The following is a 60,948-nucleotide window of genomic DNA, read 5'->3' as shown; positions in this document are numbered from 1 at the left end:
TTCTGGAATATCTGACTTTGTGGCACTTCCTGACTGGTGGTCTAGCTACATTCTCCCCCTAACGTCATGGTTTGGGACTATCCAAACACAAGAAGCTAGAGTAATGTTCTAGAACATCCCAAACCCAATCTCAGATTAACTAGAAAACTAAATCAGGGGGTTTCGTCTCAAAACCCCTAAAACATCGACCAGCCACACTTTGGCTGCAAATAAACCCCAGCTCCCACACAGAGGCTCAGACACCAGAGTGGTAACTGGGTGGAAATAGAGGGGTAACCTTGGCTCCCACACAGACCCCATCAGGCTTTGGTTGGGCTTTTGATCTCTATCCAAATGTCAATTTTCTCTCAGCCTCGATGAATCAAAGGTTTCTTCTATGATTTGAAGCACAAGCACATTCGGGAAAGGGTTCTGCCTGAGCCATGAACCTCAGCTCAGGTGTGCACTGAGATTGTCCTCAAGCCAGAGTTCCAGAAGCCATGTCCCATTCCCTCCTTCCATCTTCTTCCTCGAGGCTCACTAGTTCTCCACACTCGCTGCCTCCAGGCCCAATGAACAGAAGGTGAACAAAACCAGAGTCACAGAATCATTAGTAACTGGGAAAACAAGAGGGTTGGGAAAGGTTCTTCCAGGATAGGAATCCCAGGGCGGTGTCCACTTGGGGGTGAAGAGGATGCCCTTGGCCCGGATGTTGACCCGTGGGTTCCTCCTCCTCGGGGCCAGGTTCAGATAGCCAGCCAGTGCCGCAACTGTGACGAAAAATAGAGTAATTGAAGACAGAGTCAGTGGGGATTTGGAGGACCAGGGGCCAGCTGGTTGGGGCAGCAAGAAGCAAAGATGAAGCAAAGCAAACAGCCTCCTTCCCAGCACAGAGCTCAGAGCACAATCCTTAAATGGTGCTGAGGCTGGATGCAAAAGAACCACCCAAAAGAGGGAGCTCAGCAGGCACCACCCTCACCCCTGGAGCCAGCAACTCATTACTAATGCCCTGCAGCTATCTATGTCTTCAAGATTCTAAAATGCTCAGCTTAGTTTGGTGACACAGATGTGACAGCTCAGGGGCAGAATAAAACTAGGAACATTCTAGCACTCAGCATCCCGGGACTAGGAAACAGCATCAGCATCAGGAGGCTGACTGGGCACCCATCACCTTAGCCCCTAAGCTGAAGCTGGTCACCACCCAGATTTTCCCAGCTGTGATCCTGCTAGGGCACCCCACAGAGAACAGCCAGAACCCACCCTGTCCTGCCCCACACCCCAAGGTCAGCTCTGCATCTACCTGGAACTGTCTCACGTCTCTCTGGGCCACCAGGTGGTGCTCATTCTCCGGCGTGATGCCGTAGGCTACTCTCTGTGAAGAAGGAAAGGAGAGCGTCTCACTGGCCCAGACCTCAGATGTGTCCAAGCAGTTCAGATGTGAGGTCTTTGCCTTACAAAGTAAGGACACTTGGAAAGACTACCACCACTGGTTTGTATGGCAAAATAAAAGTCATGATGTAACTTCAGGATAAAAGGCACCTCTGCTCTGTGTGTGTGTGTGTGTGTGTGTGTGTGTGTGTGTGTGTGTGTACGATGCATACATGTAAAGGGAAAGGAATCAATCATGTCAGAAACCTTCTGTGTGTGTGTGTGTGTGTGTGTGTGTGTGTGTGTACGATGCATACATGTAAAGGGAAAGGAATCAATCATGTCAGAAACCTTCTGTGTGTGTGTGTGTGTGTGTGTGTGTGTGTGTGTACGATGCATACATGTAAAGGGAAAGGAATCAATCATGTCAGAAACCTTCTCTGTGTGTGTGTGTGTGTGTGTGTGTGTGTGTGTGTGTGTGTGTGTATACGATGCATAGATGTAAAGGGAAAGGAATCATGTCAGAAACCTACAGGTTAGGCTGATCATATTATGATTAGAAAAATGGTAGTGGACTCAGACAAGGAGAGATGGGATATCTGGGGACATAACACATCTTAAAAGGGGACAGGCATGGCTGAGCTTTGCCTTCTCCTATGAGCAGTAGAAACAGCCATGGTACTGATGGGCAGCATGCAGGAAGCAACCTCCCATGGGCCAGGTTCTTTACTTAGCACCCAAGTGTTTTTCCCTTCCAAGGTACACAGTATTATTCTCAGGTTACAGGTGTGGAAACTGAGGCTCAGGATGGGTCATCACTTGGTAAATGAGGTGGGTATGCTGACCCTAAGTATTCTCTTATCTCTGTCTCACCCCAATAAGAATGCCACCTCCCCCCTTACCCCACAGTAGCCATCCCGGAGCTCACCTCCCAAAGGGAGCCCCGTATGCTGAAGAACTTGTAGATGACATATGCAGGTACCAGGGTCATGGATGAGAGGGCAATGCCCCACCCGACCCAGTTGGCCCAGGGAGGATAGACGTAGTCATCATAGGTGAGCGGCTTGAAGTTGATGATACTGACCACCACGACAAACTGGAGGAAAGGGTGGGGGCAGGGAGGAAAGATGGAGTCGGGGCGGAGAAACAGCGAAAAGAGAGAGGAGGGAAGCGGGAAGAGAATGGCCGAGATAGAAACGAAATGAGATGACCACAGGAGGGAGGGAGAAAGAAAAGAAAAGGTGTTCAAGAGGTAAGGGATGGCAAAGACGGTCGGGGGGAGGAAGGAACACACGTGACTTTGTAGCCAGCACAGCAGCACAGGGGCGGGGGTGGGGAGGAACCTGGCTGGACACTCACTAAGGTAGATTATCCCCCACCCCTGCTAAGGATCCCGCCTGCACAGATGACCAGGCTTCTAGATTCCAGCACCTCCTCCCCTAGGGAATAAATATGCCCACCCCACCCCCACCGTGGTACCCCAGCCACACCCTACCCACCAGGAGGAAGGCAGGGCTGACGAACTTCCAACACAGTCTCCAGTACAGGCCTGGCTTGAAGCCCATCATCTGCTGGATGTCATTGCTGAACCTGTCCACACCTGTGAGCACATAGGGCAAGGCTGTCACAGAGAGCCCACAGACGCAGGACCGGGGTCTCCCCTGATGCCGTTCCATGAGGTCCTGGCAGAGTGCAGGGTTGGTGGCAAGAGACTGACACCCCGGAATGCAGGAGGCCCGGCAGGCACCTGGCTAATGGCGAAGAAGGGAGAGGACAAACTCTGGAACCGTCACCTTTCATGTGCCACTCTGATTATCTTAAAAGGGGGAGTTCCCCCAGAGCTCAGAGAAGGGAGGACTTGACCCAGACTGAGGAGCCAGGTCTTGGCCCCAGCCTGGCTCTTTCCTCTTGCTTAGTCTTTCTGTGAAAACAGCTGTCTATCCATACGTGCACACACATGGGCACCCTCCCCCAACCATAATTTGAAAGAGACCATCAGACTGCAACCTTGTCCAGAAAGAGTAAGAACAAGACTAACCTTTACTCTCACATAAAGGGGAAATGAACAATGATAACACATCTGACAGTTTGCTTCTCAGCTCAGCTCCAGAATGATACAGGATATTTGTTTAAGTTTGAATTTCAGACCCATAATGAAAAAAATCGGCATCAGGAGAGTCTGTGCAGTATTTGGGTCATGCTGATCTAAAAATATGTGTTCATCGTTCATCTGAAGTTCGAGTTCAGCAGGCATCCTGTTTTGTTTGTTCAGTCTGACAATTGCACTGTCAGGTTTGGTGGCTGGGGGTCTGCAGCTTGCTAAGGGTTCTCTTTCAGCTGTTGGCACTGGGGGTCTTTTAGGTCTCTGCAGCCCCAGTGAGCTGAGGATTGGAGAGACTTAACACCTATTAAATGGGCTGCTCACTTCTGGAGATCCAGGTGGCTGTCCTGAATAAAAAGCTCTTTCCCCTCTCCAGGTAAAAGAGACTCCACGAGCGCTGGGGACCAAGGCTTATGACAGCCTCACTTACCGTAAAACCAGGAAACTCCGATCGCTTCCATAAGCACCGCAAACAGAATGGAGGTGCCTGCTGCAAAGGTGTCTAGCAGAGTCAGTACGTAAATTCCTCCCTGGGGCACAGAGAGAAAGGGCTTGAGCCAACCTTGGCTATAAACAGTCACCGACTATCCTACAAACCCTACCTATCCCCATTCGCACATGCTCAGAGCCCTGTTCACAAGCATGGGTGGCAGGGTTGTACAGCTAAATGTGTCTGCATTCTAACCAAGGGCTCTAGGAGCCACTGGCTGAAAGAGTTACACTTGATAAACATCACGATAAGTTTCCAAAGGACTTCTGCAGGTCCTAAGTCATTCGGCAGTAAATAACAGCGCTTGGAAATCATCAGCCCCAGAGGTAGCAGGAGGCAACAGTGATCTCCTCTGAGTGTGAGAACACAGGGTTCAGGATAGTAGAACCCCTGTGCTCAGCCTCATCCAACCCAGCCCAGTACCAAGGCTGAGAATGTCTAGATTTTGAAGCACAGTCCTAGAAAGCCCCAGATTGCCCCATGGCCAGCCTCACCTTGGTTATGCAGAACATGGCCAGAAGGAAGGTACTTATGGTGACACCAAAAGTGAAGAGTTTCCGATGCCGCTTCAGGACCTGGAAGTCGTCAGCCAGTCCAGTGATAACTGCTTCCATGCCTCCCATCTGTAGAGAACCAGGAGGGAGGGCAGGAATGAAGGGCTCCCTATAGTTTAGTATCAGCCTCAGTTACATCAGGGTCTTCAGAAATTGGCAGGCCCCGCCTTCCTCCCAAGTGTTTTCCCCCTTTTTCTGTCCCAATCTCAACCAAGCTCAAGTTATGTGGGATGGGGAAGAGTTAACTCTTGCCTGCCTCTGCAACAGGTCCCTGACCCCTGACTCACTCAGCCTGAGTGGGTACTGATGGGAAATAGAGAGTGAAGGGATATATTGCCCAGGTTATATATCTATATACAAATAGAACCTTCTGGAAACATCAGCTAATGGACTTCTCTAGAGTGGGAACTTCATACCATAGCATATGACAAGGGTTCCTTACTGCCTTTCTAATCACCAAAGTGGTCACTTTAAGTACAGACTCTGTGGTGGCAGACAATAGTCACACATGTCCCTTGCTCCTCTCCACTGCCCTTGGCAGACATTGTTAATCAACCTCAATACTCTACCCTAGGGTCTGGAATCAACCTCAGAACCCTTCGCAACAACTGCTCTGGCAGATCCACCAAGTAAAAAGTAAACAGTGAGATCTGCTGTCCAGCCCTTCCCTAAGGTATTTAGGGTGGAAACACACATTAAAAAGATGTCAGGAACTTAACTGTGCACATAACTGAATAATAATAAAAAACCAGGGATCTAGTAACCTAACAGGGTCCAAAATGTTTGGGTTGGTTATCAGTAATAAAACATAATGAAATGGGAAAGTGCTTGGTCACAGGACATTCTATTCATGTCCTGTGGGGAGAAGTCTGGCTCCCCATCTACAAAAGCAGAGTGTTGGGCTGGCTTGTCTGAGGTCCAGTACAATTTGGAGTTCCTGTAGGTTCCTGCCTTTGACCGAGGCTACCATTTTGAAGGACGACTCACTTCATTGTCTAGATTAAAATAAGGCCCTTGGAAACAGACCCCAGACAGCAGCAGCCCTGCAGGCTGAGTACTGGTATGGATTACAGTGGTGGAGAAGGGTGTTCTGGGAGCCATCACTCACTGAGCTGTCCAGACCCAGAGCCAGGAGCATCAAGAAGAACAGGACAGCCCAGAACGTGGATCCGGACAGAGTGGATATGGCTTCTGGATACAGGATAAACACAAGGCCAGCTCCTGTAAGAAACATTAGGGCCTGATCAATGGTGGGGATGTTCAATGGGGACTGCACAGGGCAGGGGAGCTCCAGCCCAGCCTCAGGACCCTTGATCAGTTATGTGTGGGCAGCACAGACTCAGGATCTAGGCATGAGAGATGGAGCCACAGTACAGCTGTGCTATTGTCCAGATCTGTAACGTCCCCCAAGCAGCCCTGTGTCAGAGTCCTGATCCCCAGCTGGTGCAGTTTCAAAGTGATGGGAACTTCAAGACATAAAGTCCAATGTAGCCTTCCATTTGTTGAGGATGCACCCTTGTAGGAGATATTGGGACCCAAGCTCCTCTTCCCTCCATCCCTTGGCCATTGGGTGAATAGGTTGTTCCACCATGTGGGCCCAACATAGGCCCCAAAGCAAGAGTGCCAAACAGTCATTGACTAAAACCTCCAAAACTGTGTCAAGTAACCCCGTTCTCTTCGTAAGCCAACTGTCTCAGGGACCTTGTTAACAGTGACACAAAGCAGAGGAACAACCAGGCAGAGAGAGCGGCACGTGGCCTGAACAGCTACAAGCCACATGTGGTAAACCCGCTCTCTACTCTATGGGAATCTACTCCGATTCTCAGAAACTCATGACCCTCCAAGGCCATTAAAGGCTGCCCTTTCCTGGGTCTCAACTTCCCTGCAGCCTTAAGAACACAGAAGGCCATAGAGAAGGACAGAGGTTCCAGAGTCAAGCTGACTGGGGCCAAATGCTAGCATCACTGATCACTAGCTCATGCATAGCTTAAATCCCAAATCACTCATCTTTAGAGAGAATCTACTGAGCCTTGCCTTGCAGATTTGGGAGAAGTGGAGGTATGCTGCTATGTTTGGAACATAGTTTGTCCCCACTGAAATTCATGCTCAGGCTTGCTCCCCAGTATAGCAATGTGAAGAGGTTGAGGAGCTTAAAGATGTAACTAGATGTTAGTGAGAGTAACCCCATTTTTAGGAGTTCTTACTCCCTAAGAGTTGTGGGCTCTCATGGAGAGGCTGTTCTACAAGCATGACTCTTTTGACACACAGGCATTTCTACTTCTCTATAATAAGATAAATAGCGTATGACCTACACCAGAAGCCTACTGGACAACCGATCTCCATGCTCTGGGCTTCCAGAGAGGTAAGCTAACTAAACAACTTTTGTGTATAAATCACCCAGTATGAGCACCTAATGCTACCTCCTGCAGACCCAGAGCTGTGAGGACTTCAGAACTAGAATAGATTTGGTACTAATTATTAGTTAGTTAGCACAAAGGCTGGTACAAAATGAGCAGCCCAAAATGTGTTCCTCTTAGGCCCATAGAGGAATGTTTTTGTTATCTAGTTAGGGCCCATGGTTGCCAGGAATATTCAATGACGGCCCTAGGAGAAAATCCAACAGTTGGAAGTCCAAAAACCTCCACAGCCAGCTGTCACAGTCCTCCAACCAGCTCAGTCTTTCTTCCTTCAGCTGGAGACCTACCTTCAGTAGCAACATCCTCAATCTTGACCTTATGCTCATGGGCCATGTAACCAAGGATGGAGAAGATGGCAAAGCCAGAAATAAAGCTGGTAACACAGTTGATGGTACTGGTCAGCAGGGCATCCCTGGGAGAGAGAGAGAGAGGCTTCTAGTGACAATTCAAATCCACCTTGCTCCACTCACACTCTGCTCACAAACCACTGGCCGTCTGTGGAATCTTCAGTCTCATCCAGTCTCAAAGGCCACCCCTCCTTTCCATTTTCCTGCTGTCACATGGACCCCAGGGCCTCACCACCACTGGGGCAGTGTGTCAGCAAAGAACTAACCAAAGGCTTGGGGATAAGAGTTCCTCTCTCCTTAAGTAAACTCAATGGCTTTCTACGTCTCCTAGCTCCCTGTGTTGTCATTTCAGAGCGTTGCTAAGATGATCCACCCTTCCTTCTTGGCTTATTCCTCATGACTTCTAGTGTACACTCTTGGAACAAACAAAGCAAAGCAACTCGCTGATCCACTGACACGCTGCCTCCCTGTCTTTGTCCACGCCATTCCTTAGCACACACGCCATCTGTTCCACACCTGCCTACCTCAGCTGTCCTCCCAGGCTTGCTCATCAAGTTCACTTCCAGGCTCTTAATGGAAGTACCCTACTAAGTGGATGACCATCCCATTTCCTGACTTCCCTAAAACCTCTCCTGGTGGCACATCCATCCTGTTCTTTCTTGAATCGAAGACAGTGATCCTGCCTTGATTGTTAAACGGAGTGAGAGAGGTAAGCCTAAATCTGCCCCAGCTCTGAAGTCCTCATAGTATAGGGTCTACAGGAAATAGCACTAGGTGCTCGCTGATCCAAACTGGAGATGATCTCCTCTGTGTCCCATCTGCCCAGAAGTCTTACTTTTGACCCAACCAGCCCGCACCAACTTGTCCATTCTGACCCTGCCTCACAGAGTATCTGATGGAGAGAATCAGGAGCTCCATCCTCTCTGGAAGCCATGCCACATTCCTCTGTCCCAGTAATCCTTCCCCATGGGCCCCTATGACTGGTGACCTCAACTTTCCCAAGAGATATCGTCTAGTGAAATATGCTCCTTGGGCCCCCTAGACCACATTGGGATTCCCAGAATGACCAGGATGATCCACAGAAGACTGGTGGCTTCTTGTCCAGATAAAGCCCTCTCTCCATCCCTATAAGGACCAACCCCAGGATTCAAAGCATTGGCAAGCTCTGCTAGGGTGCTTGCTTACCTGTAACAGTTGTTGTCAAATTTATTGTAACTGGCAAATGCAATCAAGACTCCAAATCCAGCCCCCAGGGAAAAAAATATCTGAGTTGCAGCATCAATCCATACCTGAAAACAGTGAACAAAAGTCATCACCATCTCTACTTCCTACAGAACTGCACTGCCTCCCTGAGAGTGCCATAGACCAGAAAACATGGTCTGAAGCAGACGTAGGCAGTATAATAACAGGCTTGAATTTCCCTAGCATCTCCTGGCCTTGGGTACCAGAGTAATCCCATCCCAGGGGAAGCCCAGTGGATCCATTTAACATCCAGATTTTCAAGAAAGTTAATAAACTAAAATTTCTAGGCTAGAATGTTATCAGGGCAAGACCAAAGGGTTCCATCCATCTCAGGAGTTATGAAGATGGCATCTTCAGAAGATAATGTGTCTTCCAGCTGCAGACACAGGTAACCAATGGGGGCCTTTGGAGACAATGGAGTTGGCTTTCCAATCCCCTCTCCCTGGTGACAAAAGCATATGCCTGGTGGACTAAAGATATGAGCCCTTCTCCAATCTCTGTGTCATGGTTTAGCCCTAGTTAGTCTCACTTCTCCAGCATCCATGCTTGCCCATATATATATATATATGTGTGTGTGTGTGTGTGTGTGTGTGTGTGTGTGTGTGTGTGTAAATATATATAATAAGTATATCCAGTACACCTAAACTAAGGCATTTGAATGTGATGATGCCTGCCACACCTCTACTTGTATTATTCTGGATTTCCCCAACCTTCCATTACAATGGGGAAAGGTGGATCCACTCACTGACACTACACTAAGGACTCAGTTTCTACATATCTGGGTGAATGAGGGTAGCTGAACAGGTGCAGACCATATGGAAGCCTGCTGTGCTTCATAAGTTTCAAGGTAACCCATGACCTATGGTCTATCATCTTTCTAAGCATTACACAAGGAAGAGGTTGCTTCTTGGTCCTTGCTCTATCGCATAGTGGTAGGCTGGACACTCAACCAAGAAAGAAGCACATTGAAATGTACCTTTCTTAATCCTGTTACCACACCCATCACCACCTGGCCCAATGCTCGGTGGCCACTGGGCACTCACCGTGGCCTCTTTGAGGCGGTAGAAGTCAATGTGCAGGTAGGCATTGATGCCATTGGAGGCACCAGGCAGCGTGACACCATGGACCAGGAGCACAAACAGCACAAAGTAAGGCAGGGTGGCTGTGATCCACACGACCTGAGCAATAGACAAACTGGAAATGAGAGTCTCGCTCTGCCTGTGACCCGGGGAGGTACTAGGTCAAGGATACCAGGTCTTTTCCCAGAAAGCTAAACATGCCCTCCCCCAGCTTCCTTCTCCTAGTGTTTGAGGTACCATCTTCATCTCGGGGCCAAGTCCTTGGCCAGACTCCAGGGACAGGACAAGGAACAGATGCAGGGCTCCCTAAAGAAGCTCAGAACTGATTAAGTCAGTCGCTTAGAGAACAGGGCTCAGACAGAAATGGCAGTCACCAGGGGCGAAACTGGCTTCTCCAAGCCCTGAGACCTCTTTGTCAACAAAGCTGCCTTTCCCAGCCCCTTTAGGCTACTTCCTATGGAACTGAGCACACCACCCAAACCCTGTCGGGCTTGCCTCCATCACACCATAGGCACTGGCTGTTGCCCTCAGCTTAGAGGCGGTCTATTAAAACGTCCGGTCTCTCTCCCTCTCCTCTCTCTCCATTTTCCTTCCCCTCCTTTGCCATCTCCTTTAACACTTTCTCTTCTTGTATATATGTGCTTGTGTTTCCTTCAGTGTTGAGGATAGAACCCAGAGCCTTCCACACGTCAAGCAAGGGTTCTCCCACTGAGATGCATCTTTTATTTTATGAGACATCAGCTCACTTGTGGCCCAGGATCCCTCAAACTCACAATCCTCCTGTCTCAGTCTCCCAAGTGCTGGGATTACAGATATGTGCAAAACACTTAACTTCTCTCTTTGTCTTTATCCACATTTAATTGCCTTCTCTCAAGTCTGTGGTGCATGGGAATGGACAGAAAACAGAAAAAAAATTCTCCACCTCAGTAGGAGCAGATCGAGACCAAGACAAATTATCTTTGCAGAAACACAAAAGGGAAGAGATTACCTTTAGAATCAAAGCAGATAGCCATGCCCAGCCCAGCTTGCAGGAACAGAGAAAGAAAGACAGGACTAGGAGGGTTGGTATCATCTCTGATCCTTCATGCTCTTGGCTATACACTACATTTAACCAATATATACAAGAATGTGGAAGAGAGTTCCCAGTCTTGGGATTTCTGGTTCAAATGGCCTAAGGTACAGCCTCAACTCCAATATTTTTTCCCAACAGAGGTCAATGGGCAGCCAAGGTTAAATGCCTTCACTCTTGATGCAGCTGTGGGCTGTAGCATTTTTCTTTGTGGAGAAGTTGGGCCCCAAACAGAACACTGAGCTAGGGCCAAGGAAAGCACCACTGAAACATGAGTGGACACGTAGCTTAAGGAACGGGTGGGTTCCCCCTACAGCACTCTGCCCCTAAAGAGTCCATACACAACCCTAGAGGGAACATGGAAGACATGACTAACGGTAAAGTTCTTTGCCAGCCTGGAAAGATATGGGCTCAAAACAAAGATTGATATATTAGTGACAAATTCACACATTTTCCGTATCTGTGTTTAGAAACTGGAATTTACCTCCTTTATTTCCTTATTCCTGGTCTATATGGGTCTTTTGAAATGTCTGTTAGGTGAATAAGTGAACATTCATAGATGAAAGGTTGTTAGAAGACGGGATGGATGGTTGAATATAGATTTGTGTTTTTGGTTAAATCAATGGATGGGTAGTTAAGTGGGCAGATGGTTGAGCGGAGGGATAGATGGATGCAAGAGCAGGTGTGTTACAAACCAGAGCCTCAGTGAATGAGAGTTGGTCAAAGAAAGGATGAAAATATGGGCAAAAGAATGGGTGAGGAAACAGAGTAGGCCCATCAGTTGGGGGGCACATCTGCTTCAGAGGAAACCAGAAAGGCTCCCCTGTTTAACGGCATCCAGTTAGCCACTCCACAGTTCTGTGCATGTCTTTGAGAACACCAACTTCTGTGTTCTTTGAGGGGCTGTGGGTACAGAAACATGGGGGACAAACTTGATAACAAATGGGGAGAAAAACATGCCCTTGAAAGTGAAGCTGTTGCATCTGGGTGGCCTCACATTGGTCTCAGATGATTCAATCTCTCCAACCGGGACAAACAGATCTCATCCCTTGGCAATTGGAACAAAGAAGAGCCATCATCCATCCTTATTCTAATAGCTACAGTCTCCTACAACTCATGTCAACAGCTGTGGCCCAGCTGCACTGTCCTACCCAGCAGGCTGGGTGTGACCACACTCCTCTCATGGAAACAGCACCCAGTGTTCCGACTCCAAGGAATCTCCCAAGGAGTCTGGAGGTGGCCCTACACTGGCCATGACTGAGGCTCCAACACAGATTTAATTTGCCCAAAGAATGCACCAGGGTATAATGGAGACCACTGTGAGGGTGTCAGGCATCAAGGAAAAACAGCTTTTTTCCACCATGATCATACATTCAAAATTAAAGCTTTTGGTGGCAAATGTGTTTTCAGCCATCTAGAACCTTTTGTCAAAAGCTGGTGGACAGCTCCCTCACATCCATGTGTGCCCCTGTGCACACAGCAAAGGAAAAGCCCTCTGAGCTCTGTCATCTTCATCCCAGGCCTCATCTTAAATGTGAGATAAAGGACAAAATGAACAAGTAATTCCTTTTTCTCTATTCTGTCACTTTAAACAGTTTTGGGTTGGGGTTTTTGTTGTTTTAGTTGTTACTGTTTTTTATTTTTGTTTTGCTTGTTTGTTTTTGTTTTGAGACAGAGTTTCACTAGGTAGCCCTGGCTAACCTGCTCTAATAGATCAGACTGACCTCAAACTCTGTTTCCTGAGTGCTGGGATTAAGGGCATGTTCCACCTTGTCCATGCTTAAACATAAATTCTTGTCCACTTGGCTGTGTCTGTGGATAATTTCTGAAGTTCCACAGTAACATACTCAAACCAATGGCTGATCATAAAAATGAAGAGGACTGTGGCTCATAAAGGAAGAGCTTTATGAGCTCAGATGGCAGAGCTTCCTCCAAGTGGTATGGGTATATATAGTCTCAGTGTCAGAGCACAACACCAACTAGAACTTCTCCAACTGTGGATCTACGAGGACCCTGAGGGGCACCCCAGTAAAGTTCAGATTTTTGCCCCTTCCTGGAGAGATTCTAATTTGGTGTGAGTGGGTAGGAGCTCCCATTTCTAATGAGCTTCTGAGTGACATCAACGGTAGTAGCCCAGGGAACTCACCCTGACCAAGACCATTCTTGGCCCGATGCCTGGGTGCATAGCTAGGCTTGCATACTTTCAATAATGGAACACGCCTTTGTGGTGCACACCTTTAATCCCAGCACTCAGGAGGCAGAGGCAGGTGGATCTTTGTGAGTTCAAGGCCAGCCTGGTCTACAGAGCGAGATCCAGGAAAGGCGCAAAGCTACACAGAGAAACCCTGTCTCGAAAAAACAAACAAACAAACAAACAAGCAAACAAACAAACAAAAAACAATAATGAAACAGCAGCATCTCCCTGGACACACACCTCTGGGAGGAAGCTCCCTACAGTTCAGGGCCAGCTAGCCTAGCCTACTTGCCAAGTGCCAGGCCAATGAGAAACTCTCTCTTAAACAAACAAGCAAACAAATAAACAACAACAACAGTGTACAGGAGTGAAAATCCATAGTCTTCCCTCTGGGCTTCACATATACACACACACACACCCAAATACACATGTGTAATCCACACATACAAAACATACACATGTGCATACAAATAAGAATTAAAATAAATAATAAAGTAAATATCCACACTGTATCTCTGTGAAACTTCATTAACTTTTCCAGACTTAGGTTTTGTGGTCTTTGAACTGAGTTCCAGGGCCATTTTCACTAACAATGAAGATAATCTTTCATACAGAAGAATGTGTAGGGCATGGCATAACACTAACATTGCTGAAGAAAACAGCATGCTATACATAGTTTAGTGTAAGCATGGACCATATGCAAATGACCCTGTTGTGTGTAACTCAGTTCATAACTTAGTCAAGTTGTGAAGTAAGACAGGACCAGCTTGTACTGACGCAGAAATAGGAAGACAGCTAGAATTATGACTTGACTATAAATGCAAATGCAAGCAAAAAGCTTTTTATCTACTAAATATTCTAAAACTCAGTTAATCTCTGAATTTGTCTGGCTTTCTGTCTCTTCTCAATTCCACCACCTCTTGCTAGAATTCCGGACATGGCCTATATGTTCCCACCTTCCAAACAGCCCCAAGGCCGGCAGCGCAGTAGGTAACAAATGGCTGGTCCTGGACAGCTCTGCCACCTCCTCTCATGTCGCTGGAAGAGGGGCCTCTGACGTTTCTCAAACTCAGTGCAGTGTGTAGAGGATTGGGTGGGAACTCAGATGATGGGGAGGTGAGTGAACACTGCTTCTAACCGCCTTCTCTTCTGAGGTGTTCACCGGGCCAACACAGCTGTCACGGAGTGTGTGGTCGGGGGTACCCCCCTCCCCTGGTTCAGACTACACTCCACCTTCCCAAGAGCCAAGCAGTCAGTATCTTTCCACGCCATCTTCACTTGCCCATGTTTCACTCATGCGTCATCACAGGTCCCCTCTGTGACTCTGGAGGCAGACTAAGAAAAGCTTGTGTTCTGTCTTGGAAAGAAATAAGCAATACTCTTGGATTCCTCTTCGGCCAGTTTATAAAAACAATTAAAGACAGCGTCGGAATGTGCCAAGTGAAGCCAATTCTAGGAATGTCCTCCCCTGTGGACCACCTGGGACCTCTGTGTGCTCAAACCTCAGAATTCTAGGGGACTTATACAAATGGGGGCCCTGGCTTCAGCTGACCCTGCAGACCCACTCACATCCCTCTTCCTGTTTCCACACGGAGAGCGCTTTCCTGGGGAAACACTCCTCACCTTAGAAAGCACATTTGGCAAGAGGATCTGGGCATGCTCAGCCATTCCTTCTCCTGCTGATCTCTAGGTAACACAAGTCTCCCTCCCGGCAGCTTATGGTCTGCTCATGACTGTGAGGAATGAGCTTGGGTTGCCATATTAGGACACTGATGGCCCCACATCCATCTTCTGCAGCTCTCTGGATGGACTGTGAGGCCTGCTCCTGGTACCAAGAGCACACAGAGAACCCTAAGCAAGGCTTGTCTAGGGCTCCCACACCTTAGCAGCTTTGCTCACAGTTCCTTCCAGTGAGAAACTTTTCCTCCTCCTCACTTCTACCCATGCCTGTCCTAACAGGTGTAACACAAACATCACCTTCTCCATGGCCTTTGTAGACCTTCTCAGCTGAAAAAGCATCCATTGCCCAAATGCAGCATCTCAGGCTTTTTGACCATGACCCATGGTAGGAAATATTGCCTATCTCATCAAAGTACAGGTAAACATACACGTAGCTACATCTGTCTGTCTAGATGTAACTACCTGATAAGTTGGCTTAATAACAGTTTCAAGACCTGCAGTTGATAGTTTTATTAAGGTATAACTGAAAAAAGAGATAAAGCTGGACTACCTAACATGAAATTATTCTAAGGTAAAATTAAGTTTAAAATAAAAACTACACAATAAGAACAAGTGTAGTTTGTGGCCACTGGTATTTATTTGAAGGAGGCTGCACATAGATAAATACTGGACACCTCTGCTGACCCCAACACAAACAGATGAAAGCAACTGAGGAAATAATCTGTCCTCTCTTTGTGTACTGCTAGTCCTAGCCTCTAGGATAGCACATAGTAGGTGCCCATAAAAGCTTAATAAGTTGAGCTAAGCACTTCATAAAGTCCCCTGAACTTACCCACTCATCCTTCAACCCATTACTAAGCATTTACTGGAGACCTGCTATGTGCCGAGCATCAGGTCGATAGTGATCCTGGACTGGTTTTGACACTGGGACAAAGAGCAAGCATGATGTAAGCAGAGACTGGAAGAACTACTGCATGTGTGAGTGTGCTCCGGGAAGTCAGCTGTCATGATATGAGATATCCAGGAAACACAGAAACGCTACGTGGAAACAATCCTAAGCCCTCAGATGGACAACTCCAAATCAGCTCCCAGCCAGTCCTGACCACCTAGGATGTCCCAGTCAAGGCTCCAGACATGGCCCAGGCAATATCACACAGAGAAGAAGAACTATCTACCTGAGCCCAGTCCATTCCCAGAACTATAAGACATGATAAAATATTTACCATTTTAACACACTATATTTTGGTGTGGCTTGTTCCAAACAATTATCTAAGTAAAACATTAGAAAGAACACTTCCTAGCTCTATCGTCTTTAATTACAGTAGAATTCTAGGCAACATAGAGTCCCAGTAGGGTTGTTACCCCCATGTTATTCCCCAAGCTGAGAATCAACTGGAGCCTCCGTAAGTATTCACCATCGCTGAGAGCTGACCACAGGAGGCAACATCATCCAAGTTCAGAATGCCACCTTCACGCTCTACCTAACCTTATGTTCTCCTAATTATCTAGACAGTTGTGGGTGCCCAACGCTGCATTAGAACAAAAACATGCATCTAATTATCTTTCAAAACATCTTTCTCCCAAAAATTCAGCATGGACTTATTTATAGTAATGCGAATCGTCGATTTCCTGAGTACAATGCAATGCTTACACGCAGTTTCAGATGAGAATTAAAGGTCAAAAATCTTTAGCCTTGGTCTCAGACTTTAGGCAATGCCCCAAGCTATTATGGAAGCTTTCAAGGGAAATTATGAGTAGGCCCGATCTACTTGCACCCTTGACGCTGCTGTTGGGCGGAGTCAGGTTTAGGGTAACAGATTTGTCCACATGGTGGTAGAGCTGAGGGGATGCCCTGAACCTGGGGTCCTAGACCCACCGATTTGCACCAACCACATGGTCATAGCTGGGAGAACACAAAACAAGATGTGCATTTCCAAAGCCAATATCCAAGCTAGAGAGGCACAGAGACATCACCTTTCCCGACGTCTTCACGCCCTTCCAGAGGCTGAAGTACAGGACGATGATGACGACCGTCAGACAGAGCAGCAGCTGCCACTGGGGCAGGCCGATGTCATGGATCCCACTGCTCTCGTGCAGATGAAGAACACCGCGCCTGCGAGCAGGAAAGAGGGCAGCGTCAGGGAGGATGACCAAGTGCCTAGGGATGGAGACAGGACCCGCCACTCAGCTACGGCCCGCACCCAGGATGGCCTGCTGGAGTGCCACTTACTGGCCCTGAGAACATGATGATAAGACAGGGAAGGCCCCTGTTCTCTAGAGTTCACTTTCTAAACTGGCAGTTCTCAGTAGGAGAAAGAACAGTGTCCACACATACACAACAACCCCTAAACAGTAAAATCCACCACTAGTAGAATTAGTGTTCACCCACACAAAATAACCCCCAAAACAAAAATCCACCAATGGTAGAATGGACAGAGTGTGGCGTACTAGGAAGCATCTATGCCCACGGAAATGAACCTTTCATATCTTATGGCAGACAATCAAATGAGCATTTTCTGTCTGATTTCATGCATATGAAGTTCTGTGAAACATGGAAAATTAATCTAGATGGTCAGAAGTCAATCTGGGCTGGAAGTGAGGGTTGTGGCCTAGGGAGGGACCCATGGGCATTCCTAGGGACCTGTTTCCTGAGCTGGGTGCTGGTCACATGGCTGTGTTCAGTTTGTGACAGTCACTGAGCTGTCCCTTTTTGATATGCATTTCTTTGTGCTATGTTGTCCTTCCATAAAATGCATTTTTAAGCAATGAAAACAGACAGAATAAGCATTCTGAAAGCCTGAGACCCTCGCATACCACGTACAGTGAGGGTATGAAAATCAGGACAGTAAGAAAATGACCGCTTGTTAATTAGAACCCAAAGTCAATAAGACAAATAGATAACATAGTAGCTCAGGACCCAGGAACTGGGTGTCCCACAGGGTGCAGAGGCTCACAGATAACTCTACACCCTAGGAAGTCAGCAAGGAGAATAGAGAGTACCTTAGTGGGACCTTTGACCACACCTATGCCATGCATTCCTCTCGAAAGGTCAGCTCCAGGCTGGCCTATCTGGACCACAGACACACCTGGGAGGCCCCTGCCATGCAGTCCCTGCCTTCATGGGGTTATATCCAACATCGGCAGTGGCATTAAGTGTAAAATCACAATAAAGAGTTGCAAATGTGAGTAGTCAGGGAGCTATAGGGGGCCCCCAGAATGCTCTCCACCTACCTGCCTCTGAGTGCCACACTCAAAGGCCACAGCTGGCCGACAATGCTGCCTCCAATGTCTTTTCCTCCAGAAGGATTCACCAATAACCCTTGCCATATATCTTTAACCCTTTCAGTTCCCATGGCTCCTGACTCATCTGCCAGAAGAGCATCTACTTGGGACACCAAGGCTGACTGCATAGTTATCTCTCAGTATCCCTGGGGGATTGGTTCCACAACCTTCCACAGATACCGAAATCTGTAGATGCTCAAGCCCCTTAGATAAAATGGCATTGTACTGGGTATTTCATACACAGCTTCTTTTGTGCACTCTATATCATCTCTAGATTACTTTAACTACCTAGTATCAGCACACGTGCTATTCTGTAGCACTGCAGAGATAATGGCAAGACACAGACATTCGTCTGTTCCTGTTCAGAATAGACACATTTTTCACAGTGTGATATCGAGGTTCACCACACAAAGGTCTTCCAGGAGAGAGAGGTAGATAAATCACTCCTGGGTTTCCAGGGCTCAGCCCAGGTCTGGCAGCTACGTGTTGTATTCAGAACAGACAAATGTTCTCAACTCTTGTAGTTAAACCCAGCAGTCCATCTTCTGTTTTAGAAATGAGGACCCAGAACCACTCTAGGAAGAGCTAGGGAAGAAAGAAAGGTGAGTCTCCGACATGCTGGTTCTTCTCGTAAGTCCTCCTTCTCCTTGTGGGAAAGGCCAGCTCTCCAGGTCCTTCATACCGCCCAAGGCAACCTCCCATTTCTCCACATAGGGATTTCACTTCCGTGTGTCATTCTACAAATGTCTGTGTTCAGCTTCAGAGAGAGGCTGGTTATATAACACTGAAGTGTTACATGCAAGCAGCAGGTTCCTACGCTATCCTTCCTTAGAATAAAACATTCATTCAAAAGGACACACTGGTGGCAAAAAAACCTTACATCTTTGATGGGAAGACAGTTAATTGTCTAAAATATATCTATATAAATATTTATATTTGTTATCTAATATTTATGTATACATACGTGTATCTGCCTTCTTAGCACCCTCTTCCTCTTTGTCCCCAAAACCCTTTCTCATCCTCCTTTCCTCTTTTTCTCCCCCCCTCCCCGTTTTCTTTCTCTTCTTCCACCTTCACCTAAAGAGAATTATGAAATAAAGGCTTTAATTTGAATATAATTCGGAACCTGCCAGGGGCACCAGTTGTGAGCGCAGCCCCATCTATGAGCATTGTTCCCCTTCAGGAACAGGATTCTCAACTCACACATTAGTATTAATCATCTAATGTCAAAATAAATCTTTTTCTTCCTTGTTGCTGTTGGATGTTCTGTTTCACTATGTAGCCGAGGCTGGCCTGGAACCCACGGCAATCTTCCTGCTTCAGTCTCCCATGAGCCACCAGAACAGACAAAATCAATCTTTTAAAAGATGTTTTATAGCATAAAGAGATCTGCTGCTGTCTATTCACTCTTAACCAATTAAGTCAGAGCCTCTGGGGAGTTGGTATTTGGGCAGTAATGTCTTTGATTGACAGCCAAAGATTGAACCTACTACAACAGAGGCCTACCAAAATGACAGGCTTCTGCTAGACCAATTTGAGCCTTCCAGAAACTGTCTACTTTAATGGTATAATACAATTGGCTTTCTGTACTTGAGGAAGAGAAGGCTCAGGGAGACTTCTGAGAAGTGGGCTTATAACTCTTGTGGAAGCCTGGGTGCTTGGAGGAGCGCACAGGTAAGGGTAATGGGAAGTTGAACCACCTTGACTAGACCAGCTCAAAAAATCAGGCTCAGTGCTGCTGAGAGTGTATACTCCCAGTCTGGAGATCCACGAGCTTTCCTCTGAGGAGTTAACACTTGTGAGTGGCCTGTAAAAGTGTGAAGACCACTGCTAATGCTATCTGCTTCATTCATTCATTCATTCATTCATTCATTCATTTAGTAATTCATTCATCGCTATCGGATGTCTAGTATTTGCATGAACGTGAAAGGAAGTAGAAGAACGTGGCACAGAAGCTTTCCAGGCTCCCACAGTGGGCCCTGTCCCTGGATCCTGTTTAACCTGATCCCATGCCTAGCCCCAAGCCCTCTGTAGCTCTGCTTTGATCCAGGCTATGTGTTAGAGGCTGGTGACTCTAGCCTGCATGAAGCACCCGGGATAGGGCCCATGCAAAGAGGCTCATGCTAACATCTTTAGCAAAGGGCCCTCATAAGGATTCAGTTGCAGATGTTGGCCATACCTTGAGCCCAGGAAATGCTTCACAAATGGCAGCTGTGGCTATCAATGCATCTGGGGCTAGGCTTCAGGGAACAGTAGCAGGTGTCTGCAGAGGAAGCTGAAGAGCATTCACAAGACCCCACAAAGAGCATGAGCAGGCCATGCTAGCAGCCAGGAGAGCACAGGATGAGCTGGGCGCAGAGGTGGAAGACATTATTTGTGAATGATGAATGAAGCTGTGTGAGTGATCAAGACCTACAGAGACCCCCATTCCCCAATAGCCAGTCTCTGAAGCCCTAGGTCACCTGATTTGGCTTCATACTGCTCACCATGTCTCAAATCCTCCTAAACAGTCCCTGTGCCTGGCTGTTGCTAGTCCTGGCTCTGGTTCTCACTAGCCTGTCCCATATCAGACCCCTTATCCTCTCCCTCCAAGACTATTGAAAAGGTCACTGGATCCCTCAATCCTGGTCTCTCTGACTCACACTAGCTCTCTTAAATCCACTCTCTACTACTGGGAGATGACACCTGTGCACATCGGTCTAACCCTGTCACTTTTTTGTCTCCAAATCCTCAGAGGCCCCCTATCACCTAAAACGGAGCTTCTCACTGAGACACTACTTCCTGTGTCTGGATCTAACACATTATACATGGAGGGAAACAGCTGGTGCTGGTATCCACTGAGTAGAGGCCAAGGTCACTGCCAAACATACAGGACCATGGCTACCCCACCCCGCTCCCCAGAAAGAATCATCCTACCCTAAATTACACATGTCAAGTTGTGAAGTCTAGCTCTAGGAGGTATATAAGCCCGCCAGCATCAGGCAGCCTTCAGAGCTCACCACTGCCAAGTTCATGCCTCTCTCGCCACACCTGCCTTTTGCTCCCCGCAACAGCAAGACATTTGTCTATACTCCTCAGATGCTCCCCAGACCCTAGGCAAGAGTCTTGGAAACTTCTGCTCCTGCATCCTAGAATACATTTCCCAACCCGATTTGTCAGCCTGGCCAACCTTTGAATCCTGCTGTTCTCAAATCGGAAGTGGTTCCCTGACTTAGAGCCTTTATTTCCAAAGAAAGAAATGATGGAAGGTGGGAAGGAAAAGAGAAGAGATGGGAAGAGAAGAAAGGAGAAAAGGAGGCAGTGAGGATAGAGTGGAATGAATGGCTGAATGTGACCAAAAATAGAATGAATAGTCTAGCCTCACTTGATGCTTCATTCTGCTTCATGTCATAGTTTTATGAGTCCAGTGTGCCAATTGTCATTTGGCTAATTTGACTGTTAAAAATCACACATGCATTAGCTCTCTCTCTCTCTCTCTCTCTCTCTCTCTCTCTCTCTCTCTCTCTCTCTCTTTGCAAAGACTCACCCCTGCTTGCCTGAAACTTGGGAAAATACCTGAATGTCTAGTCACACAACTGAAGTTGCTCTCACGGAACATGCTTCCCCACATGCATCTGAAGAACCAGACTCCAGAGCTGATCATGGAGAAGAGAATTGAGGGCCAACCTCCCAGGCTGTGGGGTTGGCATGAGTAGCTTGGGTTTGTATTCCTTTTCTGGCAGCTTAATGGATGTGAATCATCACTGAGGGCACCATCCAGGTTTTCCTAAGCCTTCGGGCCAAAATGGCTCCATTTCTCACTTGACATTTAAGCGTGAAGGGTTAGTATTAGGGAGGAGGGAGAATTCCCTTCCTCGCCAATGGTGTCATGGGTAAAAATTTTCTATCCTGACACGTTCACTGAAGGTGTCTTTTCTAGATAAAGACCTTAGTGGCCTTCAGCAGTGGAGCTGTGTGGCTTCAGGCCCAGAGTCTGGGGAGAGTAGTTTTGTTCCCTTGAATGATGTGTTCAGTCTGTCAGCCTAAATGAGTACAAGATGGCAACAAACTTGACCAGCATGCCTGGGGAAAAAGAAGGAATTACCCAACCTCCACAGCGCTGGCACTGGGACTCACATTTGCTGGCTCTCCAGACAGAGTTGAGTTGTCTTAAAAGCAGAAGTATTTCAATAAAAGGGAAATGTACTACAGAAAATCCAAAGGCAGCCCACGACAATGCTGTGCTCTGGAAAGTTTATAGGCAGGACTGAGGAAAGGGAGGTGTGAGAAGGTCTCCTGACTACCAGCAGAGGCCCCTTCACTCCTGAGCCAGACCTCTGAGACCTGGGGCAGATGCGGAGGCCCCGCTCTGCCTCAGACCTAAAGCTGGGCCTCTACTTAGTTGTCTGACAGCGCCACTCATTTTCTGCCTCCACAAATGGGGAGAATAAGGTAGGATTCAGATGTAAAAGCATGCTCAGAACCCAGTTCAGGGTAGCCATGAAGGCTTGTGGGAGCAGGAGACAGAGGATGGGAAAGGAGAAATCTATAGAGTGGAAGGTTTCCGACACTCTCCCTGCTTTCTGCTCTCTTCCCTAGGCCCCCAGGCCCCTGTGTAACCTTAGACAAGAATGTTCTCCTTCCACCACGAGGTTGGGCCTGGAAGGAGCTCAGAGCAACAATAGCACTAGGTCTCTACTCCCTCCTGCTGTGCCTCTCTGTGGGAGTCGACATGCTGGCCACTCAGGGGAGGAGTCAAATACTAACCAGACCAAGATGGGGGGCTTTCATTTACCACTTTAATTTATAAGAACAATGACCGCCGGGAGCTAAAGAAAAACAATGCTGTTTGCTCTGGGAGAGGAGCATGCCGGGAAGCATGGATCAGCAGTACCCCCAGCCTCCATTTTTCACTGCTTCCCTGTCCAAACCACACTCATAAAATATGAAAGAACTCCCAGAACTTTAGCTACAGCTCTGGGGTCTGAGTCCATGCTCCTCTGGAGAAGAATGAAGGAGGTGCTAGATTTCCTATGGCATGAGACCCCACAGGGACAGGGAACTGTAAGGACTAATCCTTTTGATGATGGCTGGATGGTAGGATTCTGGGGAGAGACTGATAACAAAAGTCCATGTGCCCTAGATGTACCCAGGCTGGTAAGATCCTGGCAGCAGAGCCTTTTGAAACTCCCCAGGTGACTGTAATGTGTAGCCAAGATTTCACTTCACTATACTAAGAGCTTGGTCCTTGGACTGTGCTAGGGACAAACTCGCTTCCAATGCTACTTCGAAACTGGGCACCTGGGACGAGGCATTTGCTGATTTGCTCCCATTTCCTCATTCACAGAGCAAGCAACATTTCAGGTCACAATGGTCATAACGAAAAGATAGTACTAACCAGGTTCCATCCTAATGGGAAGCTCCGTAAGCAGAAAGGTAAACAACTTGAAACTGACCAGATTAACTAGGCCACTGAATGCCAGAGTAAGCAATAAAAGCTGACGGTTCCTCTGAGAACAGAGCTGCCAACAAGACTCTCAGAGGAGAGAAGCTGCGAAGACTCTGAGCTGCCTGGAAGAAGCAGAAACCAGCAGGTATGCCTAGAAAAGCTTTCGACCACAGTCACTTGAAAAGGACACTCTCCAACCTGTTGAGCCATCTACAGATTGTGCAGTGTGCTCCAGGATCCCAGCTTTGGGGAGCTGTCTGTCATCCATGCTGGGGTGGGCTTTGGTGATACAACTGTCCTTGAGTCATTTCTGCTCCAGTAAGTAACCAACCCCTTACTGACTTCCCTGTAAATAACCCCAATAAAACTCATGGTTCACCAAGTTGGACTTTGGTGGTATCTGTACTTTCGTCTGTTGGGGTTTGTGTATGACCTGGGAGATAAATCAGAATATATAATCTATGTTTTTGTTTAGCAGAGTGTGGGGCTTCTGCAATGGATCGCATGAGCCTTGAAGGGGGAGTGCAGTGGGGTCTACCTGTCCTGTTGCACGCCTGTGGTCTGGACTTTGTGCTCAACCACCGACATGCGTATAGGGTATTGTTCAAATGAGGCTCACTCGTATTGGAGGGATCAATTGAGGTTGTCTTCTGAGGACAGAAACATACAAACGTTTTAAGTTATGTGACAGAAAACAAGCCAGCCACTCCCTTCACCAAGACCTAGGTAAACAGAGCGGAGACCAAGAGGCCAACAGGGTGAATAATGATGGCTCAGGAGTCAACCACAGATCAAATAAATATTCAGGATCCCATTCTGATTCAAGTGAGTAAACTGGATTAAATACACGAGGGGAAAAGCTGGTCTTTACAGGAGGGCTCTACTCAGTTATTCTAGAAGGAATGATGGAAATAGCAAGCGACAATTAAACGCTATAACAGAAATCCTTACCTGCAAAAATTAATAATAGGCACTATAAGTTAAAGTATGAGAAACAGGATACTTGCATAACCTTAAAGTACCTCTCTGAAAGGCAAAAATTACCAAAGTAAAAATATCTCTATCCTGGAAGACGCTGGCAGCTTCCACCTTTGCCACGTTCAAGGTTAACATCACAGGTAACAAGACAGATTGGCATCATGTCCTACAGACAAGGCTCACTGAGAAAAGCACCACAGTGCCTCTATGGTGCCCTTGACAAAAGTGTACAACCTCAATCAGAATGTGAGAAAACAACAAATAAATCCATCTTGACATATATTTCATAGACTCACTGGCCAGTACTCTCTAGAAGTGTCAAGGTCATGAAACCCAAGGAAAGCTCAAAGAACGCACCCATATTGGAGGGGACTAAGCAGATGTGACAACCAAATATCATAACATGATGTCAGGAAGTGTGAAATTCACATGAGGTCTTCAGTAGACTAGCTAATAACATGTGAGCATTAATTTTCTGATTTCCATAGTACAAAGCAGCTACCCAAGGTGTCAACATTAGAAGCTGGGGAGGAAGGGCCCCATGTACTGTTCTTACAGCTTTTCTTCTTCTGAAATTACTCCAACTGAAATGCTATATATTTTTTTAAAATATTCTGTCCACTGCCACCAGCCAATGACACACACACACACATACTCTCATACCACACACACACACACACACACACACCACACACTCATACCACACACACACACACACACACACACTCATACCACACACACACACACACCACACACATACACACACACACACACACACACACACACACACACACACACACACCACTGTAAACATACTGTTTCTAAGTTGCATACATCTGGTTTGATTCCCCCAAATGGGGGCCCCCAGCATGAGGTATATGGAAGAACAGCTTCAGGACCAGACAGATGTAGATTCCAGTTATGGAGACACTATCTACCAGTTAGCTTCAGGATATTTTCTTGGCTGACATCATCAGTTCCTACAGTCACTTCCTCTGAGCAGCTGTCCTTCCTGTGAGTTCCCACTCTTCCGCATACTTAGTTTTAGTTCTTAAGTTCTCTGCCTTTTATGTCCTACAGACCACACACCACCTTTAATACCATCTTGCTTCCTGTCCAAATGCTGACATACTGGCTCCCAACCTCCACTCTCCTGTCCTATACCAGAGGCTCCACCAGGTGCTCTATACACTCCTGTATCTTCTGTTCTTAACTTGGCATCAAGCCTGCACCTTTCAAATGCTGACTGCCATGCCCCTAGCTGCTCTGTAGCTTTCCTGAATGCCTGGCTCAGCTCCTGTCCAGGCCTGAGTATGCAGGTGAGGCACCCATGACTTACTCATAAAACTCGGCAGCCGGTGTGAACTTGTATTTGGAGTATTTGGTATGGTCTCCCAGCACCGAGGCGTTGAGGAGTTTGGGGTCAGTGCAGTTGGGGCTGTTCCAGGCATGGCCGCAGTTGGTCCAGGGCAGGTTCAAGGTGAAGGATGCAAAGAGGTAGTAGAGTGACCAGGCAATGATGACATTGTAGTAAAAGCCAACATAGAGGGCAATGAGGATCACTGCGTAGCCCACTCCTGTGTGGGGACAAAGAGGTCAGGCTTTCGTCCCAGTCCCAAGGCTCTCCCCCTCACCCCTGGAAGTGGGCTCCAGCCACAGCACACTCCTGCACCTTCCCTTTTCTGGATCAGATTGCCAGAGGCCCACCCATAATCTTCCGCCACTGTAGCTCTCTTGGTCCACTCATCAGGTAAACAGAAGTGCCGGGGCCTTAAAATTATATCAGGTATTGGAGTGTAAACACTACAGCTCCCTCGTCACTCAATCAGGATAACACAGGGGTGTGTTTCACATCTCTCTCCCTACCTGCAGTGAAACTGGCCAGTGACGGGCTCCTTCACTAGAGACAGGCTTCCAGTCTCCAACTGATGTTCCTAAGACCCTGTCACCTTCCCTGGTACTCCTTATGTGTAAATCCTTCCCCAGGACCTGCTTCTAGGGGAAGCTCTCCCAACCAAGCACTCCCGGACAGGTTCTCAGCAGTGTGCTCACAGGGTCCAACCTCAAACAGCTGTGTCCTGTGTTAACATACTGACTGAAAACTTACGAAGCTCCTGGAGGATTATAGCTGTGGCTCTTTTTTTTTTTTTAAGAGTAGAAAATTTTCTTACACACTCATTGCTTTAAGGGATTATCCTCAGCATTTTCTTTTTTCTTCTTTTTTTCAAGATTCTTTTTTTCTCTGTGTAACAGCCTAGCTGTCCTGGAACTTGCTTTGTAGACCAGGCTGGCCTCAAACTCACAGAGATCTATGTGGCTCTACCTCCCAAGTGCTGGTATCAAAGGCATGTGCCACCACACCTGATGATCCTCACTAATTCTTAGTGCTGAGATTTAATCCCAGCTTCCTTGATACAGTCTTGGCCAAACAGAGTGTTGCTTCCCTGTAGCTATACTGATTGGTTAACAGACAGTCATAGGACTCAAGCCAAACCAGTGAAGCTTTCTCTGGGTCTTTTTAGTGAAGCCATAAGTACATAAGGATTTGTTATTGTTATTGTTGTTGTTTGCACATATGTTTGTTGTTTTCAACTGTTATATTTGGCAGAATTTAACCTGTAGCTGCTAGTGGCCGTCTTTGTTAGCAGTTGATAAGAATGCATCTGGGAATGATGTCAGTATAGGAGAAAATAGACCTGAGACAGAGATTCCAGACCAGACAGTACTCTTTGAGCACCTGGATCAAGTTGCACCTGACCAGACCCCAGACTTTAACATAAGCCAATAAGTCAAAGTCTAATTTTATATATATATATATATATATATATATATATATATATTATTCATGGCTTCTTTAAGAACCCCGAGAAGCTTTCACTGGTTTGATTTGAGTCATATACATATATATGAAAATTCCATAATGAAGGCCATCACTTTGTATGCTAAGTTTATAAATAGTCAAAATTTGTAAAAACATAAAGAGTACTAAAAGCCATATTGAGTTGGATTTCAGGTAACTAAACAGAAAAGATGCTAATCCATGTATTTTGTAAGACCTTTATGTCAACCTGTCCTTACCATGGACTGAGTATATACAAGATGCTGAAGAGACTCTTGCCACTGAGGAAGAAGCTCATGGGAGACATATTTGTCCTCAATGTCACTATTTTTCTAACCAGTGTTTGAGAGATACTGGCCTTGCTCCACACCCTTCTTCCAACAGTCTAGGGGATGGAGACTGGTAGTTGTCATGGTTACTTCCCACAGACCTGTTCTAAATTCAAGTGCAAGTTCATCTTACAGCTATCATGGCTGTTGTAAGCTTTCTAAGGCAGCTTTCTGATTGAACTTGAAGGCATCCATGATCAACTTATCATGCCTGCCATGAGAGAAAGAAGTGAAAGCAGAGGTAAGTGTGCTGAGATCCCTGCTATCTTTGTATTTCCCATATATAAAAATACTCTGTAGTCATTCACTCAACAGTGGGACCTAGCCTGGAGTCCAAGTTTAAGGCTACACTTGATATAACCTAATTTCTTTGTGTAAATTTAAATGGTGGACAGTCTTGACCTTGTCAATGCCTGTGAGCCCCATGTGAGAATTGGTCTGCCTTAAATCTCCCCTTGGGAGCAGATTCTTCAGAAGGCACCAAGTAAGGCTTTGGAGAAAATATTTGACGTCCCTCAGATCATCCCTACCTTTGAAGAAAGGGCAGATCTTCCACACCGTGGCTGCCCCTTCCCGGTTGTACTGCCCCAGAGCCAGCTCCATGTAAAACAGTGGCATCCCAGCAATGATGAGGAACAGCGTGTATGGGATCAGGAAGGCACCTGCAAAGCACACACACAGCATTAGACCTGCAGGATAGCTGCCCCTTAAAGGGCTGCAGTCAAGAATCTACAATAGCTGTGAGGATCCTGTTCATCTGCTTCATCGGGCGGTTTCCCAGGGCAGGTGTGTCTTGTGGCAATAGAGTTATGAAGAAAGCTTGGTATACATATATCAGCAAACATGGCAGTCATCGTGTTCATAATCATAATAATGCACATCTACAGCCAGATAAATAAAATCTGAGTGAAACAAAGCTAAAGAGCTGTGTTTCCACAGCTTCTCATAGACTTTGGTGCATGGTACATGCCGGGAAGCACCACAAGATGCAGCCTCTACCAAACTAGTCTAAACACAGAACCTTCCCTTTCTTGAAACTTCCCTCTGGAACCTTCCAGGCAAGCCCAGCCTTTCCTTTCACAGGCAAAAACTAAGGAGACCGGACAAGGAGAGACAGCACAACTGATATCATGGGAGGTCTCACATGGCTTCCCAAGTCCTGATTTTACTGCTTTCCCATTAGAATGCCACAGCAAACCATGAGAAAATGATGCAATCAGGGTCAGTGTGTCCCCTGGGGGACATTGCTAGGCAGAGAGAGAAGTCAGCGCTTCCTGATGGCATTGTTGATAAGTGACAGAGGGATTCTCCTTCAGACTTCCTTCCTGTCCGTGGGGCTCATCCTGCTGTAGGCTGCTGGAGGAAAAGGCTGGTACAAAGAGGCCAGAAGAAGCCCATTCCCTGGGGTAGAACCTGAAGGGGGTCCTAGGCCACAGGAGACAATCCTGGTGGAGTGAGACACGTCTCAGTGCCAAGGCTAAATTTCTGTGTGCCCTGACACCCTTGACGAGCTACATGGGTTATCTGGTGCCATGACTCAGGGATGTATGTATGGCAGGTCAACAGGATCCAAGCAAAACAGTAGCTAGTTCCTTTCCTAGCACAGCCAGCACAAAACCCAACTCCTCCTGGACATCTGACTGAGATGCTCTAACAGTGGCAGTCTCTGACCCATCCACACCAGGAAAATGAGCCAAGTTGAGGGTGTGTAAAGATGACGACACTGAGGATTTTAACACATAGCTCAACAGCTCACTCTGTCCAAGGCCCTGCTGTGGTATGGGCACTTTCCATGCAACCTCATTATATCCTTATGGCATTTCTACAGAGCTAAGCTCGTTGCTGACTCCATTTTATGAGTGGAAACTGCAGCTCTTCACTAAAAAGAACTGGAGCAGAGGTACACTGTATCCAAGGCAAGCTCACCCAGTGACTCAGTGTCTGCCTTCTGCATGGAAAGCCTGGGGCTTTCAAGGATAAAGCACGATGTGCTGGTCCTGTTGTTACAAGACCCAAGTGATTTCCAGCTAGACATAGGTCCAGGTTGGAGAGTAGCAGAAACTACTGCATATTCGTATCATACATATCATGCAATCACAAGTATCTGAGTTCAGCTGTATTACCCAGAACCCCTCTGGCAGCAAACAAGTGCTGTGATCGCTCTCCAGAGGAGGAGACTGGGGCTTGGGGTCAAATCAAGTGAGCTGACCAGGCTTATATACCTGGTGAGTTATAGATATATAATTTGGGCCCTGATATGCCTGGCTTCTGAGTCCTAGGCCTGTTCCCAACATAGCCTGCAGATTCTAGAAGGTTCTAGTGCAGATAAAAAATATGAGTCTGAATAAGATATGGGAAGGGCAGTGGTTTTGGATTGGGGACAAGCCAAGCTATCTGGTCTGTTTGTCATAGGCTCACCCAGCACTCCAAAGTCTGCTCCAGGCTGGAATTGTTTGAAACGCCATGTATCAAGGTCTCCTTTTTTTCATTTAACTTCTGCCTTGCCCCCTCTCTCACAGGAAGGGCCCTTCTGGCATTTGCTCACATAGCTGGCAGGGATAGTGTTGATAAGGACGGTGCTGATGAGCGGAGTCCCTCAGCTTAGTGAAAATAACATGTGCCCTTTAATGGAAACCCAGTCTGTGCCAGGCCACTTGGGTGGTACACAGTATTCATTAGAACTACCCCTGAGAGATAATCACCACTCTTGCTTTACAGGAAAGGAAACCGAGACTCAGAAAAATCAAGTCGCTTGTCCACACTAGTAAACATTTACATCTTAGGTTCTAAGCTTGATTGGCCTGCGTCCCACTCGGCTGTCACTTGCTACATCCCATGGGGGCCTGGAGCTTGGATCGGAATAGGAAGTTAGGTCCTAAACAGTTGGGTAGACCTGAAGACTGAAGTCAGTACCCCAAGGGGAGAGGGGGCAGGGAAGAGGCAGACATCAGTGTTGGACGTTGGTTCTAAGATTTGCCAACAGACAGTCCACATTCCCTTCTACCTGGTCGAGGTAAGAGACCCAGCCAACTCACCCCAGGTCTGTTTTAGCCAGTGCTCTTAACTCTAAACTTCCAGATGGTACCACTGACGCAGTGAATCACTCAGTGTGCAGCCCGTCCCCCCTGCTGCTGACTCCAAGTCACCACAAGGTGAGCAAGCACAGACATGGAAGGGGCTGCAGGAACCACAGCTCTCCACAGCGAGTGACTCTGATGTGACCAACAAGCTTCACGGAAGGCAAATCCCCGAAGACTCAAGAACGGTGACACAGGGGGACACGGGAGGTCGGAGGGAGGGGATAGGAAGAGTATGTGATATAAATATAAATACAAATGTATGTTTTTTTGAGACAGGGTTTCTCTGTGTAGCTTTGTGCCTTTGCTGGAACGCACTCTGTAGCCCAGGTTGGCCTCGAACTCACAGAGATCCACCTGCCTCTGCCTCCTGAGTGCTGGGATTAAAAGGGGTGAGTCACCACCACCTGGCGTGTAATTATATTTTAATTTAAATGTTTTAATGGATATATGGTGAGTATGAATGAAAACCAGAAAACATCCAATGACCCAACATCTCTGCTAAAAGAGGACATTAACTAGCACACTGTGTGAGCTCTCTTACAAAAAGCAAAAATAGGGGTGTGGCTGAAGAGTTAAGAAGGGGCTTTCAGGGTAGCTGTGGTGGGCTGAGGACATCTCTTCATAACCAGCTTAGCAGTAGCATCATGGAATTAAAAGTTGCTTGTAAATGTACCCGGTCTGCAAGGAACATCACTGTCATGTCCTTGTGTCCCTGTGTGTCTCTCGTGTGGCTGTACATTGCCACAAGCCTCACACAGGCCTTGAAAATCCAGAATCCTGTTACAGCTCTGGAATGCCTGTGTTGTGTAAGTGTAGGGCTCACTAGACAGACCTGGGAAAACTGTAGCAGGACACCCCCCCCCGGGACTCAGCTTCTAGGAGGTCCCCCCAAAACATATGACTTCACATCAGCACACACCCGTACATACTCATGCAATGCTAGGACTAGACCTTTGCACACACACACACACACACACACACACATGTTCACACCACCTTACAAGGAAGAGCAGTATCCATTGAGAAAGAGACTCTGGCCAAAGGGCTTTTGCATCACTTTAGTAAAAATGAAAAAGGATTCATCTCTCAGGACCACTTACACTGCCAGATATCCCACCATTATAGAGGAACCCCACTGGCACAGGAGGTTCTGGAATTTTCCATGTAAATGTTGGTTCATCAGGAAGAGAAGCCAGCAGCCTCTAAGGTCACTAGATAGACACCTGGGAAGGTGAAGGGGATCTGAGGAAAGGTGGTTGGGGACAGGGTAGGAAGGGGCACCCAGAGGAATGTGATGGCCCAAGTCTGAGGAACCAGGATGAGGTGTAGAGAGTGTGGTCCCTGGAAGCTACAACCAGAGAGGAAGGTCATCTAGACCAATCTCCTGAGGACAGAATTCCCTCAGCATTCTGGCCAAACTCTGGTGTGTTCAAGGAGTAAACACGCAAAGAGCAGCTTCCTGGATGCCTGCAGCTCAGCTGTGGGCTGTCACTGCCTCAGGCTCCCATCAGGCCCAACAATGCCTAGGCCAATACCTAAAATAGCCAGATTTGGCCCCCTCTAGCATCTCAGGGACTAGTGTCTAAGTTCAGCAAGCTACCCGAACTCTTGCAAGACTGGGACACAGTCCTCTTGTAGACATAGCTCAAAATAACAACTGCAGGCACAACTCCTCATTAAAACACATCTTCTTCCTTCTTTGACAAGAGACCTTTGCAATAGTTCTGGTAAAAGCTCCAAATTTGGAATTCTCAGCTCTTAGAACTCTAGATTGAACTCTGCTGGCCAAGGCCTTTGGCTCCTTCTCATTTTCAGCCCCGTTGGCCACATAAGAAGCCTCTGGTATATGCTGGTGAGCTCTTCTGTCCTGTGTCTGAGTTCTGTTCCCAGGCCCCTATAGGCAACAAGGCCTTGCACATTATTTAACGTGCATGGGGTCATTTGCCCAGGAAAACCCAGAGCCATGATGGGTGGCATGGATGGGTGGAGGGACAATTCCTCTCTCACTTTTGTGTTGGCTCAAGATGACCTCTTACCTGAGCCTTGATACCCAAGCACAGCTCCTTACAAGACTCACGCCACCCTGGCAGAATGAGTCAGCTCCTCTCAGAGGTAGTGTGGGTGGGATTTAGGGAGACAAGTTTGGGGGCTACTTTTTTTCATGCAGCACCTATCTTTGCACTGGCACACCCAAACTTGACCTGTCTTTGTGGATTCTGGTTCCCATCTCCTCCATTCCAGTCTCTTTAAGACAAATAACTCAGAAAACGTTTGGGATGCTCAGAACTGTATTACTACAGGAAATGTGACCCACAAAGAACTGAGCAGGACCTCACCGTCCCCATTTGGAATGTAGTATAACACATCATGAACTTCTAGACTATCTACAGTGGACTACAACTCCTTAGAGGCAGGGATTGTCTTCCAAACATCTCTGTACTAGGGGTTGGCATTAGCCAATGGATTTCTGCTGAATAAACAGGTCTCTGCTATGAATCACCTGGAGGGTGCCACTAATGAAAGCCCTGGGCCTTTCCCCACTGGTCCTAGAATTTAATCCTCACTTAGGCAATTGGGTTTGAGACTACAGGGCAAGATACAGCATTTTTCTCCATTAGACCCCACTTGGTTGGGAACAGCCCTTCAGCTCCTTCTGGCTAGCTCCGAGTAGTGAGTGGGCTGTTGGATGATAATAAGCCCAGATCAGTACCTTACTCCTTCGAAGGGGAGGGGAGTGCAGACTCCACTGATCAAGTATCATGCTGCTTGGCTCCTTGTGCATCTGAGCTAAATATTAAGTGTCACACTATCAAGATCCATATGTGGATGGCCCTGTATCCAAGCTAGACATGAAGGTATCAAGTTGGTAAATCCCTGATGTCTATATAAGCACCACTCTTATTAGTAGTATTGAGGATCCTAGGCATTTGGGCAGTGAGGGAAGTATACTGGGAACTTAGAATCCTAGCATCTCATGGGACCCCATGCAGGAATGCTAAGCCCACAGTCCACGTGGGCAATCTATAATGGCACACTATAGTCGGTCTGGACATGGACAAAGCCCAACTTTTGCCTACTAAAGCTGCCACAATATGGCCCCAGGCTTAAGGAGTTCTCTTTGACCTCATCTCCTCCATCAATTTCTTTTCAGAATAAAATCTACTTGTTTCAGAATTAAGACTTCATCCTGCACCTATGTTCAGTGTGTAACCAGTATCATCAAAAATATCAAAATGGTAGCATTTCTACTGAGCCCCTGTTACGTGACCTTATCCCAAGTACTTTATCTATATTGTCTGATGTTATCTGGCCCTGTAGAGAGGGCTAAAATTACCCCCTTTCTTTTTTGAACAAGGAAACTGAGGCTTAGAGACACCATATGGCTTGTCCAAGGCCACTTCTCTAGCAAATATCAGACTCTGATTCAAAGCTGGGCATGTTCAAACCCAAAACTCCACCGCCGCCACAAGATCCAATGTAGAATGTCATGTGCAGAGGATAATCTACAGAGGCCACCTCCAGAAATGAGTACTCATTCACCTACACATTTGTTCCTTCCCAGAAACCAGCACAGACCCAATCTTGGGTTCAAAGGGAGCAATCTGGAACTCACATCCTGTCACCGCAGCAGCTGGTCTTCAGGAAGATGTTCAGACAAGCTGATCTTTGACAGTAATTCATTCATAAAATATTAGCCAGGGGCATAAACTATTGGAACCTTCATCAGTTCAAAACATTCTCCAGTCTAGGCCAGTATAAACACTCAGACTTGGAGAGTTCTATGTTAACACTGGCACCAGAGAGCACAAAGACCCAGGGCCAGGCTGCTGCTAAAGGACAGGATGATGAGGCCTGGTTTGTGTCCATCTGTAGTTGGGGCACTGGGGAGCAATGGATTGTGGAGATCGTCTAAGATTGTGCCACTTCATAACAGAAATTTTGATGTCTGAGGTCACAGTGAGTGGCAGGATTGGGATTCAAACTTGCCCATCCCTGGAGCTGAATTTAGAATTACTGAAGGAGAATGGGCCCACAAAGAACAGTAAGGGGTCTCAGGGGAGATCAAGGCCTGCCTGCGGGGGCAGCTGACCATCCCCGGAAGCAGGGACGGGAGTACTAAATATCAGACTGCTCTGTTCTTCCAGACCAAGGGCTCTACTACCCATCCCCAGACCAACTGCCAACCTCCTAACCAGCGATGGAAATTCACTGGTGTAGCGGCCCTTCCCCCTCAGCCTAGCACCCAAGGCTTCTCCAGCCCAGCCCCAACTTGCCTCTCAGCCTTATCTTTCCTGGCTTGCCCTCTAGCCAGCTGAAGTTGCTCTTCTGAGGAGCCTGTCCCAGGTGGATGCTAAAATACTGTTTTTCCAAGCCCTCTCTGCCCAGAGCAGCTGAGTTCCAACCAGAACTCACTTCCCCTGAGTCACTGCTCAGCAGCACCTCCTTAAACCTCTATGGCACCAGTCACTCCCTGATCTCTTTCCTATGGCATCCCAATGACACTGATAAAAGCAGAAGCCACCCTCTCTACGCCATATGCTACACTGGCTCACCACATGCACTAGTGCATTTAGTCCTTGGCCGTCCTTAGGTGAACAAGATTATTGGACAGAGGAGGAAACAAAGGCCCGGAGAGTTGCCCAAAGTCTTACATGTTAGAAACTGGAGCCTATAACTTCCCAGCCAAGACTCCTGATGTCTAGGCTACGGCCCCCTGCCACACACACAACATCTCCAACATTGTGTTTCTGTCATGGTTTGTGAAATTGGCAATGAATCTCTGAGAGCTTGGGTTATTTTATGAATGTATTTGTTCAACACAAGTGTGTAGGAACCTTCTACTTCATTCCTAGGATTTGAGCCTTATTGAAGATTAAAAACCCAGAGTACGGACCTCAGCTTTCCCTAGCCTGCTTGGAAAACTGGTCCACAAAAGATAAATTGTGGAACAACTCAGGATAGGCCACTCCATGATCAGGATACCCAGGAAAGGGAACTTCTGTCAATTTCAATGAAAACTTTACATCTGTGACAAATTTGTTGTACTTTGTCCCTAGGACCCCAATCTATCATCCAGCACACAGCAGGTGTTCTCTCTGCAACACGACAGTGGCCACACGGACATAGTGTCAATGAGAACCCTGGAATATCTATTTAGTTCATATGTCGGGTTGACCATCTGTGTTGCTTAGTTTCAGTGGGCATATAACAATAGATAGGACGGATCACAGCACGGCAACGAGGACTTCTGGGAATCAATGCTCCCAGCAGGCGGAATGGTGGCTTATACATCCAGGTGACGCCTGTGGAGCCTAGTGTTATGCCCTACACTGAGCTAACCCAGAGAAATATTGTTGATTGATGACAGAGTGTCTGGTGTCTAGGGGCAAGCAGCCTCAGACGGTCACTAAGGACATGTGACTTGTCCTAAGGGCTCCCAATTTGTCATTTACTCTTCATCTCCCTGCTTGCTGCAAATATAGAAAATCTACCTTTTTTGTTGTTGCTACCATTGGTCCCTAAGGGCCAGAAAGCTCAAATCTGCCCAGAGTCCCCGGCGGATCTGCAGCCACCAAGCATGGAAAAGTTTCACCTTCAGGTTGTATTCCTCTTTCTTAGCTTTCTCTCTCTCCCTCACCAGCATCTGTGGGTCAGAGTACTGAGCCAGAAGAGTAGTAGCAAGGGCCACCAGAGACCAGGAAGCAACATTTCTTGACACTTGGGACTTTTGTCCCAGCTGACTTATCTGGAGTACCTAATGGTGACAGACAGACCCATGTCAGGAAGGGAACACGTGGCTGCTCATCAGTTGGCTCTAGTTTTGACTCGCTTTCTCAGTGAGAGCTGATGCTTCTATATGCAACAGGATCAACTTGGGGCCACCTGTTCTCTTTGGTGACCACACCCTCTTTACAAATACTGGGTATTGCTTATCCCAAAGCAAGTGTCCAGAGACAAAGAGCTATGCATCTTCCACTCTGGGGGACAAAGTCACAAGCTCCCCCAGCAACCCCCTGTAAATTCTCACCCTGCCTCTAACTGACTTCCCTTAAATTCCAAGTCAGACTTGTCTTGTAGTATCAGGGGTGGCCCAATGTATTCCTCTAGAAGCTCATGTCCCTATGCAGGGCACTCCTGAGCTTACATCTCCATAAAGGTGGTGGGACTGGGGTGGCTTGGGCATCTTAGGCTCCAAACCCTCCAGGACGGAGCTTGAGGCTGCTTCCACGGAACTAACTGTATGTGACCTCTGTGCTCTCATTCCAGGGCAGATGGGTAAAGTGGCAGTTCATTAAGAAGAGGGAAAAAGAGTTTGTCTGCTGGATGTCTACTCTAGGCTCACCTGCACCCCATTCCACAATGTAGCCAGAGCCTGTAAAGTTGAAGAGGACACTCCAGTCTCCCAGGCCTCCTGCCTCAAGGTCCAGCTCAGCTCTTGGAATCTAGTGGCCTAATCTCACAGAAGCTATGTGCACTTCCCCTTGTAGCCCTCTGGGGATCCAAGGGCTGTAATTCTACTTGGCCTAGTGTATGAGCCCCAAGGCTAACAGTGTATTACCTTCATCTCATGTCTGGCTGGAACATCCCAAACTTTTTGGGAACCCTTTCAAGATCTACACCCCTTTGCTGCAGGAGCAGCATTGATTCAAGAGTTCTTCACCCAACCAGGTGCCCCCTATTCTGTCCTGGAGCCCCTGTGCGAAACACTGTCCAAGGACCTGCCTCGATTTCCCTAATGGATAGCACTCTGATCCTATTTCCCGGCGCCCTAAAGAGTTCTTTCCTGAACACTAAATTTGTTTGTGTGTCTCTTCTCCTCCTCCATGGATATCCTTGCTCCCTTCCCAGTTTCCTACGAGAGCAGGCAGCCACCCAAGTCTAAAGCCTCAGCCAACCCTGCGCTCACCACCACCATTCTTGTAGCAGAGATAGGGGAAGCGCCACACGTTGGCCAGGTCCACTGCGAAGCCGACCACGGACAGTAGGAAATCGATCTTCTTGCCCCAAGTCTCCCGAGGCTGCGCGTCGCCGTCCTGGGACGCCAAGAGGCACTGGACCCCATTGCGCTCCTTCACCACCAGCAGATCCGCGGTTTTGCAGGGCCGTAGGGGCTGCTCAGGCAGCGGGTCCGCCCCGCCGAGCTCCGGCTGCACCTGCGGGTTCATTCGCGCCAGAAGCATGGGTGCGGCTGGAGAGAGGGACTTCGGAGGCACTGGGGACACACCGAAGCTCTGCTTGTATGAAAGGGAAAAAAGTGGTCACCAGGGCTTGCAGTCTGTTTGCACTAACTGAGACCACCCAGGGCAACCCAGGACGCTGGGATCCGTGCGCTGAGCAGACTCCGGCTTCCTAGAAAAGGGAGCACATGAGTTGGAAAAATTTGGAGACAGAGGTTGTGACGTGCGTCCGATTGAGACAGAACTCATAGGTGGGGACCTCCTCGGGCCGCCCTGTGGGTCGGGCTAAAGACCCTGCCGTCTCTACCTGGGTCATTCTCTGCGCCACCCTCCCCCCCCCCGACACACCCCTAAATGGCAAGTTTCTTGCGGGCTGTTGGGGGCCCGGAGTCGACTCGCCTCTTCCGTCCTGCTCCAGGGAGTGGAGACGGCTCCCAACAGCCCTGGGAGCCTTCGGGACACTCTAGCGGGTGCAGCCGCTCGCGATGTGCTTCGGGGAAGGCGGCACACTTACCGGTCCCGCGCGCAGGGCGCACTCACGTGGTGGGCGGCACGGGGATCACAGACGCCAGCCCGGGCTGAGCTCCGCCGCGTGGCACTCAGGCGGGGCCCCGGGAGCTCTGCGGGCGCGGGGCGGCCAGCAGGACTCGGGCTGGCTGGCTCTGGCCGCGCCCGGAGGAGGCCGACCTGGTAATGTAGCCTGTGCCCCAGGTAACGCGCCTATTGCATTAGCCCCGCGCCCAGCCCGCTCGGTCTGGAGCCTGTTAGCGCTAATGCAGACTGACAGCGTGGCCCGGACTGGCAGAGGCGGGGGCGCAGCTCCCACGGGCTCCGAGGTGGCGGCGGGAGCCCGACTCCCGGGGACTCGTGGAGACCTGGTTAAGTACTCTTTCCGTGTCTCTCTTCAGCAGGAGTAGCGAACGCGGCTCCCAAAGACACCTGGCTCTGATCTCTGAGCAAAGGAAGCAAGCAACGGACTCCCAGAACTGGGTCCTATGTCTGTCAAAGTGGGGCTGGAAAGAATAGGGGGAGCAGCCACCACTCCAGCTACACCAGCACTGTCATACACCCACTTAATCTTCTTGATGAGAGTTTTCTCCACCAGCAAAATGGGAACTTGGCGCTCCAAGATGAGCACGGCAACTGGTGGCTGCAGGGCTGGGCAGGGCTGGGCCCTTGGGCAGTTTTCTTTGGCCAGCTCAGCTTGTTGAAAGGTCACGGCCCAGGATTTTACTCCTGGCTCTGTTTGTGACTAGCAGGCTAGCAGGCTTTGGAGGCTATGACCCTGTTCTCCTTGGAGGCTGTGACCCTGTTCTGTAGACCCTGAGCACTGATCCTCGTCCATCTTACAAATGCCTCCCAAGAGCCAATGGGAGCCTTTTTTAGTTTCCCACAAGGGGACAACCGTCATGGAGCCGGTTGGTTCAGTCCCGGAAGCAGGAAGAAAACAGGAAACAGGATCAATAAACACATAGGATGGGTGAGAAGACTGGTGTGGTATGGGCTGGTGTGGGTAAAGCAAAATAAGAGAATGGCTGGAAAGAGCATGGCTACCATCTGAACAGTATCTTCTGTAGTGTTTAAGGGTTAGATTTTTGGACCTCAGAGTTTATTGAACCAACTTGTACTTGTGTCTGAATCGACCCAGCTAGGAGAGCCATGGAGACAATCCCTGACACCCGGGAGTTCCCAGTCCAATGTGTAAAGAACTGCCATCCGGGTTGTGATCACTGGAGAAGAGGAACTTGGTGAAGCCAAATCAGTAAAGGCAGCAGGCAGGAAAGTCAGGATGACACTTACGCAGCATGGGAAGACATTAAATAAGCTTAGTCACACTGATCTCTCCAGGCTTTCAACATTCCCAGCGCAAAGCTACCCCAGGGCCTTTCCATTTGCTCTTGTTTCCATCTGAGTTAGTCAGGTCTTAGTGCGGAGATTCCTTCTCAGACTCTTGAATCTAAAAATTCGCCCCCGTCCATCAGATCACTGACCTAACTGATTAATTAACTAATTAATCTCATCTCTCCTTGAATGGCAGTTGAGCTCCAGAAGAGCAAAAGCATTGTCTACCCCATTCACCTCTGTGTCTCTGGCACCTGCAACTCACTAGATACATACTGGTACACAAAATGAGTGAATGGGTGAGTAAAGGTACAGCCGATACACGGGGATTTTTAGAGAATTTTCACATACAGGGCCAGCAACACAGGTATCCTGTGGGGAGGATGCAGAGAGGAGAGGAAGGGAAACCCAGAGGGTGCTAGCTTCACCTTGACCTCTTGGGGACTGATGACATGAAACAGGAGATTAGGCAAAGGGTGGACCTGAGGTTTCAGGATGAGAACTGAAGACTACGGGTTCCCTGTCATCAAGGGTGATCATCTCTGGTCCTCTGTGACAAGTCTGTGAGGAAGGAACACACATAATCCAAGGTTCAAGAGACCTGTCTGAGGTCCCACATGTGGGAGGTATCAGAGATGAAAGGGAAATCCAGATCTCCTGGTCCCCATTTTCTTGTCTCTCTACCTATGATGGATAAAGACACCGGAATCCCTTCAGCTGATCTGACATGTTCTCCTCTGCTCCATGCCTGTCTAGCTGGTCATCAAACCCTGATACTTTCATTCCTGAATACCTATGAAGCCCTGACAATCCTTCTATAGCCCCAGAGGATTCCCATCACTCCTTCCTGCTCACTTATTTCCCTGTCTTTCTAGCCATACAATCATACCCAGCTGCCAGAGAAATTCTTGAAACTCAATTCCAACACCTCACCTGAAATCCCACTGAGATGTACCAGTATGACTGAATGAACCATAGATTTAAAATAATCTCATTTTCTCCTTTCTGCCACTTGGTATCTATCCGCCCACTTTTCTACAATGAGCATTTGATACTTGGGCAATCAGAAAAAGATAACACAATTTCAAAAGGTCCTCCTGTCTCTTCAAGGTGATGCACAAACAGCATCTGTGGCGCAAACAAAATTCTGCTTGTCCATGTAACCATACTTTTGGTCATTAATTCTCTCCTTACTTTCCCCAAGCCTTTTCTCCTCCTTCGAAATATGCTTGCTAGACCTGGAGAGATTGCTCAGCGGTTGTAAGTACTTGCTGCTCGTGAAGAGGACTTGGGTTCGGTTCCCAGCACCCACACAGCAGCTCACAACGATCTGCAACTGCCATTTCCTCTTCCAGCCTCCACAGGTACCAGGTGTGTGTACGATGCTTAGACATACATGTAGGCAAAACACTCATACACAAAAAGTAAAAATAAATCTTCAAAATATATTTTCTTCTCTAGCAACATAGGTGATACCAAAGAACTAATATTATGGTTTTATGTCCTGCTGCATTTTTAATATGCTCTTTCCATCCTTTTGTCTGTTTGGGGAATTCCTGTTCACCCTCCAATACCTCCAAAGGCACCTCCAATTCCAAACCTTCCCTAACAAGCAGTGCTCACAAGAGTCAGATCTCCTTTTCATATGGGCTTTGTGCATTTGTCTGGTGTAGTTACTTGTATAACTTCCCTATCCAGGATAAAGATGGCGTCTGACACAACCTGCTACTGCAGAAACTCACACCAGACAGAAGCAGAAGAGAGCTTGTTCCTTGGTTGGGATTAGTTTATGTTGGAGTCATCCAGAAGCAGAATTTGAAACAAAAGTCAGAGTACGTGCAAGAGGGAACTCATGGGAACCCTTTAGAGAGTTGAGCAAGCCTGACAGGAAAGGATGTGAGAAGGTGGCTTAAAGAGCAGCTCATGGCATGGGCTACTGGTGTCGTCCTGCTGGGACCTCAGAGGCACAGTATACACCTTGGAGCTGCACCCCCAAGGAGAAAGCTAGGAGGTTTTACCCATGAAAACAGTTCCCAAGTACTGATTCCCCAGTGCTTCCAGACTGACCTAAGATAAGCATGTGTCTGCTGCCAGAGAAGGGTCTCAGCAGAGCCCCAGGTCCTGGCAACAGGGAGCATCAGGGCGGGGTCTGCACTGAGAACACAGTGAGTGACAAGGAGGATGGGCAGGACCCTGGAAGTGTCTGTTGCAGGGGTGGAGAGAAGCATTCCTCTAACTACATGGACAGTACCAGAAGGCTTATTGGCAAGTCCTCCGAGTTCCCCCTGTGGCTTCCAAGACATCTGGGGGACACAGCTGGCCTGAAGGAGAAGGCGTCTCCTTCATGTCCGGCCCAGACTCCCTGCTCATAGTTCTAAGGGCCATTGGGGCCATGTGGCTTCTCTTGTGCTCTGCATCCTGCCCCACTGGGTAGCCTGAGGGCAAGCGGTGGGCAGGAGGCTGGAGTATTATCAGAGCTAACATGGTCTCTGGGGAGGCGTCACTTCCACTTACCATGGCACTTGGTGACACAGGCCATGGGATGCAAAGTGATAGCTGGTCCTGTGAGTCCATCTTTGGTCATCTCCCTGCAGACACCAGGCCTTGACAAACAGAGGTTGGGCTGGAGTGCATCTAGAATCCAAGTAGCTGAGTCCCGAGGGCTCTTCCACAGTCTATACCTCCAAGGCATCATAGGAGCAATTAAGGCAAAAGAGAAAGGGAAGTCTACCTGTACATTTTTCTCTCTCTCCCTCCCTCACTCCCTCCCTCCCTCCCTCCCTCCTTCTCTGCCTCTGCCCCTTCTCTCCCCACTTCTTTCCCTGTCCCTCCTCCCCCATCTCTCCTCTCTCTCCTTTTCCCTTCTCTATTAGGATATTAAATCTCTTTCATTGAAGCTGGTCTGCCCAGGGTTATTGGTCATTGGTCTAAGTTGTGTTCTAAATACAAATAGCCTAACAAGTCTCCTCAAAACAAAACCCACATGAGTTGAAATCAGTCTCCACCAGGGTACTTCCCACTAAAACCCCTTGAGGTTTCTGAAGCTTCTTATCTAGGAAGTTACGTCTCAGTTCTTGGTGTCTTCTTGAAGCCCAGTTGACCCTCTACAGTCACTGGTATTAGAGAGCAACTGTCCCTGGTTGACCCCCACATTTCCGCCCTCTACCTGGACCTCTGCTCTGGTTGATCCCCACATTTATACCCTCTACCTGGACCTCTGCTCTGGTTGATCCCCACATTTCCGCCCTCTACCTGGACCTCTGCTCTGGTTGACCCCCACATTTATACCCTCTACCTGGACCTCTGCTCTGGTTGACCCCCACATTTCCGCCCTCTACCTGGACCTCTGCTCTGGTTGATCCCCACATTTCCGCCCTCTACCTGGACCTCTGCTCTGGTTGACCCCCACATTTCCGCCCTCTACCTGGACCTCTGCTCTGGTTGATCCCCACATTTCCGCCCTCTACCTGGACCTCTGCTCTGGTTGACCCCCACATTTATACCCTCTACCTGGACCTCTGCTCTGGTTGACCCGCACATTTCCGCCCTCTACCTGGACCTCTGCTCTGGTTCCAGCACTCTGGCTTCCACTACAGTCTAGGCAGCTCCACTTGAAAAACCAGAAGCATGGAACTGGCCATGAGCAAATCAGAGCCCCTGGTGCCCCATCCCTAACTTACACATAAGCTTCCCCTCCCACAGTTGCCCTCAGCCTAGGTTACAATGTCTCCCTCTTTCTGGCTCCTCAAACCACTGAGCTTGGAGTCAGCCTACACTCTTCTTGCTCTCGTCTCTAACCCTGTACAGCTTCTGTGGACTCTAAACCGTGTCCCATCTCTGCACATCGGAAGTGACTTTCCTATTCCAAGCCATATCATCTCCTGCCAGGCTGGCTGTGACAGTCTCCAGGTGGCCTCCCCTGCTTCTCTCCAGTTCTCTGTGACTTGAGTCCTCTAGAACTGCCAGGAAGACGTTTTGGCAATATGTTCATGCCTCATTACCCTCACTCTCTTCCTCCAATGGCTCCTGTCTTATTTGGGACAAAATTTAAAATTCTTCCCTAACCAATGGAACTTGCTTATACTCCTCTGGGAAAGGCCTACAGCCCCTGCATCAATAAGGGACAGATGTTCCAGACGTGAGGAGAGCAAGAATGGCAGGTGGTAAAGCAGAAAGGTATCTGAGGCCTGATTGGGCACTGCCACTGTAGCCAAGGCCATCAAGGAGATGAGACAGACCATGAGAAGAAGAAAAAAAAACACATATAGCAAGAGAAGATCCAGGAAAGAGAATGGGAAAGGTATATCCAGAACACACGGTGCAGTCTCCCAGAAGGAAGAGATTTCCCAGACACACGCTCAGATGGCCTTACCATGGTCACGCGGGTTAGAAGACAGAGGGCTTACACCTGGCTCCTGGCTCTCTCCAGGGCAGAGGGCTATGGTCAGCTTGGCACTGGAGCTTTATCCATCCGGGAGTATCAAAGCAGATGGAAGCTCAGAAACCATCATGCAAGTTGTACAGACAGGTATTCCATAACTAACCGTCTGCAGCATGGACTCGCTTCTCAGAAACAGTGTAAATGTCCCATTCTTGATTGAGTGTGAAATTCATTGAGCATAAAAAACCATAAAAATGTTGTGAGTAGTTCACAGTTTATAATAATTATTATATGAATATGCAAGACTCCATTCAGTCCTCCCAGGTAAGTAGCACATCCCATGTCCCGCAAGCCCATCTCCTCCCGGTATGTGTTCCTGCACATATAGTAACCACTGTCCTGAACTTAGAAACCATTGTCCCTACCTTTTCCTTCATGGTATTACCAGCCCTGAATTTATTCCCAAATAGTGCATTGTTTGGTTTTATCATAGTTCATAATAATACTTTTTTAGATTCATCCAGAATGATGGCATTTGCCATAGTTTTCTAATTTTCATTGCTGTATACATTTAGTCTGTTAAATAATGACCACAATTTATTTATTTATAATAAATAAAACATGGAGCTTAGGATTGTTTCCAGGGTTTATATGTGTGCATGGGAATGTTGGGAAGAGTGCATGAATTTCAAACAACCCACATAAACGTGTTTACGTGTCTCTCATCCACATTTACAAGAATTTCTCCAGGGAGTGTTCTTGAAAGTGAATTGTTGTTTTCTAGGTTATGCTCAGCTTCACGAAGTAATGATACACTGTTCTCTAAGTGACGGAGCCACCTACAGCTCTCTCCAGCAGCCTCAGCTCTTCCCTTGCTGACATCTGGGCTGTTGACTCTTGGGGACCAGAGGGTGAGATGGTATGTTACTGTGGTTAGTTTGCACTTCTCTGACGGTTCATCATACATGCCTGTGGGTCCTTTGTGTTGTTTTTTTTTTCTTCTGGAGAATCATGGCACATGTACCCAATTGTCTATTGACTCTCTGTTCTTAATTCACAGGGTCTTGTGAAGTATGCTGCCTGCTCATCATGTGTTACATGAAAGCATCTTTATTTGGTTGTGCTCTACTCATGACTTGATAGCAAGTATTGGTTTTACTATCATTAAATGTATCAATCTTTTCTTACAGTTAATGTGTCTTTGTGTACTTTGAGAAGTTCTTCCCTTGCTGACATTTTCCTTTGTTATATTTCAGTATGTGACAGTTTGAGTCCTTCATAGTCATGTCTTTCATCCACTCCATGGGAGTTCACTTGTAGAAGGTGTGGGGTAGGAATGTCACTTCATTATTTTTGGTAGAACCATCGAGTAGTTTCTTCTCTGCTTTGATTAGCAAAGAATTCTCTGTCTTAAACACTTTCCTTCTGTGGTTGGGCTTCTTCCGGGCTCTCTCTTCTGCTCTACTGATCTATTTATCTGTTTGTAAGCACCAAATACCGCCCTTGCTTAATAACCATTACTTTATATTTTTATCTAGAGAAAAACAATCCTCCAGTCCTTCTTCATTGGAAGTGCCTTGGGTGGGTGGGGAGGGGGGTCATCGCAGGTCAACAGTGATTGCATTGAATCTGAGGTCAGTTTGGAAAGAGTCAACCTCTCCAGAGTGTTTGATCATCTCATCTGAAAATAGAGGACATGTCACCATTTTATTTAGTGTACAAAGCATTTTAAACACTGTGTGGGGCTTTGTGGGAGACGCTGAATTGTGCAGGGGCTGAAGTGCATGCCTAGGAGCAATGTGACCTGAGTTTTAATACTATCCCAATACTAAGTGCCTGAGTTCCTTTGTTAGCCCATATCTCAGTTTCCTCATCCTAAAAGTGTGTATGATGATGATGATGATGATGCCACTGCTACTGCTGGTGATGGTGGTGGAGATGGAGGTGGTGGTGGTGGTGTGGTAGTGGTGGAGGTAGTGGTGGAGGAGGAGGAGGAGGAGGAGGAGGAGGAGGAGGAGGAGGAGGAGGAGGAGGTGGTGGTAGTGGAGATGGTGAGGAGGGGTGGAGGTGGTGGTGACTTACCTCATGGAACTGTTGAGAGGATTAGTGAGTAAATAAGCACAAAGCACTTAAAATAGCATATATATATATATATATATATATATATATATATATATATATATCTCAATGCTTCCCCTAAATCTATTGGAGGAGAAGCTTTTTCCCCGAGAATTTTAAGTTAGACCTACCTAGCTTCAACCCTCATGACCAGAATGAGATAGAAACCGTGGGCTGCTGTTACAGCCAAGAGTGCAGCTTTTGGAGTTAGAACTAAAAGCTGACTTCAGAGCCTCATATCATTGTGTGTTGGGTGACCTTCAGATTCTGAATCTCGGTTTCCCCACCTGTAAAAGGGGTATGATGGCACCTATCATGGAGTTTTAGGCTCTGTGATACCAGTAGGACTTACGGTTTCAAGGCTCACCATGGCTGCCTATTTGCCACTTCTCAAGATCTTACCATTCTAGCAGACTCCTGGGCTTTGTTCTAGACCACTGGGTTGAGTGAGCCTGCAGCTGAGGCCAGGAGTCTACACGTTTGTAAAAACCAGAAGCCCTGGCCTCCTGCCTTCCTTGACATAACAAGCCAGCATAGGAGCTCTCGACCTTCCTATTAGGAACATGGGATTAAACCTGGGCACCCACTTACCCTGGGGCTGCTGGGTAACTCGGTTTCTCAATTCTGAAACAAGATCATGATGGAATCTATCTCATTGAGTAGCCATGAGGCTTAAATGCTGAATGAATACTAAACACACAACGGATCCCAGTGAGCGATGTGGTACTTCTTCATCCATTGGACAAAGTGACTAGGCACTGTGCTGAGTCTGCTTCACATAACGTTCACTATTGGCATTAAATCCATTTCACAGATTAAATAGTGGGGCCAAAAGTGCCTTGTCTTGGGTTGCGGGGCTAGAGTGGGACTGGGAGTCCAGGGCATATACTCTTCACCAGGGGCCCAGCAACTTGGTGGCCCTTTCTGTCCAAGTTCTCCATTCTTTCATTCTCAGCCTGCTCAAATTTTTTGGCTAGTAACCTTGAGGCTGATGCATTTCTGAACACAAATAACATCTACCTGTCAGCCACTGCCTTCTCTATCTCTCTTCGTTTTCAAGGTTCACAAGATCTTCCCAGGCTCTTAGGTCCATCTCTTCCACTGTCCTTAGAACCTACCCCAAATGCTATCCTCTTTATACCCTTCTCTTCCGTCCTGGGCAGTTCCCACTTGCCAAGACTTTGGCATTTGAAGACATCCTCTCCTCTCCATTTCCCTCTGCTGCATCCTCCTCCTCCAAGAGATCTAAGAAAAAGAACCCACACACATTTCACCCCACCCCAGGTTGTATATCCACTCTAGGTTAGTCATGACTCTAAGACTTCAGATTTTTGTCCCCTGACACTTGAAATGAGATCCCCACCCCACCCACCCCTGTCCTCATGTGACACTCATCAGCCACTCATTACACCAGGTGGGCTGGCTGTAAAGGGTGGAGACTCAGAAGAAGTGTTTATAGGTCCAAGCAGAGTCTTGACAGCTGCAGGTGGAGGAGGGTCCAGATTAGGCTGATTTCTCAGTGATAACGGAATCACGGTGTCTCATCATAGGCCATTGTGGCCTGTACTGAGAGGTCATCCATAGTTCACACTTCTCTATGAGGAGATCAGCAAGTCCCATTGCCTCAATGGGGCGAGGTGGTTAGTTAATATCAGTTCTAACACTGTCCCAGCATCGTATTAGAACACACGTTTCTATGGGAAAAGTGGGGAGAAGGAGGAGGTGAAGGGTCTGGGATCTTAGGAGATGACCTAAGAGCTGTCCTCAGGAGTGGATATGTAGCCTCCAAGGACACAGGCACTGCAGGTAGATCCTCTGTGGCCTGATACCAAGGCTACTGTGCATAAATGTTTGTGCAGATTTACCACATGTTAAATACATGTAATGTATCTATATTTGTGCAATATACATCATACATGGATGTACATAATATACTTACCATGTATCATTAGATATACATATGCATATACATACCTAAAATATGTGAGTTGCCCTAAAGTTCTATATTATATAGATGTATGAGTGTATATGACTTTATACTCAAAGAAAACTGAACTACTTGCCAATTAACTTTTCAACTAGTAAATATACCCATTTAACTACTAAAAGGACACTAAAAAGAAATAAGCAACCTTACAAAAGTTACCCTGTCAACGCTTCCAACGAGCATCCCCTCACTTCTGCCCAAAGGTAACCTTTACTTTGACCTCTGATGGCATGAATCCCTTTTGCCTGTCTAAACAATAGAAAGCATCACTTCAAATGTGTTGGAAGTTTATGTAAACGCTATCATTCTGCATGAATCCTTCTGGAAATGTTCTTGAGATTTTGCCAAGTTGATATGTGAATTTCCTTTCTTTAAACAAATGGGTTTGATTAGGGAAAGCAAATTGATTGGGAAGAAAACACCAAGAGCACTCCAGGACAAGTGGGAACACGGAGTACCAGAGTCTAGGTGCCATGGCACCTGACTTCACCATCATTCCCTTTTATGAGTATAAAAACTGAGGCCAGGGAAAGCAAGCTGTGCCCCTGGAGATCATGTGTGCTCCTGTCACGACTGGAATGAAATTCCAGCCAATGTCTGTGGCCAAAGAACTTTCTTATTATGTTATGTTGACAAGAAATGTTGCCCTCTACTTCATCCCACCCATCATTGTAGACATCAACTCATTTCTGGGCCAAAGTTACTTCTCAACCTTGAACTGCAGAAAGTAAACTGTTTTGTTGAATCAATTGCTTCAGCATTAAGCCTGAAGCAGGGGTGTGACTGCATTGGGGGGGACCCAGTCCCACTAAAGCCACTGTCCAGCCTTCAAAGTTATGACAAGTTTTCTATCAGCAGCCCACCTCAGTGACCTATATTTTAATGTGAGCTATTAGATTATTGCTAATGAGACATCTTAGGGATAAAAGAATTATGCTTGCTGCTCAGGCCATGGTAGAAGTACAATTGAATTAAAGGCTGAAATCGTTTAGGACTCTGCTAGACAAGCTGTCCCCCAGGCTGGGCCCGAATGCAGATATTAAGCTTTGGAAATTACACAGGAAAAATAAGTATAATTGATCCAAGGTAACTTCACTCGTCTAAATTAAATAATGTGATTGTTACAGGCAGAAAGGCTCGGGATGAGGAGCGAGGCGGAAAAGGCTCCCTATCTGCAAACAAAGTTATAAGTAAGAGCCCCAGGGAACTGACTTTTCCATGATGGGCTGAACCCCCTCCCGGAGGCTTCTGAGAGTCCACTTGGTAGCAGCAGGAAGGGAACCTGGTCTGGGTGTCATCGAACCTGAGGCTGGCCAGGCACACACACACACACACACACACACACACACACACACACACACACACACCATCCTCACTCTCCTTCCAAAACTTGAGTCTGTGGTAGCGTCTTCTTCACAGCCTCCCCCTGGTGGATGACGGATTACATTTCTGTAACTTGTGTCTACCCATGGGGATGCTCTCAGGGATGCCAAAGGCCATTTATTGTCATCTCACCTCCTCGGAGCAAGCTTCCCCCATCCCATGCCATCATTTGTCATGTGGCAGATATGTTTAAGTACCAACCCACGACCAGCTCCTGCCAGTGAGTCAGAAGACCCAAGATGTCTTGGAGTTGCTCTTTCCTCAGGCCCCACATCTAGTACCCGGGCTCTGTCTCTAAATCTGTTACCTGAAGGAAACCCTTCTCCTGCAGCAGTTCAGGCAATGGCCAGTGCTGGCATCAGACATTTCCCAGGTAGGAACAGGCCCACACATGTCTGAACTGAGAGTTCTCACCTGCTGGCCAGTCTCTCCTCTCTTGGCCTCTGCAGACCCTACATATAGGCAATACAGTGGACAGCCTATAGTGTGGTGGTTCCTCGAGTATTTTGCTTGCTGCAAAATATTGCTGCTCTGGGGTCTTAAAGTCCACAGTTAAGACTTGTAAGTATCACTCTCTTGTGGCCCAAACCATCTAGAATATCTACAGATTCAAGAGATTTCCTCTTTCCTCTATCCCTTCTGTGATGGGTGTTCTCAGTTGCCAGCTTGACAGGACTCAACATCAGTTAGGAAACATACCTCTGAGTGTGTCTGTGGGGCTGTTTAAAGAGAGACTTAGCTTGAAGCCTTTCCAGGAATAAAAAGAGGAACAGGAGAAAGCCACATGAGTGCCCACAATTCCCGTGGTCTTTCTGACCTGCCTACATGTAAGCAAGCTCCTGCCATCACAGCCACAAGCCCCTCCTGGTACCAAGCCTTCCCCTACGGGACTAACTGTGTCCTCAAGCCATGTGACAAAAGAAATTCTCCCTTGAGTGGCTCGTTGTCACTATCTGATCACAGCAATAAGAAGAGTCACTAATGTGCTTTCTCTTCCCTCCCTTCCTTCTGGCCTGCCTTCCTGCCACAAACATTCCCTGACCTCTAATCCTGGACAAAAACAGTTCTAGGAGTCGAAACTATAGTGACAAATCTCAAAACTTGAGTGACAGCTCCAGTCCTTCCTTACACTCAAGAAGAAAGAAAAGTCTAGAAAGAAACAAGCAAAATAAATACAACATGATAATACACTGATGGGGGTTCTGAAGAAAATACTGAAGTACTGACAAGCCCTAGAAAGCCCTAGAAAGGCCCTTGGCTGGTGCTCAGAGGCACCTTCTCCGAGGCCTCTGGAGCTGAGAGACAAAAAGATCAAGAGGCCTCAGTCCTGTGGAGAGCTGAGGAGGATTGACTGGGTCAGAGGGAGTAGCAGCGTCCGCCAGCGTTGGTGGGCAGAGGCTGAACACCAAGAAGACCAGTGCATGGGAGGTGTGAATAAAGAGAGCTGAGCGGAAAGGAGAAGTGGACTGGTGGCCTGGTTTTCCGGCTCCTTCTGGCAGTTCTGAAGGGTGTGGCTTTCTCTCTCAACTTAGGAAGGAATCTGGAGAGTTTTGGAGCTGAGCAGCCTGAATCTGTGTTTAAAGGGTCTGGCCAACTGCATGGGACAGGGACAGGGACACAGAGAGATGGAGCAGGGGGCCTCATCAGCCGAGATGTCCAGGAGGGATAAAGAGAGGAGGGAGAGAAAAGGGGGGGCAAGGAAAAAGGATGATTGTGATGATATCCTAAAGCCCACCACCCAAGGACAATCTGTGACGTTTCCAGACTTGAAAATACCTAAGGCAATACAGACAGGCTGGGTGATAGCTGTTTCTTGACCTTCAGAGATACGATCCTACTGGCTTGGAAACCAGTGCTGCAGGGAAAACCTCTTTCCACCTTTCAAGCAAGGTCTATTCAAAGGCTGCCAGGCCCTGACCAGCCTGTGAACATTGTACACCACAGATTCTGGCTCTTTCAAGTACATATATCCCAACCTTGATCCTGTCAGTAGAAAGTTGACTTTCAGTGTGTGGAACAGAAGAAACAGCTTCGTTTGAGAGGGTTTCCATGTTAATTCCAACAGGCAATATTTTTAAGGCAGAAGTTCAAGCTCTGCCTTTCCCAGCATCAACTTTTCCCCTTGTTAATTAAAAAGAAAAAAAAAAAAAACTAGTGCAGGTCCCACATGTCTCAAATCTCCCACTGCATCTGCACAGAATCACTCTTCGGGCCTCTGCTTTCCCTGCTGTGTAATGGAGCGATGGCTTCCCAGCATTCGCTTCTGTTCTTCCATCCCAAGTTCTTTCTGTAGAAAGCCACAAATGATGGGCATACTGCCTAAAATGTGGGGTAGCAGAGACCATTTCCCCAAAGGGTGTGCCTCTGGCCCCACTGTGTCCGAGAACACAGTAAGGAGGAGGAGAGCCAGGGGCAGGGAACCTGCCTGCCACAGAGGACTCACACATGTAATTATAAGTCTCCAGCTTCCCCTACTGTTTGGTCACTTGGGGGGTCTTTGTGAATCCTTCATTACTTTCTAATTGCTTGATTTCCGTTTCTTTCTTATTTTTTCTCATGTTACCTGCAGAGTGAGTTTAGTTCAATGACTCATCCGTTTGACTTCCTTATTTTTTATTAATTTACTCTTGGATAATTTCGTACACATATATAGTACACTGTGGTCATAGTTACCTCTCCCACTCTCTCTTATTCCTTTCCTACTCCCATCGAGTTCTTTATCCCCAAATGTCTCCCTCCCACTACGTTTCTTTTGTTTAGCTTTGTTAATGAGCTCCTGAGCTCAACCAGGACTACTTATGTGGTTGTGGGTGTGAAGCTGTCCCCAAACAGTGACTATTGAATGGGAGATTGGATGCCTATTGTGACAGATACACAATGCTTTGGAAGGCAGCCCATTGTACCTTTTGATACCATGGTCAGGATTGATTTCCCTATACCCCTGGCCCTAGCCCTCTTCTCCAGACTAAATAATAATAGACACCCAGATCAGTGGATTGGCATAGAGGCCCCGTTCTATACACTGAAGGGGTGGTTACTCACAGCAGATGGGGAATGATGACTTCTGCCCAGAGGATCCATAGAGGATCAGTGGATTGGCCTAGAGGACCCAGAAGTAAGGGCAAGCAACTACAACCAGCTGGTTTTTGACAAAAATGCCAGACATACACATTGGAAATAACACGGTGTCATCAAGACCTGGTGGTGGGGGAACTGGGTATCGACACGTAGAAGAATTGAATTAGATCCTTACATCTCAGCCCGCACAAATCCGATGTCTGGCAGATTAATGACTTCAGCGTATGAGGTTGGAGCATACTTCAACATATGAGCAGAGGCATGCTTTCTGAGTAGAACCCTGGTTGTGCAGGAAATAAGACCAACAAATCAATAAATGAGATCTTAGGAAACTGAAAAACAAAAACAAAATCAAAATATCTCCACGTGGCCAGTGAGATAGCTCAGCTGGTAAAGATGCTTGCCACCAAGCCTGACAGACAGCCTGAGTTACATCATCAGGACCTATAAGAGAAAAAGGGAGAAGCTACTTTTACAAGTTGTCCTCTGACCTCGACATACATGCTGTGGCTAATGTATCCATGCATGCGCACGCACGCATGGGCGCGCGCGCGCGCGCGCATGCGTGTGCGCGCACACACACACACACACACACACACACACACACACATTAATTAATTAATTAAAATATAACTGGAAGTTTTTTCTTTTCTAAAACAGCTTCTGTACAGCAAGGAAATGGTCAAGGAAGTGAAAAGACACAGAGCAGGAGAAAATCTTGGCTAGCAATATATCAGATAGAGGATTTACTTCTAGACTATACAAAGAAAAAGAGCCCCACTTGACATTTTATGAATTTTAGACTCCCATGTCCTAGCCATTTCCCTTCCTGGTTCATGGAAGCCTGCTTTATACTTAATTATTCTGAGGTGATCACAAATTACAACACTGTTAGTAACCTTTGTCTCCCTGACCCCATGCCTCTAGAGTACAATACTTCTGGGTCTGTTACTGTGCTGAGTGTCCCATTTCCAGAGACAGAATTTAAAGAACTCATGGCTGAAAATTAAGTGAGTTGGAAATCACACGCTGTGACTGTTAAGACAAGTATGACAAGGCACAGCATTTCCAGGGCAGAGGGGACTCCAGAGCCCATTCAAAGGAGCCCTTCCCTCCACTTATCTCCCCAAACAGTGACTGTTTAACACATGCCTGGATTCCTATACACACAGAGTGGGGTGGGTACTTAAATGCAGCCCATTCTCCCTTTAGACATCTGGGTTAGGTCAGGGTCTGTCTCCCATGGTCCTTAGAGTCACACCAAAGAAGCTGATACCTGACCACCCTGCAGACATTTGAGAGTGGGAATGACACTTCTCCCTGCCCCCCTCAACACACCACCACCCACCCTGTTTTCTCTTCATCCGGCCTCTCTGTTTCTCAGCATGTCTTAAGACTGGTTCTAGAATTGCCTTTGGAACCCAGCAGTTGTCAGGATATCAAAGCTAACTACTGAAGAGGCCATGGAGACACGTTTCATCCCTGCTTCGGCCATTGATTTTCTCAGGTTTTCTTCACCCAATTTGCTTTGATTACATCCCTGTGAAACATAAGCACATGCCCTTGCTCTACATCCTGAGAGATCTTTCCCCCTGCTCTATCACCAGGAACAGACCATATCCATTTGTGATCACTCAGAAAGATGCCCAAGAGTCACTAAGTGGCTGTGGCACTTCACAGTTCAGGGTAGGTCAAGGGAGGACTTACACCTCTGTCGCAGGAAATCACCAGCAGGTACCTTGTCCACCAGCTGGAGACCCAGGCATGTTTTACTATTTTACCCAGGGCTTTTCAAGTTGAGAGATTCTGTATAAAACATCTGAGTTTCTGGCTTCATATAAAGCTTTGGGGGCTCTGTTTGGCTACCCTGAATTTGAGGGAGGGCAAGACTTCTTCAGATGACCGCAGACTCCTCATTTGCCACCTGCCTTGCTTCTGTGTTTCAGCTTTGAGAGGTTTGAAAGTTTGCAACCACTTTTATTTCCTCATCTCCCTCTTCACACCAGCACTGTCCCAGGATGATGGCACTGTCTGAGTAAACATTATCATTGCTTCTATGTGAGCTTTCAGGATTTCCCATTTCCACCTACCTCCTGGCCGTGACTGGCCATCCCCCTGCGTTCCTACCTACCTGAGTGTTGGCAAGCTGTTGCAAGTCCAGTTGGCCCTTGTCTTTGCACATCACACCCCCTTAAGGCACCCCTCTCCACCATACACTCTTTCTTGTCTAAACACGAACCTTGCAGGATCAGCTTCCAAGTCCTTTTGTCCAGGCACATGGTGCTGACCTCTCTCCTAATCCACGCAGTTTCTATGGCACTACTATTGTTGTTACTGTTGCTGCTTTTACATATTTCCTGCACATAATAAGAAAAAATCAGTCTTGATCCTTAGCAAAGCTCACACTGTGCATAATGACATCAGATCGACTCATGTGACACAGAAGAAAACAGACTCTAATCATTGTTAACATTCTTCTTAAAGGACTTAGAGCTGCAGTGTATGTCCAGGCCCAGATGGTACTGCAAGACCATCCAGATGTAAAGTTCAGAGGCAGATGATGGAAAGTGAGATGGGCCAGACAAATCAGAAGCAGACTCCAAAGTGATGCCTTTGGGGAGACATGGCGCATCTTGAAGGGGTGCCTGGAGCTGGGAGGCTGGGAGGCCAAGACCCAAGCTGACCCAGGACAGCACCTTCTGAGTCACTTGCCGAGCACATGCATGGCAAGTTCACGCTTGGACTGGTCAAGAACCTGGGACTGCTACACTTTCACTGGGACCCAGAAGGGCTTGGGAAACAGTTCCCTTGAGATATCCGGAACACACCTAGGAGTCCACAGGAACTGGAATGGTCTCCACTTTTACAAATGAGACGTGGGCCGAGGATTAAGGACAAATTCTCATCAGCCGACAGTTTCTTCACGCTGCCAGATGAGGAACCTGTATCCTGAAATCATGGCCTCTGCCATCTTAGAGGACAGTAGCTGTTCTGTGAGCCAGGGCTCACAGGATGAGCACCGTGTTCATCCCTCTACATCTTACTGAGGTAAGACAAGTCCATACCCAATGGAGTTCTGGTGAGGCAAAGCAACTGTTTGCTCCCAACACTGGGGACAGAAGTTCCATGCCTTGAGGCAGGGGGGGAGTCCAGGAATCCAAGACTCCTAACTCTCACCTCAGGGACACACCAGCCTTCAGCCACTTCGTCTTTTCATCTCTATCTCCACATATCGAAAAGAAAATGATCATGTTGGCTCTGTCCACACCCAGGACCTTGCTTGGTGCGCCCCCCATGAGATAATAATACAGGAGAGGACTCTGAAGCTATGGACGGGGACCGAAGTCATATGAGCATGAATGCAGCCCCTCAGGCACATGAAAGGCTGGTGCTTCCTGGGCCATTGTCTGTGCATTTATGGAGGAGTTCCTGCAGAGGTCACCAAGCCCCAGCCAGTGACGCATGGCTTCCCAGGGTGGAGCCGGTACTCAGGGTGGGAGAGAGTGTCCTGGAGTTGGAAGAAAATCCTTGTTTGTTCCCAGAGAGCCTGATAGACAGGCTTGAGACAGGATGCATGTGCACAATGGGGACGGGAGCCCAGAATAGGCAGCACAGGCCAGTGGGGTTAGGAGAGAATCCAGGTGACATGGGTGTGGATGGGTGCTCAGCATGAGGACCCCTCCATCCCTTCTGCCACAGTGCGCCTTCCTCTCAGGCTGTAAATAGTGCCTGGATTCTGTGGTGTTAGTGCCCTTGTTTCCTCACGGATTGCTATGGTTTTTTGCCCTCTCTGTGACTCGGTTTCCCCATCTGTAGTTTTTCTTTTTTGTGTGTGTTACTTTTCGAAATCTGACTAACTATATGTGTGTGCATGTGTGGGGGAGATGCATACCTCTGTGTGTGTGTGTGTGTGTGTGTGTGTGTGTGTGTGTGTGTGTGTGGAGAGAGAGAGAGAGACAGAGACAGAGACAGAGAGACAGACAGAGAGTGAAGTGAGATGAAAACCCTGCAACACGTATCCTTTATGCCATTTTTAAGTATTTCTTTTTAGCCAACATGATCATGTGAGCCTCTAAAAATGCAAGAATCTGGTGGGTATAAGTTGATGTTTTTCTCCCACAAATCTCTGCCTGGCGGTCCTTCCAATGTCCTAAGACACTCATTTATAGATGTGTGGAGAGGCTAGAGGTATCCCAGGAAGTAGGAAAGATTGATGCTTATTGGCCCAACCACCTCCAAAGGACTTGGGGGGGGGGGTTGGGGGGAAGAGATGGGAAATGAACTTGCATTATGCTGGGGCTTCCTGAATGAGAGCTCTGAATTGGAATAGATTGGAGGTGGGGGTGGTGCTCTGAGTGCTTACTGGGTGCTGGGAGCTCGCATCCTATGGATAGCTCCTGAGGACTGTAAGTTACCTTCCTCAGGACAGGCATGTTTCTCAGTCTTGCCCAGTGGGAGCCTTTAGTGAGGTAAAATGATTTCCAAACTCAGGAAAAATAATGAAGCCTGCTTTGAAACCTTGAACCAAATCAGTCCCTTGGGTCTCCTGGAGTCACCAAAGACAGCCAAACTGTACCCTTTTAATCTGTCTCTGGCACCTACTCACAAATCACTTCCAACAGGAACCAACTTTCCCCTCCCAACTCCCTAAAACTAGAGTATGATTTTAAAAATTAAACATCATTATCTGAATGAACCAGATGGGTTTGGTCTGAGGAGGGACCATGTCAGGGAGGACACAATCAGAGCTCAGAGGTGGATTTCCTGCAACTGACTCTCATCAGGAGCAGCCAGCAAAACTTCCCACTCACACTCAGAGCATTTCTTCCTTTCTTTAAGAAAAATAAAGAAAGCCAGGGTTGGTGGTTCACGCCTGTTGTTTTATACTTGGGAAGCTAAGGCCACAGATCACAAAGTCAAGGCCAACCTAGACAGACCACAGAGGGAGTTTGAGCAGAGCTGGATGTATGGTACAGTGATAGGACTCTTGCCTAGCATGCCTGAGGTCCTGGGTTCAATGCCTAGAGCTGTTAATTTCCTCGAGCTCTGGGTTCTTCCGTTCACCGATTCAGTAGGTCATTGCCTAGTGCTAAAGAAACAAAAGAACCTGGTAGCTGACAAGGGCCTGAGCTTCAGACACCCAGCCACTTCCAGCCTAAATGCATGTTGATGTACTCGGCCAGTACCAGTGGGGCTGGGACCTTCAGGGAGCAACCTCCAGTATTAACACACACCTTCCAAGGTAGGGATCACTCCTACAAAGGTCCGTTACTGCAATGACCTACTGAATCGGTGAATGGAAGAACCCAGAGCTCGAGGAAATTAACAGCTCATGAGTCTCCAGATACACCCCAGTCCACCCCACCCCCACTCTAGAGGCCTAGAGAGCTGCAGAGCTGCTACCTCCACAGGATGGTAGGAGTCGCTCACGTGAGCCGTCCCCACACCACTCACCATCAGCTAAACTGATGAGCAGTGTCCCTAACTTACAAAGCAAAAGCGGCAAAGCCGTGGTGGGAGAGAGCAGCCACAGCAGTCTGAGGACCATCCACCCCGGAGCTGGGTTTCTGTCTCCCTGTCATTTAAAGAAAGAGCCAGACTGCCCCGGGGAAACGGTGGCGGTTCCCTATCAGGATTTTTGTGTGTGTGTTTTATTCATTTGTTTTTGTTTTCAGGAAGCAGTTTTCGAGTCATGAGAGTGTGTAGTTACTGATTTGAGACGCTGTAGCAAAGGGAGATGGGTAAGAGGTGCCACACAAGTGTGGGAGAGATTCAATGAAAAGAGCATCTGCCTGTATAGGCAAAGCCAAGACCACACGGCAGGGCTGACGCCTTGAGAAGATGCCGCATTTACCAAAGTGTTTTACAGCTTCCTATTGCTATGACAACATGCCTAAAATAACCAAATTAAACTGAGGGAAGACTGATTTTGGCTTATGGTTTCAGAGGTTTGGTCTGTGCTCACTTCCGGCCTCTGGCAAGACAAAAATCTCATGATACATGGAAGTAGATGACCTAGGAAACCTACTCACCTCACTGCAGTGGGGTGGGTGGGGGGAGTCCAGACATCCCCTTCAAAAGCACTTCCCAAAGATTTAGCCCCCATCTACCAGGTTCTGCCACTTACCAAAGGTTCCATGGCCTGCCAATTAGCACCAGGTGTTTGGGGGAAATTTCAGAGCCAAAGGAGGGTGTACAGGCTGCATCTCCAAAGAAACTATCTATGCTAGGAAGCCATTTTAGCCTTTTATATTTTCTCCTGTCTGTTTCTTTGAAGATTTGGCACATCAGTAGTTTTCTCCAGCCAGTGTACCTGAAATGAATTAACTACAGTAAATGGTGGTCTGAGCCCTCCACACACTGTTTACAAGGCTCGTGTTTACTACTTAAAAGAAATTAATGGCTTTTCCTTTTTTTTTTAACAATTACATCTAGGGGAAAGATTTTTGTTTCAATAATTTCAGCTTAGTCATTTTTCCTGTGGAATTCTAGCTTGAAACACTAATAAAGCAGATGATTTAGTCCATAAAGTCTAATAACCTTTGTGAGTGTATATTTTGACTGTTCTTCCATTGAAGAAAACAGAAATTGGGGGTAGCACTCCTCCATGGCTTCCTTTTCTGTTCCTGCCCCCAGGTTCCTGCCTGACTTCCCTCAATGATGGATTTTAATCTGAAACTTTAATATGAAATAAACCCTTTCCTCCCCAAGTTGCCTTTGATCATGGTGTTTATCACAGCAACAGGGATATAAACCAGGACTAACTCCATGAATAACACTTGTTTTTCAAGAACATTTTGTTTCACCAGAAGAAACACTCCCTCCTCCCCACGAGATCTAACTTCTGTTCTTTCTTCCTGGCCCACTAAGCAGAGAAGGCTTCCTCATAGCTTTAGATAGAGTTCGCTTTGTTCCAAGATTAAGAGACTTTAAATCTGTGGCCCTCAACCTTCGAGGGTCTTATATCAAATACCCTACATATTAGATATTTACATTATGATTCATCACAGTAGTGAAATTATAGTTATGAAGTAGCAACAAAATAATGTTATGGTTGGGGTCAGCACAACACGAGGATCTGTATTAACAGGCCGCAGCATTAGGGAGGTTGGGAACACTGCTCTAGCTGAAGGAAAGTAGGAAAAGGGAAGCAGACACCCGTCTTCTGGCTCACAGCTACTCCATTGTGATTTCCCCCTGGATCACAATTATACCTGTGTCACTGTACAAACACTCATATGTGGTTTGGTTTTGTTTTGCTTTCTATAACTCATCACACATATCACTAAGGGTGAATATCCTTAATCTAAAATGCTTGAAGCCAAAAATGTTTCTAGATGTTGGATTTTTTTCATATTACAGAATGTCTGCACATATGCATAAAGATGCCTTGGGAATGGACCTGTCAATGCAAAACCAGTTCTTACCTCACAGACAATGACAGATATATTTTATTCCGATATCAAATTTGAGTACCAATGGCCCAGGAACTTAGGTTTAAGTTACTTCAATATTCATGTTCGAATCTGGTAACATTTTCATGATGTTTTTATAGTAACATAACAAAGAAATTTCCAACTCAAGGCACTTTTAAAATTGTGTTGGTGGGGCATTCAGGTAGGCTGTGCACAGCAGAGCAGAGAAATCTTGTACAGGTCTCAGCTGTTACCTGAGGTGTTATTACCTTTGAGTTGCTGGGAGCTAGATCTCACCCAATAGTCACAAAACCTTTAGGTCCAATACAGAACTCGACAAGGACTGCCTTTTAAGGGGTCTAAGGATAGTCCAAGCTAATTTGGCTCCTGACATGCACATTGCAGGGGTCCAGGTTTCCATGGACATAGAAGTTCTACTCAATCAATCCAGCCTGGTAGAATCTTTATTACAGATAAGGCTCCCCCATCAGGACTTCAATTCACAGGATCAAGTTTAAACACCAAGTACGTTTACATTTCACAACATTTTTTATTTCATTTCTTTATTTTGTGAGTGTGTGTGCATGCATACACAAACCATGGTGTACTTGTGGAGGTTAGAAGACAATTTAGAGGAATAATTTCTCTCCTTCCACCACATGGGCTCCAGGGATAGAACTCAGGACACCAGGCTGAGCCGGGGGGTAGAACTCAGGTCATCAGGCTGAGCCACAAGCACGTTTGCCCATCTTGTTGACTCCCTGATGATAATTTTGTAACACATCTTCAGTGTTTCTGGATTTTCACCATGACCTGATCCTAAGATCAGGTGTGAACTTTTCTACTTGGGAGATCATGGGCGTGCTCAAAAAGGTTTGGCATTTGGGGCATTTTAGATTTCAAACTTCCAGATTAGGGACGCTCCATGCGCATTCATTTTAAAATATCTGCTTTCTCCGCTGTGTCCGGTGAAGACAAAGACGGTTTGTCCTTTTCACTATTGTGTCCCTGACATCTACCCTGGCAGTACACAACGTGCTTAGCAAATGTGTGTTAAAGGAGTTTAAATGAAGGAAGTAGGGTGAGTGCAGGAGAAGCCCGTCTTCCAGC

The 60,948-nt window shown here is 47.3% G+C and overlaps 1 protein-coding gene across 1 annotated transcript; it reads right to left on the bottom strand.

The window, feature by feature from the left end:
* Positions 1-304: 304 nt before the first annotated feature.
* Slc6a2 (solute carrier family 6 member 2) lies at positions 305-37,637 on the bottom strand. The gene is made up of 14 exons (XM_059262680.1): positions 37,364-37,637; positions 27,907-28,038; positions 25,548-25,785; positions 16,495-16,633; positions 9,542-9,676; positions 8,442-8,545; positions 7,197-7,321; positions 5,601-5,713; positions 4,433-4,561; positions 3,879-3,978; positions 2,847-2,947; positions 2,276-2,443; positions 1,280-1,351; positions 305-749 (listed from the first exon to the last, which is right to left on the bottom strand). Exons 1-14 carry the CDS (start codon positions 37,635-37,637, stop codon positions 726-728), a joined length of 1,854 nt encoding a protein of 617 aa, XP_059118663.1. The 3' UTR covers positions 305-725.
* Between the last annotated feature and the right edge of the window lie 23,311 nt (positions 37,638-60,948).

The sequence above is a fragment of the Peromyscus eremicus genome, chromosome 5, assembly GCF_949786415.1.
Source record: "Peromyscus eremicus chromosome 5, PerEre_H2_v1, whole genome shotgun sequence".
In the NCBI taxonomy this organism is placed as follows: Eukaryota; Metazoa; Chordata; class Mammalia; order Rodentia; family Cricetidae; genus Peromyscus; species Peromyscus eremicus.
The sequence above is the reverse complement of the archived record's forward strand: the minus strand, read 5'-3'. Positions and strand labels throughout refer to the sequence as shown.

What these genes read in the sequence shown, in the direction of transcription:
- Slc6a2 (XM_059262680.1), bottom strand. Translation starts at nt 37,637, where the DNA reads ATGCTTCTGGCGCGAATGAACCCGCAGGTGCAGCCGGAGCTCGGCGGG. An exon ending in GATCTGCCCTTTCTTCAAAG is followed by an intron (nt 25,786 to 27,906) that starts GTAGGGATGATC and finishes GTCCCCACACAG; the next exon opens with GAGTGGGCTACGCAGTGATC. An exon ending in CTCTGGGTCTGGACAGCTCA is followed by an intron (nt 4,562 to 5,600) that starts GTGAGTGATGGC and finishes GGTTCTCTACAG; the next exon opens with ATGGGAGGCATGGAAGCAGT.